Raw genomic sequence first — 72,089 nt, forward strand, 5'->3', positions numbered from 1 at the left:
TCATTTACTTTCTTATTTTTTTAGGTATTATGTTTTTATATATTTAATTTCTTCAATTTTTATTATATAATTCTCAAAATTCTGATACTTTATTTGACTTCATATATAACAACATTGTATTTATCTTATTCTAAATTTTTAACTTTTATTTATTGTATCTATTTATGTTTATTATTTATTGTATTACTTATATATTTATTTCTTGATATTTTATTTTTATTATGTAATTATCAAAATTCTAAAATTTTATTGTATTTTACATAACAACACAGTTGGTAGATGATTCCATCAGTTGAGCGTAAAAGCTGAATGTCTTAAAGGCGGTACAGCTGCTCATCTGATGGTAAATAAATAAATAAATAAATTCGCTATCTGGAGCCTTTAAACAAGATCAATATATCATCTGAATGAACACCTAATCACAAAGAAAATAATACCTCAGCTTGTTTAACCTGTGTTTGCAGGTAAAGTATTCAGTACATCTACCAATGGTAATCGGAAGCCATCTTCACATATGTCACTTCAGGAAAACTAGAGGAAATTAACTGGAACATTTCAAGGTGCATTTGTTTACATTATAATATGCTGCACAAATGCGGTGTATGCTATGCAAACATAGAACGGTGCAACAAGGTTACAAATAAATAGGGAATATTTGAGGAAAAGTCTTTATAAATTATAGAAATAGAAATGAAATCACTATTTATTGGCATATATGCCAATAAATAGTGATAATTTTAAAATTTAAATTTAATAAATTTATTTTAATTTAATAAATAGTAATAATTTTACATAACTGCTGTATACAGCAGTTATGTAAAATTATAAATCATAATTACACGTTTTCACAGAATATTTGAAGGGCGAATTCGTTACAGAGACCATCAGCGTGCAGATTCTGAATAGTATGAATTTTAACTTCAGAAATGTTGTTAACGCAAGTGGCTACGTGTTTCATTACTACACTCATCTTCAAGGGCAGACGATTGATTTCCGCTGCCCAGTCTATTAGAGCAGCTCCGTCACGTGTACCAGATATAGCAAGATATTCTTGAATTATAGGGAGGAGTAAATCTGGTACACGAAGTCGCACTTTCATGTCACAAATACAAACCTCCACGGAAGTGATTCATCTTTAGAAGGAGTATGTGGTGGGGAGGTCTGCATCTCGAGATATATTGGTTCAGAATGTATCTTTAAATTACACTTTCTGAGTCGACATATGGAGAAATTAGATGTGACCTTAAAGTGCTTTCTCCCATTACTTTCGTTATACTATTTGAGTTCACTAATACAGTGATACATTTCGTGGTGTATTTGGTTTTTGTACTTATAATGCATTTTAATCTAGTTATGTTTCTTTAAGTAGTTCATCTTTTCCATTATTTCTGAAGTTAAGAAGATGAGAGTTGGACACCACGTTAATATATTATGGAAGGTGAAGAAAGGAAAGATATTGTTATTACAGCATAATGTTCTGTCTGAATACCTGATGTTATGCAACTAATTGACTACGTGATGTAATTAAGACACAATAACACGCCGAATAAATACTAATACAGAAGTCAAACAACAAAAATCAGCGTTATATTCACAAAATTTTCACAGGACTAGTTTCGATGGTTTTACCGAACCATCATCTTCAGCTGCAAAACCGCAAATGAACAAGATAGGAAATAATGATTAGATAAGATAAGAAAGCCTGGACAAGAATAAGCAAGTGGCGCCATCTGTTGGCGAAACCAGAACTAAAACATAATTTCTCTAAAGGCCGAAGGCAAATTTGGATTGGAATTAGGATCGTTAACTAGAACAGAAAGATTTTTATGAATGTCAAATGCCTCTAGAAAATCCAGTTCTCCAATGGAAGATGTTTTTTGAATAATTTTGGCAGCAGAAAAATTGAAAGTGTGATTTTCGGACCAACAATGTTGAGCAACAGAAGACTTCTGTGTTTCCTTTTTTCTAACATATGCCTCATGTTCTTTGACGCGAAATTTTAAGGCTCTCTTAGTTTGGCCAATGTAAATTAAACCACACTGGCAAGGAATCCTATAAATACCCCAGGAATTCATATCCGGAATGGGGTCCTTGAGTACAGAAGTTGGAATTTTATTGATGGGAGAATAAACAACCCGAAAGTTAAATTTCTGCAAAATATGTGCAACTTTATAGCTAATTGATGGAAAGAAGGGAATGACAACAGAATTTTTATAATCTCCTAAAATAAGAGTGTGGCTTTTATTGTGTTCAGATGAGAATTTTTTAACTGCTTGATTATTAATGTTGGGTGAAAAGCCCCTGTCAATAGCTATTGCTTTTAAATAATTTAGTTCTTCATCAAGGGCTAATTTGGAGGAGCAAACTTGAAGAGCACGGAAAACATAGGAATAAAATGAAGCTAACTTTTGTTTAGTCGGATGACATGATTTAAAGTGTGGTGGAAGGCAAACCGATGAAGGTTTACGGTAAACTGTAGTACTGAAGTTGGATGTGTTACGTGTGACCAGAATGTCGAGAAACGGAAGAGAATTGCAAGTCTCAAGTTCAAAAGTGAACTGAATAGCAGGATCAATAGAATTCATAGTTGGAAGAACTTTATTTAAATCATCTTTATTACCTTCAAACAGGGTAAAAGTATCGTCTACGTAGCGGAACCATGTCGGGAAGTTTAAAGTTTCAAACAATTTTGATTCATAATAATGCATGTAGATATCAGCCAGGATGGGACTGAGGGGGCTTCCCATGGCTAATCCCTCAGTTTGCTTGTAATATTTATTTTGGAAAACAAAATGTGTTTGTTTCAAACAGAGTTGAGTGAGAGAAATTAGCTCATCAATTTCGATGCAAGAGAAATGAAATTCGCGGAGTCTGGTTTCTAGACATCTTAATGCACCCTCCACTGGGACATTGGTGAATAATGATTTTACATCAAAAGAAACCATGAGTAAATTACTAGGAGAAATGTTTTTAACCTTTTTTGCAAACTCTATTGAATTTTTATGGTGTAAATGTTATTGTCTAATAGAGTGGAAAATCTAGAAACTAAATATTTAGCTAATGGATAAGAGGCAGTACCTAAATTTGATACAATAGGGCGGAAAGGAATACCACTTTTATGAATTTTGGGAAGAGCATATAATCTGGCACAATTCGCAACAGATGGGATAAGCGAATGTTTTAAGTTGCTTGAAATGATTTGCGAAGATTTGATCGCAGTTTTTATTTTGGATAAGTCCGAAGGTGAAGGATCTTTAGGGATCGGATTATATGGTCCTTCGTTTAAGAGTTTAGTGACACCATCGATGTAAGTGTTCTTATCCATGACGACTATCTGGCCACCTTTGTCGGCCTTTGAAATGATAATATCCGGGTTAGAATGAATTTCGCGCATTGTAGCTCTTTCTCTCGCAGTTAGATTTGGTTTCAAAGGTTTATTATTGAATTTCACATTATGAGCGATAAGATGCCTAATCATTTCTTTCTGTGAATCTGAAACTTTACTGAACTTGAAAGCTTTTTCTATAGGAGCCAAAATCTTTGGAATCGAGGCTTTACAGGTTTGTGAGAAGTTAAAATTGTATTTTAGAATTCTCTCTTGTTCTTCTGAAAGACTAACATTAGAAATATTAACTATTGGCTTGATGTTTACAATGGGAAGATTTTTTGAGCTACTTGAACTGGAAAACTGTAAAAGAAGTTTTTCGAATTTAACTGCAAGGGTGTTTTTATGACGGATAACTGCATTCTCCGTTCTAGACCAAGACTTTTGTTCAAGGGCAGTGAATTTTGGATATGATTTAGCGAGTTCCAGATGAAGCTTATAGAGTTCATGTTCAATTTTGGACAATTGTTGACGTGTCTTCCTTATCACGGACCGAAGTAAGGCAAGCTTGCAATTTAACAGAATTCTTGAAACGCGACTCGAAGGTTTTTGATTAGATTTTATTTCAATGAAATTAGGGATCAATTTTTTACATTTACATTTAAGTAAAAAGTCAAGATGATTCAGGAATTTTTGCCGTTTCAGGCGTAATTTAGTGAAACGATTAACGGATGAAGGCATGATAAACAATGCAGAAAATCAAACTAAATAACTGAGCAATAATAAAGTACACACAATACAGCAGAAAAATCCCTCACTGAAATGAATAGAAAACAAAACGTTTGTAAGCAAAATGCATGAAATCAGACAAGCAAAGCACAATATCCAAATGTACAAAACATAAACATAACTTGAAAGTTGCAAAAATGTACTCACCGAAACTCCTACAATCACAAAATGGCGGCCACACCACGTGCAAAAAAGAAAGCAAAATGTAAGCCTGTTTGGGGATTCTATAATTAAGACACAATAACACGCCGAATAAGTACTAATACAGAAGTCAAACAACAAAAATCAGCGTTATATTCACAAAATTTTCACAGGACTAGTTTCGATGGTTTTACCGAACCATCATCTTCAGCTGCAAAACCGCAAATGAACAAGATAGGAAATAATGATTAGATAAGATAAGAAAGCCTGGACAAGAATAAGCAAGTGGCGCCATCTGTTGGCGAAACCAGAACTAAAACATAATTTCTCTAAAAGCCGAAGGCAAATTTGGATTGGAATTAGGATCGTTAACTAGAACAGAAAGATTTTTATGAATGTGAAATGCCTCTTGAAAATCCAGTTCTCCAATGGAAGATGTTTTTTGAATAATTTTGGCAGCAGAAAAATTGAAAGTGTGATTTTCGGACCAACAATGTTGAGCAACAGAAGACTTCTGTGTTTCCTTTTTTCTAACATATGCCTCATGTTCTTTGACGCGAAATTTTAAGGCTCTCTTAGTTTGGCCAATGTAAATTAAACCACACTGGCAAGGAATCCTATAAATACCCCAGGAATTCATATCCGGAATGGGGTCCTTGAGTATAGAAGTTGGAATTTTATTGATGGGAGAATAAACAACCCGAAAGTTAAATTTCTGCAAAATATGTGCAACTTTATAGCTAATTGCTGGAAAGAAGGGAATGACAACAGAATTTTTATAATCTCCTAAAATAAGAGTGTGGCTTTTAGTGTGTTCAGATGAGAATTTTTTAACTGCTTGATTAATAATGTTGGGTGAAAAGCCCCTGTCAATAGCTATTGCTTTTAAATAATTTAGTTCTTCATCAAGGGCTAATTTGGAGGAGCAAACTTGAAGAGCACGGAAAACATAGGAATAAAATGAAGCTAACTTTTGTTTAGTCGGATGACATGATTTAAAGTGTGGTGGAAGGCAAACCGATGAAGGTTTACGGTAAACTGTAGTACTGAAGTTGGATGTGTTACGTGTGACCAGAATGTCGAGAAACGGAAGAGAATTGCAAGTCTCAAGTTCAAAAGTGAACTGAATAGCAGGATCAATAGAATTCATAGTTGGAAGAACTTTATTTAAATCATCTTTATTACCTTCAAACAGGGTAAAAGTATCGTCTACGTAGCGGAACCATGTCGGGAAGTTTAAAGTTTCAAACAATTTTGATTCATAATAATGCATGTAGATATCAGCCAGGATGGGACTGAGGGGGCTTCCCATGGCTAATCCCTCAGTTTGCTTGTAATATTTATTTTGGAAAACAAAATGTGTTTGTTTCAAACAGAGTTGAGTGAGAGAAATTAGCTCATCAATTTCGATGCAAGAGAAATGAAATTCGCGAAGTCTGGTTTCTAGACATCTTAATGCACCCTCCACTGGGACATTGGTGAATAATGATTTTACATCAAAAGAAACCATGAGTAAATTACTAGGAGAAATGTTTTTAACCTTTTTTGCAAACTCTATTGAATTTTTATGGTGTAAATGTTATTGTCTAATAGAGTGGAAAATCTAGAAACTAAATATTTAGCTAATGGATAAGAGGCAGTACCTAAATTTGATACAATAGGGCGGAAAGGAATACCACTTTTATGAATTTTGGGAAGAGCATATAATCTGGCACAATTCGCAACAGATGGGATAAGCGAATGTTTTAAGTTGCTTGAAATGATTTGCGAAGATTTGATCGCAGTTTTTATTTTGGATAAGTCCGAAGGTGAAGGATCTTTAGGGATCGGATTATATGGTCCTTCGTTTAAGAGTTTAGTGACACCATCGATGTAAGTGTTCTTATCCATGACGACTATCTGGCCACCTTTGTCGGCCTTTGAAATGATAATATCCGGGTTAGAATGAATTTCACGCATTGTAGCTCTTTCTCTCGCAGTTAGATTTGGTTTCAAAGGTTTATTATTGAATTTCACATTATGAGCGATAAGATGCCTAATCATTTCTTTCTGTGAATCTGAAACTTTACTGAACTTGAAAGCTTTTTCTATAGGAGCCAAAATCTTTGGAATCGAGGCTTTACAGGTTTGTGAGAAGTTAAAATTATATTTTAGAATTCTCTCTTGTTCTTCTGAAAGACTAACATTAGAAATATTAACTATTGGCTTGATGTTTACAATGGGAAGATTTTTTGAGCTACTTGAACTGGAAAACTGTAAAAGAAGTTTTTCGAATTTAACTGCAAGGGTGTTTTTATGACGGATAACTGCATTCTCCGTTCTAGACCAAGACTTTTGTTCAAGGGCAGTGAATTTTGGATATGATTTAGCGAGTTCCAGATGAAGCTTATAGAGTTCATGTTCAATTTTGGACAATTGTTGACGTGTCTTCCTTATCACGGACCGAAGTAAGGCAAGCTTGCAATTTAACAGAATTCTTGAAACGCGACTCGAAGGTTTTTGATTAGACTTTATTTGAATAAAATTAGGGATCAATTTTTTACATTTACATTTAAGTAAAAAGTCAAGATGATTCAGGAATTTTTGCCGTTTCAGGCGTAATTTAGTGAAACGATTAACGGATGAAGGCATGATAAACAATGCAGAAAATCAAACTAAATAACTGAGGCAATAATAAAGTACACACAATACAGCAGAAAAATCCCTCACTGAAATGAATAGAAAACAAAACGTTTGTAAGCAAAATGCATGAAATCAGACAAGCAAAGCACAATATCCAAATGTACAAAACATAAACATAACTTGAAAGTTGCAAAAATGTACTCACCGAAACTCCTACAATCACAAAATGGCGGCCACACCACGTGCAAAAAAGAAAGCAAAATGTAAGCCTGTTTCGGGATTCTATAATTAAGACACAATAACACGCCGAATAAATACTAATACAGAAGTCAAACAACAAAAATCAGCGTTATATTCACAAAATTTTCACAGGACTAGTTTCGATGGTTTTACCGAACCATCATCTTCAGCTGCAAAACCGCAAATGAACAAGATAGGAAATAATGATTAGATAAGATAAGAAAGCCTGGACAAGAATAAGCAAGTGGCGCCATCTGTTGGCGAAACCAGAACTAAAACATAATTTCTCTAAAAGCCGAAGGCAAATTTGGATTGGAATTAGGATCGTTAACTAGAACAGAAAGATTTTTATGAATGTGAAATGCCTCTTGAAAATCCAGTTCTCCAATGGAAGATGTTTTTTGAATAATTTTGGCAGCAGAAAAATTGAAAGTGTGATTTTCGGACCAACAATGTTGAGCAACAGAAGACTTCTGTGTTTCCTTTTTTCTAACATATGCCTCATGTTCTTTGACGCGAAATTTTAAGGCTCTCTTAGTTTGGCCAATGTAAATTAAACCACACTGGCAAGGAATCCTATAAATACCCCAGGAATTCATATCCGGAATGGGGTCCTTGAGTATAGAAGTTGGAATTTTATTGATGGGAGAAAAAACAACCCGAAAGTTAAATTTCTGCAAAATATGTGCAACTTTATAGCTAATTGCTGGAAAGAAGGAATGACAACAGAATTTTTATAATCTCCTAAAATAAGAGTGTGGCTTTTAGTGTGTTCAGATGAGAATTTTTTAACTGCTTGATTAATAATGTTGGGTGAAAAGCCCCTGTCAATAGCTATTGCTTTTAAATAATTTAGTTCTTCATCAAGGGCTAATTTGGAGGAGCAAACTTGAAGAGCACGGAAAACATAGGAATAAAATGAAGCTAACTTTTGTTTAGTCGGATGACATGATTTAAAGTGTGGTGGAAGGCAAACCGATGAAGGTTTACGGTAAACTGTAGTACTGAAGTTGGATGTGTTACGTGTGACCAGAATGTCGAGAAACGGAAGAGAATTGCAAGTCTCAAGTTCAAAAGTGAACTGAATAGCAGGATCAATAGAATTCATAGTTGGAAGAACTTTATTTAAATCATCTTTATTACCTTCAAACAGGGTAAAAGTATCGTCTACGTAGCGGAACCATGTCGGGAAGTTTAAAGTTTCAAACAATTTTGATTCATAATAATGCATGTAGATATCAGCCAGGATGGGACTGAGGGGGCTTCCCATGGCTAATCCCTCAGTTTGCTTGTAATATTTATTTTGGAAAACAAAATGTGTTTGTTTCAAACAGAGTTGAGTGAGAGAAATTAGCTCATCAATTTCGATGCAAGAGAAATGAAATTCGCGAAGTCTGGTTTCTAGACATCTTAATGCACCCTCCACTGGGACATTGGTGAATAATGATTTTACATCAAAAGAAACCATGAGTAAATTACTAGGAGAAATGTTTTTAACCTTTTTTGCAAACTCTATTGAATTTTTATGGTGTAAATGTTATTGTCTAATAGAGTGGAAAATCTAGAAACTAAATATTTAGCTAATGGATAAGAGGCAGTACCTAAATTTGATACAATAGGGCGGAAAGGAATACCACTTTTATGAATTTTGGGAAGAGCATATAATCTGGCACAATTCGCAACAGATGGGATAAGCGAATGTTTTAAGTTGCTTGAAATGATTTGCGAAGATTTGATCGCAGTTTTTATTTTGGATAAGTCCGAAGGTGAAGGATCTTTAGGGATCGAATTATATGGTCCTTCGTTTAAGAGTTTAGTGACACCATCGATGTAAGTGTTCTTATCCATGACGACTATCTGGCCACCTTTGTCGGCCTTTGAAATGATAATATCCGGGTTAGAATGAATTTCACGCATTGTAGCTCTTTCTCTCGCAGTTAGATTTGGTTTCAAAGGTTTATTATTGAATTTCACATTATGAGCGATAAGATGCCTAATCATTTCTTTCTGTGAATCTGAAACTTTACTGAACTTGAAAGCTTTTTCTATAGGAGCCAAAATCTTTGGAATCGAGGCTTTACAGGTTTGTGAGAAGTTAAAATTATATTTTAGAATTCTCTCTTGTTCTTCTGAAAGACTAACATTAGAAATATTAACTATTGGCTTGATGTTTACAATGGGAAGATTTTTTGAGCTACTTGAACTGGAAAACTGTAAAAGAAGTTTTTCGAATTTAACTGCAAGGGTGTTTTTATGACGGATAACTGCATTCTCCGTTCTAGACCAAGACTTTTGTTCAAGGGCAGTGAATTTTGGATATGATTTAGCGAGTTCCAGATGAAGCTTATAGAGTTCATGTTCAATTTTGGACAATTGTTGACGTGTCTTCCTTATCACGGACCGAAGTAAGGCAAGCTTGCAATTTAACAGAATTCTTGAAACGCGACTCGAAGGTTTTTGATTAGACTTTATTTGAATAAAATTAGGGATCAATTTTTTACATTTACATTTAAGTAAAAAGTCAAGATGATTCAGGAATTTTTGCCGTTTCAGGCGTAATTTAGTGAAACGATTAACGGATGAAGGCATGATAAACAATGCAGAAAATCAAACTAAATAACTGAGCAATAATAAAGTACACACAATACAGCAGAAAAATCCCTCACTGAAATGAATAGAAAACAAAACGTTTGTAAGCAAAATGCATGAAATCAGACAAGCAAAGCACAATATCCAAATGTACAAAACATAAACATAACTTGAAAGTTGCAAAAATGTACTCACCGAAACTCCTACAATCACAAAATGGCGGCCACACCACGTGCAAAAAAGAAAGCAAAATGTAAGCCTGTTTCGGGATTCTATAATTAAGACACAATAACACGCCGAATAAATACTAATACAGAAGTCAAACAACAAAAATCAGCGTTATATTCACAAAATTTTCACAGGACTAGTTTCGATGGTTTTACCGAACCATCATCTTCAGCTGCAAAACCGCAAATGAACAAGATAGGAAATAATGATTAGATAAGATAAGAAAGCCTGGACAAGAATAAGCAAGTGGCGCCATCTGTTGGCGAAACCAGAACTAAAACATAATTTCTCTAAAAGCCGAAGGCAAATTTGGATTGGAATTAGGATCGTTAACTAGAACAGAAAGATTTTTATGAATGTGAAATGCCTCTTGAAAATCCAGTTCTCCAATGGAAGATGTTTTTTGAATAATTTTGGCAGCAGAAAAATTGAAAGTGTGATTTTCGGACCAACAATGTTGAGCAACAGAAGACTTCTGTGTTTCCTTTTTTCTAACATATGCCTCATGTTCTTTGACGCGAAATTTTAAGGCTCTCTTAGTTTGGCCAATGTAAATTAAACCACACTGGCAAGGAATCCTATAAATACCCCAGGAATTCATATCCGGAATGGGGTCCTTGAGTATAGAAGTTGGAATTTTATTGATGGGAGAAAAAACAACCCGAAAGTTAAATTTCTGCAAAATATGTGCAACTTTATAGCTAATTGCTGGAAAGAAGGGAATGACAACAGAATTTTTATAATCTCCTAAAATAAGAGTGTGGCTTTTAGTGTGTTCAGATGAGAATTTTTTAACTGCTTGATTAATAATGTTGGGTGAAAAGCCCCTGTCAATAGCTATTGCTTTTAAATAATTTAGTTCTTCATCAAGGGCTAATTTGGAGGAGCAAACTTGAAGAGCACGGAAAACATAGGAATAAAATGAAGCTAACTTTTGTTTAGTCGGATGACATGATTTAAAGTGTGGTGGAAGGCAAACCGATGAAGGTTTACGGTAAACTGTAGTACTGAAGTTGGATGTGTTACGTGTGACCAGAATGTCGAGAAACGGAAGAGAATTGCAAGTCTCAAGTTCAAAAGTGAACTGAATAGCAGGATCAATAGAATTCATAGTTGGAAGAACTTTATTTAAATCATCTTTATTACCTTCAAACAGGGTAAAAGTATCGTCTACGTAGCGGAACCATGTCGGGAAGTTTAAAGTTTCAAACAATTTTGATTCATAATAATGCATGTAGATATCAGCCAGGATGGGACTGAGGGGGCTTCCCATGGCTAATCCCTCAGTTTGCTTGTAATATTTATTTTGGAAAACAAAATGTGTTTGTTTCAAACAGAGTTGAGTGAGAGAAATTAGCTCATCAATTTCGATGCAAGAGAAATGAAATTCGCGAAGTCTGGTTTCTAGACATCTTAATGCACCCTCCACTGGGACATTGGTGAATAATGATTTTACATCAAAAGAAACCATGAGTAAATTACTAGGAGAAATGTTTTTAACCTTTTTTGCAAACTCTATTGAATTTTTATGGTGTAAATGTTATTGTCTAATAGAGTGGAAAATCTAGAAACTAAATATTTAGCTAATGGATAAGAGGCAGTACCTAAATTTGATACAATAGGGCGGAAAGGAATACCACTTTTATGAATTTTGGGAAGAGCATATAATCTGGCACAATTCGCAACAGATGGGATAAGCGAATGTTTTAAGTTGCTTGAAATGATTTGCGAAGATTTGATCGCAGTTTTTATTTTGGATAAGTCCGAAGGTGAAGGATCTTTAGGGATCGGATTATATGGTCCTTCGTTTAAGAGTTTAGTGACACCATCGATGTAAGTGTTCTTATCCATGACGACTATCTGGCCACCTTTGTCGGCCTTTGAAATGATAATATCCGGGTTAGAATGAATTTCACGCATTGTAGCTCTTTCTCTCGCAGTTAGATTTGGTTTCAAAGGTTTATTATTGAATTTCACATTATGAGCGATAAGATGCCTAATCATTTCTTTCTGTGAATCTGAAACTTTACTGAACTTGAAAGCTTTTTCTATAGGAGCCAAAATCTTTGGAATCGAGGCTTTACAGGTTTGTGAGAAGTTAAAATTATATTTTAGAATTCTCTCTTGTTCTTCTGAAAGACTAACATTAGAAATATTAACTATTGGCTTGATGTTTACAATGGGAAGATTTTTTGAGCTACTTGAACTGGAAAACTGTAAAAGAAGTTTTTCGAATTTAACTGCAAGGGTGTTTTTATGACGGATAACTGCATTCTCCGTTCTAGACCAAGACTTTTGTTCAAGGGCAGTGAATTTTGGATATGATTTAGCGAGTTCCAGATGAAGCTTATAGAGTTCATGTTCAATTTTGGACAATTGTTGACGTGTCTTCCTTATCACGGACCGAAGTAAGGCAAGCTTGCAATTTAACAGAATTCTTGAAACGCGACTCGAAGGTTTTTGATTAGACTTTATTTGAATAAAATTAGGGATCAATTTTTTACATTTACATTTAAGTAAAAAGTCAAGATGATTCAGGAATTTTTGCCGTTTCAGGCGTAATTTAGTGAAACGATTAACGGATGAAGGCATGATAAACAATGCAGAAAATCAAACTAAATAACTGAGCAATAATAAAGTACACACAATACAGCAGAAAAATCCCTCACTGAAATGAATAGAAAACAAAACGTTTGTAAGCAAAATGCATGAAATCTGACAAGCAAAGCACAATATCCAAATGTACAAAACATAAACATAACTTGAAAGTTGCAAAAATGTACTCACCGAAACTCCTACAATCACAAAATGGCGGCCACACCACGTGCAAAAAAGAAAGCAAAATGTAAGCCTGTTTCGGGATTCTATAATTAAGACACAATAACACGCCGAATAAATACTAATACAGAAGTCAAACAACAAAAATCAGCGTTATATTCACAAAATTTTCACAGGACTAGTTTCGATGGTTTTACCGAACCATCATCTTCAGCTGCAAAACCGCAAATGAACAAGATAGGAAATAATGATTAGATAAGATAAGAAAGCCTGGACAAGAATAAGCAAGTGGCGCCATCTGTTGGCGAAACCAGAACTAAAACATAATTTCTCTAAAAGCCGAAGGCAAATTTGGATTGGAATTAGGATCGTTAACTAGAACAGAAAGATTTTTATGAATGTGAAATGCCTCTTGAAAATCCAGTTCTCCAATGGAAGATGTTTTTTGAATAATTTTGGCAGCAGAAAAATTGAAAGTGTGATTTTCGGACCAACAATGTTGAGCAACAGAAGACTTCTGTGTTTCCTTTTTTCTAACATATGCCTCATGTTCTTTGACGCGAAATTTTAAGGCTCTCTTAGTTTGGCCAATGTAAATTAAACCACACTGGCAAGGAATCCTATAAATACCCCAGGAATTCATATCCGGAATGGGGTCCTTGAGTATAGAAGTTGGAATTTTATTGATGGGAGAATAAACAACCCGAAAGTTAAATTTCTGCAAAATATGTGCAACTTTATAGCTAATTGATGGAAAGAAGGGAATGACAACAGAATTTTTATAATCTCCTAAAATAAGAGTGTGGCTTTTAGTGTGTTCAGATGAGAATTTTTTAACTGCTTGATTAATAATGTTGGGTGAAAAGCCCCTGTCAATAGCTATTGCTTTTAAATAATTTAGTTCTTCATCAAGGGCTAATTTGGAGGAGCAAACTTGAAGAGCACGGAAAACATAGGAATAAAATGAAGCTAACTTTTGTTTAGTCGGATGACATGATTTAAAGTGTGGTGGAAGGCAAACCGATGAAGGTTTACGGTAAACTGTAGTACTGAAGTTGGATGTGTTACGTGTGACCAGAATGTCGAGAAACGGAAGAGAATTGCAAGTCTCAAGTTCAAAAGTGAACTGAATAGCAGGATCAATAGAATTCATAGTTGGAAGAACTTTATTTAAATCATCTTTATTACCTTCAAACAGGGTAAAAGTATCGTCTACGTAGCGGAACCATGTCGGGAAGTTTAAAGTTTCAAACAATTTTGATTCATAATAATGCATGTAGATATCAGCCAGGATGGGACTGAGGGGGCTTCCCATGGCTAATCCCTCAGTTTGCTTGTAATATTTATTTTGGAAAACAAAATGTGTTTGTTTCAAACAGAGTTGAGTGAGAGAAATTAGCTCATCAATTTCGATGCAAGAGAAATGAAATTCGCGAAGTCTGGTTTCTAGACATCTTAATGCACCCTCCACTGGGACATTGGTGAATAATGATTTTACATCAAAAGAAACCATGAGTAAATTACTAGGAGAAATGTTTTTAACCTTTTTTGCAAACTCTATTGAATTTTTATGGTGTAAATGTTATTGTCTAATAGAGTGGAAAATCTAGAAACTAAATATTTAGCTAATGGATAAGAGGCAGTACCTAAATTTGATACAATAGGGCGGAAAGGAATACCACTTTTATGAATTTTGGGAAGAGCATATAATCTGGCACAATTCGCAACAGATGGGATAAGCGAATGTTTTAAGTTGCTTGAAATGATTTGCGAAGATTTGATCGCAGTTTTTATTTTGGATAAGTCCGAAGGTGAAGGATCTTTAGGGATCGGATTACATGGTCCTTCGTTTAAGAGTTTAGTGACACCATCGATGTAAGTGTTCTTATCCATGACGACTATCTGGCCACCTTTGTCGGCCTTTGAAATGATAATATGCGGGTTAGAATGAATTTCACGCATTGTAGCTCTTTCTCTCGCAGTTAGATTTGGTTTCAAAGGTTTATTATTGAATTTCACATTATGAGCGATAAGATGCCTAATCATTTCTTTCTGTGAATCTGAAACTTTACTGAACTTGAAAGCTTTTTCTATAGGAGCCAAAATCTTTGGAATCGAGGCTTTACAGGTTTGTGAGAAGTTAAAATTATATTTTAGAATTCTCTCTTGTTCTTCTGAAAGACTAACATTAGAAATATTAACTATTGGCTTGATGTTTACAATGGGAAGATTTTTTGAGCTACTTGAACTGGAAAACTGTAAAGAAGTTTTTCGAATTTAACTGCAAGGGTGTTTTTATGACGGATAACTGCATTCTCCGTTCTAGACCAAGACTTTTGTTCAAGGGCAGTGAATTTTGGATATGATTTAGCGAGTTCCAGATGAAGCTTATAGAGTTCATGTTCAATTTTGGACAATTGTTGACGTGTCTTCCTTATCACGGACCGAAGTAAGGCAAGCTTGCAATTTAACAGAATTCTTGAAACGCGACTCGAAGGTTTTTGATTAGACTTTATTTGAATAAAATTAGGGATCAATTTTTTACATTTACATTTAAGTAAAAAGTCAAGATGATTCAGGAATTTTTGCCGTTTCAGGCGTAATTTAGTGAAACGATTAACGGATGAAGGCATGATAAACAATGCAGAAAATCAAACTAAATAACTGAGCAATAATAAAGTACACACAATACAGCAGAAAAATCCCTCACTGAAATGAATAGAAAACAAAACGTTTGTAAGCAAAATGCATGAAATCAGACAAGCAAAGCACAATATCCAAATGTACAAAACATAAACATAACTTGAAAGTTGCAAAAATGTACTCACCGAAACTCCTACAATCACAAAATGGCGGCCACACCACGTGCAAAAAAGAAAGCAAAATGTAAGCCTGTTTCGGGATTCTATAATTAAGACACAATAACACGCCGAATAAATACTAATACAGAAGTCAAACAACAAAAATCAGCGTTATATTCACAAAATTTTCACAGGACTAGTTTCGATGGTTTTACCGAACCATCATCTTCAGCTGCAAAACCGCAAATGAACAAGATAGGAAATAATGATTAGATAAGATAAGAAAGCCTGGACAAGAATAAGCAAGTGGCGCCATCTGTTGGCGAAACCAGAACTAAAACATAATTTCTCTAAAAGCCGAAGGCAAATTTGGATTGGAATTAGGATCGTTAACTAGAACAGAAAGATTTTTATGAATGTGAAATGCCTCTTGAAAATCCAGTTCTCCAATGGAAGATGTTTTTTGAATAATTTTGGCAGCAGAAAAATTGAAAGTGTGATTTTCGGACCAACAATGTTGAGCAACAGAAGACTTCTGTGTTTCCTTTTTTCTAACATATGCTTCATGTTCTTTGACGCGAAATTTTAAGGCTCTCTTAGTTTGGCCAATGTAAATTAAACCACACTGGCAAGGAATCCTATAAATACCCCAGGAATTCATATCCGGAATGGGGTCCTTGAGTATAGAAGTTGGAATTTTATTGATGGGAGAATAAACAACCCGAAAGTTAAATTTCTGCAAAATATGTGCAACTTTATAGCTAATTGATGGAAAGAAGGGAATGACAACAGAATTTTTATAATCTCCTAAAATAAGAGTGTGGCTTTTAGTGTGTTCAGATGAGAATTTTTTAACTGCTTGATTAATAATGTTGGGTGAAAAGCCCCTGTCAATAGCTATTGCTTTTAAATAATTTAGTTCTTCATCAAGGGCTAATTTGGAGGAGCAAACTTGAAGAGCACGGAAAACATAGGAATAAAATGAAGCTAACTTTTGTTTAGTCGGATGACATGATTTAAAGTGTGGTGGAAGGCAAACCGATGAAGGTTTACGGTAAACTGTAGTACTGAAGTTGGATGTGTTACGTGTGACCAGAATGTCGAGAAACGGAAGAGAATTGCAAGTCTCAAGTTCAAAAGTGAACTGAATAGCAGGATCAATAGAATTCATAGTTGGAAGAACTTTATTTAAATCATCTTTATTACCTTCAAACAGGGTAAAAGTATCGTCTACGTAGCGGAACCATGTCGGGAAGTTTAAAGTTTCAAACAATTTTGATTCATAATAATGCATGTAGATATCAGCCAGGATGGGACTGAGGGGGCTTCCCATGGCTAATCCCTCAGTTTGCTTGTAATATTTATTTTGGAAAACAAAATGTGTTTGTTTCAAACAGAGTTGAGTGAGAGAAATTAGCTCATCAATTTCGATGCAAGAGAAATGAAATTCGCGAAGTCTGGTTTCTAGACATCTTAATGCACCCTCCACTGGGACATTGGTGAATAATGATTTTACATCAAAAGAAACCATGAGTAAATTACTAGGAGAAATGTTTTTAACCTTTTTTGCAAACTCTATTGAATTTTTATGGTGTAAATGTTATTGTCTAATAGAGTGGAAAATCTAGAAACTAAATATTTAGCTAATGGATAAGAGGCAGTACCTAAATTTGATACAATAGGGCGGAAAGGAATACCACTTTTATGAATTTTGGGAAGAGCATATAATCTGGCACAATTCGCAACAGATGGGATAAGCGAATGTTTTAAGTTGCTTGAAATGATTTGCGAAGATTTGATCGCAGTTTTTATTTTGGATAAGTCCGAAGGTGAAGGATCTTTAGGGATCGGATTACATGGTCCTTCGTTTAAGAGTTTAGTGACACCATCGATGTAAGTGTTCTTATCCATGACGACTATCTGGCCACCTTTGTCGGCCTTTGAAATGATAATATCCGGGTTAGAATGAATTTCACGCATTGTAGCTCTTTCTCTCGCAGTTAGATTTGGTTTCAAAGGTTTATTATTGAATTTCACATTATGAGCGATAAGATGCCTAATCATTTCTTTCTGTGAATCTGAAACTTTACTGAACTTGAAAGCTTTTTCTATAGGAGCCAAAATCTTTGGAATCGAGGCTTTACAGGTTTGTGAGAAGTTAAAATTATATTTTAGAATTCTCTCTTGTTCTTCTGAAAGACTAACATTAGAAATATTAACTATTGGCTTGATGTTTACAATGGGAAGATTTTTTGAGCTACTTGAACTGGAAAACTGTAAAAGAAGTTTTTCGAATTTAACTGCAAGGGTGTTTTTATGACGGATAACTGCATTCTCCGTTCTAGACCAAGACTTTTGTTCAAGGGCAGTGAATTTTGGATATGATTTAGCGAGTTCCAGATGAAGCTTATAGAGTTCATGTTCAATTTTGGACAATTGTTGACGTGTCTTCCTTATCACGGACCGAAGTAAGGCAAGCTTGCAATTTAACAGAATTCTTGAAACGCGACTCGAAGGTTTTTGATTAGACTTTATTTGAATAAAATTAGGGATCAATTTTTTACATTTACATTTAAGTAAAAAGTCAAGATGATTCAGGAATTTTTGCCGTTTCAGGCGTAATTTAGTGAAACGATTAACGGATGAAGGCATGATAAACAATGCAGAAAATCAAACTAAATAACTGAGCAATAATAAAGTACACACAATACAGCAGAAAAATCCCTCACTGAAATGAATAGAAAACAAAACGTTTGTAAGCAAAATGCATGAAATCAGACAAGCAAAGCACAATATCCAAATGTACAAAACATAAACATAACTTGAAAGTTGCAAAAATGTACTCACCGAAACTCCTACAATCACAAAATGGCGGCCACACCACGTGCAAAAAAGAAAGCAAAATGTAAGCCTGTTTCGGGATTCTATAATTAAGACACAATAACACGCCGAATAAATACTAATACAGAAGTCAAACAACAAAAATCAGCGTTATATTCACAAAATTTTCACAGGACTAGTTTCGATGGTTTTACCGAACCATCATCTTCAGCTGCAAAACCGCAAATGAACAAGATAGGAAATAATGATTAGATAAGATAAGAAAGCCTGGACAAGAATAAGCAAGTGGCGCCATCTGTTGGCGAAACCAGAACTAAAACATAATTTCTCTAAAAGCCGAAGGCAAATTTGGATTGGAATTAGGATCGTTAACTAGAACAGAAAGATTTTTATGAATGTGAAATGCCTCTAGAAAATCCAGTTCTCCAATGGAAGATGTTTTCTGAATAATTTTACTCTATAAGCTTCATCTGGAACTCGCTAAATCATATCCAAAATTCACTGCCCTTGAACAAAAGTCTTGTTCTAGAATGGAGAATACAGTTATCCGTCATAAAAACACCCTTGCAGTTAAATTCGAAAAACTTCTTTTACAGTTTTCCAGTTCAAGTAGCTCAAAATATCTTCCCATTGTAAACATCAAGCCAATAGTTAATATTTCTAATGTTAGTCTTTCAGAAGAACAAGAGAGAATTCTAAAATATAATTTTAACTTCTCACAAACCTGTAAAGCCTCGATTCCAAAGATTTTGGCTCCTATAGAAAAAGCTTTCAAGTTCAGTAAAGTTTCAGATTCACAGAAAGAAATGATTAGGCATCTTATCGCTCATAATGTGAAATTCAATAATAAACCTTTGAAACCAAATCTAACTGCGAGAGAAAGAGCTACAATGCGCGAAATTCATTCTAACCCGGATATTATCATTTCAAAGGCCGACAAAGGTGGCCAGATAGTCGTCATGGATAAGAACACTTACATCGATGGTGTCACTAAACTCTTAAACGAAGGACCATATAATCCGATCCCTAAAGATCCTTCACCTTCGGACTTATCCAAAATAAAAACTGCGATCAAATCTTCGGAAATCATTTCAAGCAACTTAAAACATTCGCTTATCCCATTGTTGCGAATTGTGCCAGATTATATGCTCTTCCCGAAATTCATAAATGTGGTATTCCTTTCCGCCCTAATGTATCAAATTTAGGTACTGCCTGGTATCCATTAGCTAAATATTTAGTTTCTAGATTTTCCACTCTATTAGACAATAACATTTAAACCATAAAAAATTCAATAGAGTTTGCAAAAAAGGTTAAAAACATTTCTCCTAGTAATTTACTCATGGTTTCTTTTGATATAAAATCATTATTCACCAATGTCCCAGTGGAGGGTGCATTAAGATGTCTAGAAACCAGACTTCGCGAATTTCATTTCTCTTGCATCGAAATTGATGAGCTAATTTCTCTCACTCAACTCTGTTTGAAACAAACACATTTTGTTTTCCAAAATAAATATTACAAGCAAACTGAGGGATTAGCCATGGGAAGCCCCCTCAGTCCCATCCTGGCTGATATCTACATGCATTATTATGAATTAAAATTGTTTGAAACTTTAAACTTCCCGACATGGTTCCGCTACGTAGACGATACTTTTACCCTGTTTGAAGGTAATAAAGATGATTTAAATAAAGTTCTTCCAACTATGAATTCTATTGATCCTGCTATTCAGTTCACTTTTGAACTTGAGACTTGCAATTCTCTTCCGTTTCTCGACATTCTGGTCACACGTAACACATCCAACTTCAGTACTACAGTTTACCGTAAACCTTCATCGGTTTGCCTTCCACCACACTTTAAATCATGTCATCCGACTAAACAAAAGTTAGCTTCATTTTATTCCTATGTTTTCTGTGCTCTTCAAGTTTGCTCCTCCAAATTAGCCCTTGATGAAGAACTAAATTATTTAAAAGCAATAGCTATTGACAGGGGCTTTTCACCCAACATTATTAATCAAGCAGTTAAAAAATTCTCATCTGAACACACTAAAAGCCACACTCTTATTTTAGGAGATTATAAAAATTCTGTTGTCATTCCCTTCTTTCCATCAATTAGCTATAAAGTTGCACATATTTTGCAGAAATTTAACTTTCGGGTTGTTTATTCTCCCATCAATAAAATTCCAACTTCTATACTCAAGGACCCCATTCCGGATATGAATTCCTGGGGTATTTATAGGATTCCTTGCCAGTGTGGTTTAATTTACATTGGCCAAACTAAGAGAGCCTTAAAATTTCGCGTCAAAGAACATGAGGCATATGTTAGAAAAAAGGAAACACAGAAGTCTTCTGTTGCTCAACATTGTTGGTCCGAAAATCACACTTTCAATTTTTCTGCTGCCAAAATTATTCAAAAAAAATCTTCCATTGGAGAACTGGATTTTCTAGAGGCATTTCACATTCATAAAAATCTTTCTGTTCTAGTTAACGATCCTAATTCCAATCCAAATTTGCCTTCGGCTTTTAGAGAAATTATGTTTTAGTTCTGGTTTCGCCAACAGATGGCGCCACTTGCTTATTCTTGTCCAGGCTTTCTTATCTTATCTAATCATTATTTCCTATCTTGTTCATTTGCGGTTTTGCAGCTGAAGATGATGGTTCGGTAAAACCATCGAAACTAGTCCTGTGAAAATTTTGTGAATATAACGCTGATTTTTGTTGTTTGACTTCTGTATTAGTACTTATTCGGCGTGTTATTGTGTCTTAATTATAGAATCCCCAAACAGGCTTACATTTTGCTTTCTTTTTTGCACGTGGTGTGGCCGCCATTTTGTGATTGTAGGAGTTTCGGTGAGTACATTTTTGCAACTTTCAAGTTATGTTTATGTTTTGTACATTTGGATATTGTGCTTTGCTTGTCTGATTTCATGCATTTTGCTTACAAACGTTTTGTTTTCTATTCATTTCAGTGAGGGATTTTTCTGCTGCATTGTGTGTACTTTATTATTGCTCAGTTATTTAGTTTGATTTTCTGCATTGTTTATCATGCCTTCATCCGTTAATCGTTTCACTAAATTACGCCTGAAACGGCAAAAATTCCTGAATCATCTTGACTTTTTACTTAAATGTAAATGTAAAAAATTGATCCCTAATTTTATTCAAATAAAATCTAATCAAAAACCTTCGAGTCGCGTTTCAAAAATTCTGTTAAATTGCAAGCTCTCCTTACTTCGGTCCGTGATAAGGAAGACACGTCAACAATTGTCCAAAATTGAACATGAACTCTATAAGCTTCATCTGGAACTCGCTAAATCATATCCAAAATTCACTGCCCTTGAACAAAAGTCTTGGTCTAGAACGGAGAATGCAGTTATCCGTCATAAAAACACCCTTGCAGTTAAATTCGAAAAACTTCTTTTACAGTTTTCCAGTTCAAGTAGCTCAAAAAATCTTCCCATTGTAAACATCAAGCCAATAGTTAATATTTCTAATGTTAGTCTTTCAGAAGAACAAGAGAGAATTCTAAAATATAATTTTAACTTCTCACAAACCTGTAAACCCTCGATTCCAAAGATTTTGGCTCCTATAGAAAAAGCTTTCAAGTTCAGTAAAGTTTCAGATTCACAGAAAGAAATGATTAGGCATCTTATCGCTCATAATGTGAAATTCAATAATAAACCTTTGAAACCAAATCTAACTGCGAGAGAAAGAGCTACAATGCGCGAAATTCATTCTAACCCGGATATTATCATTTCAAAGGCCGACAAAGGTGGCCAGATAGTCGTCATGGATAAGAACACTTACATCGATGGTGTCACTAAACTCTTAAACGAAGGACCATATAATCCGATCCCTAAAGATCCTTCACCTTCGGACTTATCCAAAATAAAAACTGCGATCAAATCTTCGCAAATCATTTCAAGCAACTTAAAACATTCGCTTATCCCAGGGGTCTTCAAACTACGGCCCGAGGGCCACATCCGGCCCGCGGACAGATTTTGTCCGGCCGGCGGAGAGCTAGCATACTTGAAAACTCCTTTTAGAAATCATATTTTTTATAGCAAATTAAATTTAGTTTACTGAAGTATTCTAATTTTATGATGAATAATTATTAATATGACATCTACATTGATATGGTCATGGGCTAACTACTCATAACATTGTTGTAGGCTTATTGTTATTGTTTTTGTGATAAGTTGGATAAAGAAACACAGAATTGTAATGAGTAAAGACATGTATAATATGCAGAAAATTTAACTTAATTAATTAACTTAATAAATTTAAATTAATACTGCAAATTTCTTAATAATTATATAAAATCTAACAAATTATTGAAATGAATCCAACTAACATTTTATACATTTTAAATAAAAACATAACTTATAACAAGCATAATGACATATGAAATACTAATTAGATTTATGTAATTGAGATTTTCCACTGACAATAGTTTGTAGTTGTGGACTAATTTTACTTGTACCAATTATTAAAAGAGATTTAAGATGCTCATCAGTTAATTTAGATCTGTAAACATTTTTTGCGTACTTCATTTTGGAGAAGATCTTCTCACACAAATAAGTAGTACGAAAAACAGAAAACAGCCCACGAGCAAATTTATGCAAATTATCAAATTGTGTCTATTAGTGGAAGACTCTTATAAAATTCCAACAAAGATGAGTTTTGATATTTGTTCTTAATTATATCACTGCACTGTAGATCAATCATTTCCATTTGAAGTTCCGGGGCTAGAGTTTCAATGTCAGTATCAAAAGGATTCTGAAAAATCTTAACTTGATTCGCAATGGCATCAAAGTCCGAGAAACGAGTATCAAAATTTATTTTCAAAGCACTCAAAGTTTCGATTGCAAAATCGATAGGAAACTCAGTCTCAGTGGTGTGGCTGAATATTTCACATGTTTTAAAATGTGAAAAACATTTACTTCGTAGTTGTGATTGAAACAGTATCAATTTCTTCCGGAATGATTTGATATTAGTGTATAAATCAGGAAGATGCTGGTTTTCTCCTTGCAATCTCAAATTCAGTTCGTTCACATGTTTTGTCAAATCAACATAAAATGCTAACTTCTACAGCCATGCGTTGTTTTGTAATTCAGTAAGAGGGCGATGCTTTTCATTCAAAAAAATTTCAATCACTGCTCGAAGTTCAAAAAAGCGCTGAAGGACTTTCCCACAACTAAGCCAACGTACGGCAGTATGATAAGGTAAGTCATTTTCTCCAATCTCTTCAATAAATTGTCGGAATTTTCGGTGATTCAGCTCAAAAGATCTGATAAAATTAACAGTTGATATGACTGGTTTCAGAACTTCAGACATATCCAAACATTTTTCGCACAAAGACTGTTGATGAATGATACAATGTAAGACTAATGGTTTTGAACCACCGTCATTTTCTACAGCCTTTGACACAAGAGCGACCACTCCTTTATCTTTCCCACTCATGTTTTTGCCTCCATCAGTTGTAATACTTTTCAAGTTTTTCCATCGAAAATTCTTTTGATTAATGGCCATTTCAACTCCTTTAAAAATATCTGCACCAGTAGTTGTGCCATGAATACTATACATATCAAGAAGTTCTTCATGCACTTCATAGCTTTTATCTACTCCTCGAATATAAATCAACACCTGAGCAGTATCTGACACATCCGTTGACTCATCCAAGGCCAAAGAAAACCACTCAACATGTCCATTTTTGTCGAACAGTTGAGAGGATATATTTTCAGCGATGTTTTCTACCCTTCGAGCCACAGTGTTTGCTGACATACTGACAGTTTTTAATAAATTTACCTTTTCAGGGCATATTTCTTCGGCTACTGCAATTATGCATTCTTTGATCATTTCTCCATCGGTGAATGGTTTTCCACGTTTCGCAATTTCAAGAGCCACACTAAAGCTGGCACGAGTTGCAGCCTCTTGTTCAGTTTTGAGTTTTGTAAATGAAGATTGCTGCGATTTCAATCCGCGCTTCATAGCTTCGAATTTTTCTGTCCGCAAACTTCCTGTATATTTTGAGTAATTTTGAAAATGTTTTGTTTCATAATGACGTTTAATGTTATATTCTTTGAGAACGGCTATGCTTTCATTGCAAATCAAACATAGCGCCTTGTTACTGGACTCAATTACGAAATACTGAATGTTTCACTGATCTTTGAATTTTCTGCATTCACTATCAATTTTTCGCTTCTTTTCCATACTACTAAATCACACACAAAAGCAACAATTCAAATCAAAATACTGTTACAAAGATGTCTTAAACTTAAACACGCACAAACACGTTTTAAGGAGGTACGCACTATTTTATTTCACAACAGTGTCATAGGAAGTGACTTCTGTACGTGCTATTAGCGCCATCTGTTAGCGATAGAAGGTACTACCTATTTCCGCTTGTGTCCACCAGATGTCGTGCCACGTTACTCCTCATGGCTCGTACTCTACGACTAATCTAGAAATTACAGATAATGACAGGAAAATTAATAATATGCAGTGTTGCCGTTTTGCGGACTTTAGTCCGATTTGCAGCCTTTTTTAAACGTTGCTTACTTTTTCGGACTTTTTTTTTCATCAGTGGACTATTTCACTTTTTACCACCGGCAACAATGATAATATGGTTTTGGCCCTCGGAACTTACTGGAGTAATCAGTATGGCCCTAAGGCTGGAAAGTTTGGAGACCTCTGGCTTATCCCATCTCTTGCGAATTGTGCCAGATTATATGCTCTTCCCAAAATTCATAAAAGTGGTATTCCTTTCCGCCCTATTGTATCAAATTTAGGTACTGCCTCTTATCCATTAGCTAAATATTTAGTTTCTAGATTTTCCACTCTATTAGACAATAACATTTACACCATAAAAATTCAATAGAGTTTGCAAAAAAGGTTAAAAACATTTCTCCTAGTAATTTACTCATGGTTTCTTTTGATGTAAAATCATTATTCACCATTGTCCCAGTGGAGGGTGCATTAAGATGTCTAGAAACCAGACTTCGCGAATTTCATTTCTCTTGCATCGAAATTGATGAGCTAATTTCTCTCACTCAACTCTGTTTGAAACAAACACATTTTGTTTTCCAAAATAAATATTACAAGCAAACTGAGGGATTAGCCATGGGAAGCCCCCTCAGTCCCATCCTGGCTGATATCTACATGCATTATTATGAATCAAAATTGTTTGAAACTTTAAACTTCCCGACATGGTTCCGCTACGTAGACGATACTTTTACCCTGTTTGAAGGTAATAAAGATGATTTAAATAAAGTTCTTCCAACTATGAATTCTATTGATCCTGCTATTCAGTTCACTTTTGAACTTGAGACTTGCAATTCTCTTCCGTTTCTCGACATTCTGGTCACACGTAACACATCCAACTTCAGTACTACAGTTTACCGTAAACCTTCATCGGTTTGCCTTCCACCACACTTTAAATCATGTCATCCGACTAAACAAAAGTTAGCTTCATTTTATTCCTATGTTTTCCGTGCTCTTCAAGTTTGCTCCTCCAAATTAGCCCTTGATGAAGAACTAAATTATTTAAAAGCAATAGCTATTGACAGGGGCTTTTCACCCAACATTATTAATCAAGGAGTTAAAAATTCTCATCTGAACACACTAAAAGCCACACACTTTTTTTAGGAGATTATAAAAATTCTGTTGTCATTCCCTTCTTTCCATCAATTAGCTATAAAGTTGCACATATTTTGCAGAAATTTAACTTTCGGGTTGTTTATTCTCCCATCAATAAAATTCCAACTTCTATACTCAAGGACACCATTCCGGATATGAATTCCTGGGGTATTTATAGGATTCCTTGCCAGCGTGGTTTAATTTACATTGGCCAAACTAAGAGAGCCTTAAAATTTCGCGTCAAAGAACATGAGGCATATGTTAGAAAAAAGGAAACACAGAAGTCTTCTGTTGCTCAACATTGTTGGTCCGAAAATCACACTTTCAATTTTTCTGCTGCCAAAATTATTCAAAAAAAATCTTCCATTGGAGAACTGGATTTTCTAGAGGCATTTCACATTCATAAAAATCTTTCTGTTCTAGTTAACGATCCTAATTCCAATCCAAATTTGCCTTCGGCTTTTAGAGAAATTATGTTTTAGTTCTGGTTTCGCCAACAGATGGCGCCACTTGCTTATTCTTGTCCAGGCTTTCTTATCTTATCTAATCATTATTTCCTATCTTGTTCATTTGCGGTTTTGCAGCTGAAGATGATGGTTCGGTAAAACCATCGAAACTAGTCCTGTGAAAATTTTGTGAATATAACGCTGATTTTTGTTGTTTGACTTCTGTATTAGTACTTATTCGGCGTGTTATTGTGTCTTAATTATAGAATCCCCAAACAGGCTTACATTTTGCTTTCTTTTTTGCACGTGGTGTGGCCGCCATTTTGTGATTGTAGGAGTTTCGGTGAGTACATTTTTGCAACTTTCAAGTTATGTTTATGTTTTGTACATTTGGATATTGTGCTTTGCTTGTCTGATTTCATGCATTTTGCTTACAAACGTTTTGTTTTCTATTCATTTCAGTGAGGGATTTTTCTGCTGCATTGTGTGTACTTTATTATTGCTCAGTTATTTAGTTTGATTTTCTGCATTGTTTATCATGCCTTCATCCGTTAATCGTTTCACTAAATTACGCCTGAAACGGCAAAAATTCCTGAATCATCTTGACTTTTTACTTAAATGTAAATGTAAAAAATTGATCCCTAATTTTATTCAAATAAAATCTAATCAAAAACCTTCGAGTCGCGTTTCAAAAATTCTGTTAAATTGCAAGCTCTCCTTACTTCGGTCCGTGATAAGGAAGACACGTCAACAATTGTCCAAAATTGAACATGAACTCTATAAGCTTCATCTGGAACTCGCTAAATCATATCCAAAATTCACTGCCCTTGAACAAAAGTCTTGGTCTAGAACGGAGAATGCAGTTATCCGTCATAAAAACACCCTTGCAGTTAAATTCGAAAAACTTCTTTTACAGTTTTCCAGTTCAAGTAGCTCAAAAAATCTTCCCATTGTAAACATCAAGCCAATAGTTAATATTTCTAATGTTAGTCTTTCAGAAGAACAAGAGAGAATTCTAAAATATAATTTTAACTTCTCACAAACCTGTAAACCCTCGATTCCAAAGATTTTGGCTCCTATAGAAAAAGCTTTCAAGTTCAGTAAAGTTTCAGATTCACAGAAAGAAATGATTAGGCATCTTATCGCTCATAATGTGAAATTCAATAATAAACCTTTGAAACCAAATCTAACTGCGAGAGAAAGAGCTACAATGCGCGAAATTCATTCTAACCCGGATATTATCATTTCAAAGGCCGACAAAGGTGGCCAGATAGTCGTCATGGATAAGAACACTTACATCGATGGTGTCACTAAACTCTTAAACGAAGGACCATATAATCCGATCCCTAAAGATCCTTCACCTTCGGACTTATCCAAAATAAAAACTGCGATCAAATCTTCGCAAATCATTTCAAGCAACTTAAAACATTCGCTTATCCCAGGGGTCTTCAAACTACGGCCCGAGGGCCACATCCGGCCCGCGGACAGATTTTGTCCGGCCGGCGGAGAGCTAGCATACTTGAAAACTCCTTTTAGAAATCATATTTTTTATAGCAAATTAAATTTAGTTTACTGAAGTATTCTAATTTTATGATGAATAATTATTAATATGACATCTACATTGATATGGTCATGGGCTAACTACTCATAACATTGTTGTAGGCTTATTGTTATTGTTTTTGTGATAAGTTGGATAAAGAAACACAGAATTGTAATGAGTAAAGACATGTATAATATGCAGAAAATTTAACTTAATTAATTAACTTAATAAATTTAAATTAATACTGCAAATTTCTTAATAATTATATAAAATCTAACAAATTATTGAAATGAATCCAACTAACATTTTATACATTTTAAATAAAAACATAACTTATAACAAGCATAATGACATATGAAATACTAATTAGATTTATGTAATTGAGATTTTCCACTGACAATAGTTTGTAGTTGTGGACTAATTTTACTTGTACCAATTATTAAAAGAGATTTAAGATGCTCATCAGTTAATTTAGATCTGTAAACATTTTTTGCGTACTTCATTTTGGAGAAGATCTTCTCACACAAATAAGTAGTACGAAAAACAGAAAACAGCCCACGAGCAAATTTATGCAAATTATCAAATTGTGTCTATTAGTGGAAGACTCTTATAAAATTCCAACAAAGATGAGTTTTGATATTTGTTCTTAATTATATCACTGCACTGTAGATCAATCATTTCCATTTGAAGTTCCGGGGCTAGAGTTTCAATGTCAGTATCAAAAGGATTCTGAAAAATCTTAACTTGATTCGCAATGGCATCAAAGTCCGAGAAACGAGTATCAAAATTTATTTTCAAAGCACTCAAAGTTTCGATTGCAAAATCGATAGGAAACTCAGTCTCAGTGGTGTGGCTGAATATTTCACATGTTTTAAAATGTGAAAAACATTTACTTCGTAGTTGTGATTGAAACAGTATCAATTTCTTCCGGAATGATTTGATATTAGTGTATAAATCAGGAAGATGCTGGTTTTCTCCTTGCAATCTCAAATTCAGTTCGTTCACATGTTTTGTCAAATCAACATAAAATGCTAACTTCTACAGCCATGCGTTGTTTTGTAATTCAGTAAGAGGGCGATGCTTTTCATTCAAAAAAATTTCAATCACTGCTCGAAGTTCAAAAAAGCGCTGAAGGACTTTCCCACAACTAAGCCAACGTACGGCAGTATGATAAGGTAAGTCATTTTCTCCAATCTCTTCAATAAATTGTCGGAATTTTCGGTGATTCAGCCCAAAAGATCTGATAAAATTAACAGTTGATATGACTGGTTTCAGAACTTCAGACATATCCAAACATTTTTCGCACAAAGACTGTTGATGAATGATACAATGTAAGACTAATGGTTTTGAACCACCGTCATTTTCTACAGCCTTTGACACAAGAGCGACCACTCCTTTATCTTTCCCACTCATGTTTTTGCCTCCATCAGTTGTAATACTTTTCAAGTTTTTCCATCGAAAATTCTTTTGATTAATGGCCATTTCAACTCCTTTAAAAATATCTGCACCAGTAGTTGTGCCATGAATACTATACATATCAAGAAGTTCTTCATGCACTTCATAGCTTTTATCTACTCCTCGAATATAAATCAACACCTGAGCAGTATCTGACACATCCGTTGACTCATCCAAGGCCAAAGAAAACCACTCAACATGTCCATTTTTGTCGAACAGTTGAGAGGATATATTTTCAGCGATGTTTTCTACCCTTCGAGCCACAGTGTTTGCTGACATACTGACAGTTTTTAATAAATTTACCTTTTCAGGGCATATTTCTTCGGCTACTGCAATTATGCATTCTTTGATCATTTCTCCATCGGTGAATGGTTTTCCACGTTTCGCAATTTCAAGAGCCACACTAAAGCTGGCACGAGTTGCAGCCTCTTGTTCAGTTTTGAGTTTTGTAAATGAAGATTGCTGCGATTTCAATCCGCGCTTCATAGCTTCGAATTTTTCTGTCCGCAAACTTCCTGTATATTTTGAGTAATTTTGAAAATGTTTTGTTTCATAATGACGTTTAATGTTATATTCTTTGAGAACGGCTATGCTTTCATTGCAAATCAAACATAGCGCCTTGTTACTGGACTCAATTACGAAATACTGAATGTTTCACTGATCTTTGAATTTTCTGCATTCACTATCAATTTTTCGCTTCTTTTCCATACTACTAAATCACACACAAAAGCAACAATTCAAATCAAAATACTGTTACAAAGATGTCTTAAACTTAAACACGCACAAACACGTTTTAAGGAGGTACGCACTATTTTATTTCACAACAGTGTCATAGGAAGTGACTTCTGTACGTGCTATTAGCGCCATCTGTTAGCGATAGAAGGTACTACCTATTTCCGCTTGTGTCCACCAGATGTCGTGCCACGTTACTCCTCATGGCTCGTACTCTACGACTAATCTAGAAATTACAGATAATGACAGGAAAATTAATAATATGCAGTGTTGCCGTTTTGCGGACTTTAGTCCGATTTGCAGCCTTTTTTAAACGTTGCTTACTTTTTCGGACTTTTTTTTTCATCAGTGGACTATTTCACTTTTTACCACCGGCAACAATGATAATATGGTTTTGGCCCTCGGAACTTACTGGAGTAATCAGTATGGCCCTAAGGCTGGAAAGTTTGGAGACCTCTGGCTTATCCCATCTCTTGCGAATTGTGCCAGATTATATGCTCTTCCCAAAATTCATAAAAGTGGTATTCCTTTCCGCCCTATTGTATCAAATTTAGGTACTGCCTCTTATCCATTAGCTAAATATTTAGTTTCTAGATTTTCCACTCTATTAGACAATAACATTTACACCATAAAAATTCAATAGAGTTTGCAAAAAAGGTTAAAAACATTTCTCCTAGTAATTTACTCATGGTTTCTTTTGATGTAAAATCATTATTCACCAATGTCCCAGTGGAGGGTGCATTAAGATGTCTAGAAACCAGACTTCGCGAATTTCATTTCTCTTGCATCGAAATTGATGAGCTAATTTCTCTCACTCAACTCTGTTTGAAACAAACACATTTTGTTTTCCAAAATAAATATTACAAGCAAACTGAGGGATTAGCCATGGGAAGCCCCCTCAGTCCCATCCTGGCTGATATCTACATGCATTATTATGAATCAAAATTGTTTGAAACTTTAAACTTCCCGACATGGTTCCGCTACGTAGACGATACTTTTACCCTGTTTGAAGGTAATAAAGATGATTTAAATAAAGTTCTTCCAACTATGAATTCTATTGATCCTGCTATTCAGTTCACTTTTGAACTTGAGACTTGCAATTCTCTTCCGTTTCTCGACATTCTGGTCACACGTAACACATCCAACTTCAGTACTACAGTTTACCGTAAACCTTCATCGGTTTGCCTTCCACCACACTTTAAATCATGTCATCCGACTAAACAAAAGTTAGCTTCATTTTATTCCTATGTTTTCCGTGCTCTTCAAGTTTGCTCCTCCAAATTAGCCCTTGATGAAGAACTAAATTATTTAAAAGCAATAGCTATTGACAGGGGCTTTTCACCCAACATTATTAATCAAGGAGTTAAAAAATTCTCATCTGAACACACTAAAAGCCACACACTTTTTTTAGGAGATTATAAAAATTCTGTTGTCATTCCCTTCTTTCCATCAATTAGCTATAAAGTTGCACATATTTTGCAGAAATTTAACTTTCGGGTTGTTTATTCTCCCATCAATAAAATTCCAACTTCTATACTCAAGGACACCATTCCGGATATGAATTCCTGGGGTATTTATAGGATTCCTTGCCAGCGTGGTTTAATTTACATTGGCCAAACTAAGAGAGCCTTAAAATTTCGCGTCAAAGAACATGAGGCATATGTTAGAAAAAAGGAAACACAGAAGTCTTCTGTTGCTCAACATTGTTGGTCCGAAAATCACACTTTCAATTTTTCTGCTGCCAAAATTATTCAAAAAAAATCTTCCATTGGAGAACTGGATTTTCTAGAGGCATTTCACATTCATAAAAATCTTTCTGTTCTAGTTAACGATCCTAATTCCAATCCAAATTTGCCTTCGGCTTTTAGAGAAATTATGTTTTAGTTCTGGTTTCGCCAACAGATGGCGCCACTTGCTTATTCTTGTCCAGGCTTTCTTATCTTATCTAATCATTATTTCCTATCTTGTTCATTTGCGGTTTTGCAGCTGAAGATGATGGTTCGGTAAAACCATCGAAACTAGTCCTGTGAAAATTTTGTGAATATAACGCTGATTTTTGTTGTTTGACTTCTGTATTAGTACTTATTCGGCGTGTTATTGTGTCTTAATTATAGAATCCCCAAACAGGCTTACATTTTGCTTTCTTTTTTGCACGTGGTGTGGCCGCCATTTTGTGATTGTAGGAGTTTCGGTGAGTACATTTTTGCAACTTTCAAGTTATGTTTATGTTTTGTACATTTGGATATTGTGCTTTGCTTGTCTGATTTCATGCATTTTGCTTACAAACGTTTTGTTTTCTATTCATTTCAGTGAGGGATTTTTCTGCTGCATTGTGTGTACTTTATTATTGCTCAGTTATTTAGTTTGATTTTCTGCATTGTTTATCATGCCTTCATCCGTTAATCGTTTCACTAAATTACGCCTGAAACGGCAAAAATTCCTGAATCATCTTGACTTTTTACTTAAATGTAAATGTAAAAAATTGATCCCTAATTTTATTCAAATAAAATCTAATCAAAAACCTTCGAGTCGCGTTTCAAAAATTCTGTTAAATTGCAAGCTCTCCTTACTTCGGTCCGTGATAAGGAAGACACGTCAACAATTGTCCAAAATTGAACATGAACTCTATAAGCTTCATCTGGAACTCGCTAAATCATATCCAAAATTCACTGCCCTTGAACAAAAGTCTTGGTCTAGAACGGAGAATGCAGTTATCCGTCATAAAAACACCCTTGCAGTTAAATTCGAAAAACTTCTTTTACAGTTTTCCAGTTCAAGTAGCTCAAAAAATCTTCCCATTGTAAACATCAAGCCAATAGTTAATATTTCTAATGTTAGTCTTTCAGAAGAACAAGAGAGAATTCTAAAATATAATTTTAACTTCTCACAAACCTGTAAACCCTCGATTCCAAAGATTTTGGCTCCTATAGAAAAAGCTTTCAAGTTCAGTAAAGTTTCAGATTCACAGAAAGAAATGATTAGGCATCTTATCGCTCATAATGTGAAATTCAATAATAAACCTTTGAAACCAAATCTAACTGCGAGAGAAAGAGCTACAATGCGCGAAATTCATTCTAACCCGGATATTATCATTTCAAAGGCCGACAAAGGTGGCCAGATAGTCGTCATGGATAAGAACACTTACATCGATGGTGTCACTAAACTCTTAAACGAAGGACCATATAATCCGATCCCTAAAGATCCTTCACCTTCGGACTTATCCAAAATAAAAACTGCGATCAAATCTTCGCAAATCATTTCAAGCAACTTAAAACATTCGCTTATCCCAGGGGTCTTCAAACTACGGCCCGAGGGCCACATCCGGCCCGCGGACAGATTTTGTCCGGCCGGCGGAGAGCTAGCATACTTGAAAACTCCTTTTAGAAATCATATTTTTTATAGCAAATTAAATTTAGTTTACTGAAGTATTCTAATTTTATGATGAATAATTATTAATATGACATCTACATTGATATGGTCATGGGCTAACTACTCATAACATTGTTGTAGGCTTATTGTTATTGTTTTTGTGATAAGTTGGATAAAGAAACACAGAATTGTAATGAGTAAAGACATGTATAATATGCAGAAAATTTAACTTAATTAATTAACTTAATAAATTTAAATTAATACTGCAAATTTCTTAATAATTATATAAAATCTAACAAATTATTGAAATGAATCCAACTAACATTTTATACATTTTAAATAAAAACATAACTTATAACAAGCATAATGACATATGAAATACTAATTAGATTTATGTAATTGAGATTTTCCACTGACAATAGTTTGTAGTTGTGGACTAATTTTACTTGTACCAATTATTAAAAGAGATTTAAGATGCTCATCAGTTAATTTAGATCTGTAAACATTTTTTGCGTACTTCATTTTGGAGAAGATCTTCTCACACAAATAAGTAGTACGAAAAACAGAAAACAGCCCACGAGCAAATTTATGCAAATTATCAAATTGTGTCTATTAGTGGAAGACTCTTATAAAATTCCAACAAAGATGAGTTTTGATATTTGTTCTTAATTATATCACTGCACTGTAGATCAATCATTTCCATTTGAAGTTCCGGGGCTAGAGTTTCAATGTCAGTATCAAAAGGATTCTGAAAAATCTTAACTTGATTCGCAATGGCATCAAAGTCCGAGAAACGAGTATCAAAATTTATTTTCAAAGCACTCAAAGTTTCGATTGCAAAATCGATAGGAAACTCAGTCTCAGTGGTGTGGCTGAATATTTCACATGTTTTAAAATGTGAAAAACATTTACTTCGTAGTTGTGATTGAAACAGTATCAATTTCTTCCGGAATGATTTGATATTAGTGTATAAATCAGGAAGATGCTGGTTTTCTCCTTGCAATCTCAAATTCAGTTCGTTCACATGTTTTGTCAAATCAACATAAAATGCTAACTTCTACAGCCATGCGTTGTTTTGTAATTCAGTAAGAGGGCGATGCTTTTCATTCAAAAAAATTTCAATCACTGCTCGAAGTTCAAAAAAGCGCTGAAGGACTTTCCCACAACTAAGCCAACGTACGGCAGTATGATAAGGTAAGTCATTTTCTCCAATCTCTTCAATAAATTGTCGGAATTTTCGGTGATTCAGCCCAAAAGATCTGATAAAATTAACAGTTGATATGACTGGTTTCAGAACTTCAGACATATCCAAACATTTTTCGCACAAAGACTGTTGATGAATGATACAATGTAAGACTAATGGTTTTGAACCACCGTCATTTTCTACAGCCTTTGACACAAGAGCGACCACTCCTTTATCTTTCCCACTCATGTTTTTGCCTCCATCAGTTGTAATACTTTTCAAGTTTTTCCATCGAAAATTCTTTTGATTAATGGCCATTTCAACTCCTTTAAAAATATCTGCACCAGTAGTTGTGCCATGAATACTATACATATCAAGAAGTTCTTCATGCACTTCATAGCTTTTATCTACTCCTCGAATATAAATCAACACCTGAGCAGTATCTGACACATCCGTTGACTCATCCAAGGCCAAAGAAAACCACTCAACATGTCCATTTTTGTCGAACAGTTGAGAGGATATATTTTCAGCGATGTTTTCTACCCTTCGAGCCACAGTGTTTGCTGACATACTGACAGTTTTTAATAAATTTACCTTTTCAGGGCATATTTCTTCGGCTACTGCAATTATGCATTCTTTGATCATTTCTCCATCGGTGAATGGTTTTCCACGTTTCGCAATTTCAAGAGCCACACTAAAGCTGGCACGAGTTGCAGCCTCTTGTTCAGTTTTGAGTTTTGTAAATGAAGATTGCTGCGATTTCAATCCGCGCTTCATAGCTTCGAATTTTTCTGTCCGCAAACTTCCTGTATATTTTGAGTAATTTTGAAAATGTTTTGTTTCATAATGACGTTTAATGTTATATTCTTTGAGAACGGCTATGCTTTCATTGCAAATCAAACATAGCGCCTTGTTACTGGACTCAATTACGAAATACTGAATGTTTCACTGATCTTTGAATTTTCTGCATTCACTATCAATTTTTCGCTTCTTTTCCATACTACTAAATCACACACAAAAGCAACAATTCAAATCAAAATACTGTTACAAAGATGTCTTAAACTTAAACACGCACAAACACGTTTTAAGGAGGTACGCACTATTTTATTTCACAACAGTGTCATAGGAAGTGACTTCTGTACGTGCTATTAGCGCCATCTGTTAGCGATAGAAGGTACTACCTATTTCCGCTTGTGTCCACCAGATGTCGTGCCACGTTACTCCTCATGGCTCGTACTCTACGACTAATCTAGAAATTACAGATAATGACAGGAAAATTAATAATATGCAGTGTTGCCGTTTTGCGGACTTTAGTCCGATTTGCAGCCTTTTTTAAACGTTGCTTACTTTTTCGGACTTTTTTTTTCATCAGTGGACTATTTCACTTTTTACCACCGGCAACAATGATAATATGGTTTTGGCCCTCGGAACTTACTGGAGTAATCAGTATGGCCCTAAGGCTGGAAAGTTTGGAGACCTCTGGCTTATCCCATCTGTTGCGAATTGTGCCAGATTATATGCTCTTCCCAAAATTCATAAAAGTGGTATTCCTTTCCGCCCTATTGTATCAAATTTAGGTACTGCCTCTTATCCATTAGCTAAATATTTAGTTTCTAGATTTTCCACTCTATTAGACAATAACATTTACACCATAAAAATTCAATAGAGTTTGCAAAAAAGGTTAAAAACATTTCTCCTAGTAATTTACTCATGGTTTCTTTTGATGTAAAATCATTATTCACCAATGTCCCAGTGGAGGGTGCATTAAGATGTCTAGAAACCAGACTTCGCGAATTTCATTTCTCTTGCATCGAAATTGATGAGCTAATTTCTCTCACTCAACTCTGTTTGAAACAAACACATTTTGTTTTCCAAAATAAATATTACAAGCAAACTGAGGGATTAGCCATGGGAAGCCCCCTCAGTCCCATCCTGGCTGATATCTACATGCATTATTATGAATCAAAATTGTTTGAAACTTTAAACTTCCCGACATGGTTCCGCTACGTAGACGATACTTTTACCCTGTTTGAAGGTAATAAAGATGATTTAAATAAAGTTCTTCCAACTATGAATTCTATTGATCCTGCTATTCAGTTCACTTTTGAACTTGAGACTTGCAATTCTCTTCCGTTTCTCGACATTCTGGTCACACGTAACACATCCAACTTCAGTACTACAGTTTACCGTAAACCTTCATCGGTTTGCCTTCCACCACACTTTAAATCATGTCATCCGACTAAACAAAAGTTAGCTTCATTTTATTCCTATGTTTTCCGTGCTCTTCAAGTTTGCTCCTCCAAATTAGCCCTTGATGAAGAACTAAATTATTTAAAAGCAATAGCTATTGACAGGGGCTTTTCACCCAACATTATTAATCAAGGAGTTAAAAAATTCTCATCTGAACACACTAAAAGCCACACACTTTTTTTAGGAGATTATAAAAATTCTGTTGTCATTCCCTTCTTTCCATCAATTAGCTATAAAGTTGCACATATTTTGCAGAAATTTAACTTTCGGGTTGTTTATTCTCCCATCAATAAAATTCCAACTTCTATACTCAAGGACCCCATTCCGGATATGAATTCCTGGGGTATTTATAGGATTCCTTGCCAGCGTGGTTTAATTTACATTGGCCAAACTAAGAGAGCCTTAAAATTTCGCGTCAAAGAACATGAGGCATATGTTAGAAAAAAGGAAACACAGAAGTCTTCTGTTGCTCAACATTGTTGGTCCGAAAATCACACTTTCAATTTTTCTGCTGCCAAAATTATTCAAAAAAAATCTTCCATTGGAGAACTGGATTTTCTAGAGGCATTTCACATTCATAAAAATCTTTCTGTTCTAGTTAACGATCCTAATTCCAATCCAAATTTGCCTTCGGCTTTTAGAGAAATTATGTTTTAGTTCTGGTTTCGCCAACAGATGGCGCCACTTGCTTATTCTTGTCCAGGCTTTCTTATCTTATCTAATCATTATTTCCTATCTTGTTCATTTGCGGTTTTGTAGCTGAAGATGATGGTTCGGTAAAACCATCGAAACTAGTCCTGTGAAAATTTTGTGAATATAATGCTGATTTTTGTTGTTTGACTTCTGTATTAGTATGTGATGTAATTCAAATTTGTTTCCACCGGCAACCAACGTATCGACCCACAGAGTTGGTGCACGTAGCTAGGATAGTTTTGTTTCAGATACAAAGTATGAGTGCAATAGGTAAACTCGCTGGGAAAAATTAATGGATCAGTTAAATGAATGGAAATTGTCTGAATAATTGCTAATGTGATTGGATGATAAGAGTGCACATCCATGGAAAAGAAGGCATGGGCTATTTTAAGAATTCTAGCTGCATACATTAATTATAATTAAAACGTTATTACATATATTTATTATTATGCTTGGTGTTTTAAGTGAACGACTAAAAATGACGAAAAATGTGATTTTTTAAGCATCTATATATGACCTTTGCAGATTAAAATGTTTAGCAATTAAGACGTCTAGAAAAATGTCTAGTTCATCATTATGCTTTCAGAACACGTTTCGCATAATAAGCCATTGATTACAGTTGCATATCTGTTACTTAAACCAGCGGTCGCCAACCGGTGGTCCGTGAAAATGTTTTGATGGTCTGCAGAGAAATTAGGATATTATTTATATTTTTAAGAAGATTCAATTTAAAAATGAAGAGTAACAAAATCTATTATGGAATATGGATTATACTTTTTTTAAATTTTAGCAACTACCTTTAGTGAAATTCCTTCGGAAATTAGCGACTTTTTAGCTGCTTTTGCAGATGTATCTAGCGACATTTAAAATTGAGAGTTGGCATCCATGGATACGCTGTTGTTATCAATAATAGCGCGATCTGGAATTTCCCTTCCTTTTGAATTACAAACATATGTTATTGTGGTCGTTAATAATACAAATTTTTCTGTTCCAATAGTCATCTTGATGGATTTTTATGAGAGCCATCTGCATTTTTGTTTATAATTGCATCACTGGGAGTTTCTGCTTTTGTTTTGTCTATTGATCGATGGCGCCATTGCTGAGTAAGCGATGATTATTACGTTTACAATAATTAAAAATTGGCGGCATAATATTGTCAAATTCCTTTTCAGTGAAATGGAAATGTGAAGCTTTCTGTACGAGAAAGTAAGATTTTTGTACTTTTCTTGTAATTTTCAATGTGAACGAAATATGCGTAGTTTGTTGATTATTACTGTATAAATGTATTTTCCTTTTTTTTAATTCATATTAGTGGTCCACCAAATATAAAATTATATATGTAGTGGTCCGTAAAGTTCTAAGGGTTGATGACCGCTGACTTAAAGAAATAGCCATTGCTTGGCTTCTACAAAAAGATGGCGTCTGAAAAGCTACCAGATCCCAGGAATTCTTTACATGGTGATACTGCTCTCTTTTTTTGAAGGTTGGTACATATATTTTTTCTTACGTTACTGCAGTGATTATCAGTTACGCCGTCATGCTGATACCAATGTGGTTTCCAGCCTAGATGATAAATACTGGAAGGGTTTTACCGACAAAAATATTGATGACAGAACACAAAGTGATATTACAAAGTGATATATATGAGTAGACTGTGATATTTATATTGATACACATGCATTAAACTAAACTACGTGGCGCAACAGCCCTAGTGGGCCACTGCCTGTACTGTCCCGAATTCTGCTTTCTTGACCTTGAGCCCCTTAGTGCATCAGCATATGTCCTGGGCAATTGGTCAGCTTGTCGCAGGACCCCGGTGTTTAGTCCCCAAGCAAATTTGGTACTCATTTTGTCGACCCATTCAAGAGATGAAATCAATTCAAAGAGTCAATCTTGCCCAGCCCGGGGATCGAACCCCAGACCTGTGATGCAGCTGAACGACGCGCTTGCCATTACACATGCATTAAGTAGACAATTTAATGGGTGTACAGAGACTGGGCACAAGGCTAACAAGACTATATCATTTCCACTACCGAATTGTCCTACAACCAAATGACTGTGACATCAAGTTTTAAGCTTGGATGTTGCAGAGACATGAAATTAACAATGCTGTAATTGCAAGTCTTCTGGATAATTAAAGCGTGTTTAACTCGTAACTGGATTTTCGACAGTTAAAATAGACATGTGTGGTCACAGTCCAATTCTCATGCAATAATCCCGCGCAAAAGTTGGCTAATCTATAAAGTTGAATAGACCGGATCATAGTAGTCAATATCCTATTACTGTACTACTCAAGGTTCACCAAACATTCATATTTAGTTCTTCGCCATGATGTAATTATTTTCTTTTTCTCAACTAATTTTCTTATTGGCATTACATGAAATACATTTCGCTGTCATATAGGTGATTAATTGCATACAGAATATCCAGTTAGTTCGACTAGACTATCAGCCACGATCTATGACAGCCACGATTCCCAGACCTGGAATCTTAGAATTTCTTTCTGTGGAAAATGCATCTGAAGGAAAGGGTCTACTTAAGGAAGACAATTCGTAGCTCGTTTTCATCCGACATTTACTTTTGCAGACATCATGTTGTTGGATCGCATTCAGTCAGTCATTTCAAGAATTACGTAAGTGTGTTTGGATAAGCATGAAGGTCATTTTTAAGATCATATCTTGTAAATGTAGTGACGCATGCATACATCAATATCATGTTCCTAATAAAACTTTTCTTCGTGCATCATATATGAAGTTACAGTTTTGTCTTTCAAAATTTTCTACTATGCTATGATTTTTGGCTTTTTTTTTTATATACACCGAGTAAAGAATCTCCTTCTATAGATTTTAATGCAATCTTGAATAAAGTCTGGAAGCGAGTATATGCCTAAAATAAACATATATGCTATGCATATATACAATTTCAATTTTCTATACAACTATGTTTGTATAGCGAAATGAATATAATGATGATGGAAATAAGTGTTTCTATCTATAGTGAAATATACTCACAGTTGTATCTAGAAGAAATAAGCTTATACAATAATTATCAGGTGTTCACACTGGAGTAGTTATAATTTACCATAATTCTATCTGAACAAACAGCAGTTGAAGAGAAAGGAAGTGAAAATAATTAATCCAAATAAATCATTAAAAACATAAAATAAAAAATTTTCTTTTACAAGATAGATAAGTGCCTGCCTTCTTTAGCAACATTCTAACAAAAGAAAGAAACTCGAGTTTTTAAGTATGCATTCAAAAAGCAAGAAAATTCTTAATCATTATTCAAAGCAATCCCCAAAATATTTTTTCTCAAAATGCATCACAATATAGATTTTCAGCGAAACTTTTACAAAGTGATAAAATATTATTTACGTAGAGAATGATGCAATATTGTTCTATTATCTCAATAAATCCCAGATTTTCCAATTACACTTCGAGATTCTCTCTATTGGACAATAGCTGGAACTGACACAGAAAAGTATAAAAAATTTTAAACCATACAAAATCGACTAAAATTTTATTTATTTCCTTTGATGGATGCATAATCTGTCAAAAGGCATTCCCCCAAACAGAAATATACCACTAATGACCAAAATGCAACACCCTGAAGGAAGCATCCAACAGGCTTGAAAGTTTTCACAGTGCATAAACCTCAATAGGATATAAAATAATTAGCACTGCAATGCATATACAAATTTTATGTGCCATAGCCCCTGCTTGACACGCTAAAGGAAGAACTTTAGGCTTGTGTTTTCTAGTTGTTCCTTTGCATGGGAAGCTTCAATGTAATTCATAAAAAAATAGCAGTCGCTCAAAAAGCTTCTACGTTTGACAGAAATAGTATTGTGGTTTATAAAGAAAAAGGATTATCCTTCTAAGAAATTGATGCTCATGTTGGATGAAATCAAGCTTTAAAATAATGCGAATAGGTAATCGACTGGTGCAAGAACAACAGAATGAATAGAAAACATGATTGGCCCATCTTTGTCAGTCCACCAAATAAAAGGGCAAGCATATTGCGAGTATGGGAATGACCACATTTGGAAGCATATATTCGGAAGCAAGTTTCATGCTAGTAAATGTAAAAAATAATATTGCTCAAAAATTCAATTTTAATTTTTGTTTAAAATGTAAATCTGAAAGTACTTAAAAGAAGACACATTATATCTACTTTAAAAAATTCAATGAATGTTTTTATTGCAATAACATATAATGCATATATAGTTTTAGTGTTATAATAAATTCAATCCACTAGATGTCCGAAAAATAGTTAGTCCATATTTTGCATTGATAAAAATTCCAAATATTCTTCTTATATTTTTTTTAATATTTAGAATAAGTTAAACATTTGAAAGCATAGCCGCGATTTTTCTTCAAAAAATTCAGTTTTTTTTTGGGGGGGAAGGGGAACTTAAAAATAATTAGTCTAATATAAAAATCTAACAAAAATTTCTGCAGGAATTATATTTTACTAGTGCTTATTTATTACGCTATGATAAAATACCACTACTAAAGTTCTTTGACGGAAAAGACATATAAAAATATCCAAGCTAATCATTGAATAATAATTTCGAATATTTCCTGGCTCTTAAAAATTTGTGCATAATATTTATGATTAAAATTATACGTTTGGAATTTTGAATTTATGAAAACCCTATCTTTGATTCTTCCATAAAATTGTTAATTTTCATTAAACTTTTCATATTTATTAGGCTAAGTATTTTACACTTGAAATTTTCAGATTTTTAGAAATATTCAAAACGTATTTTCTGTATAAAGTACGGACCATTTTGCATAACCGATTTTGAAAATAACTTACTCTGATGTAGAGATAGTGTAACTTCAGATATTTTATTTTAACTTTTTTTACTACGCAAACATAAATTATAATTTTATTTAACTAAAAACTTACTAAAATATGTCTAACCAATACCATCATTATTACTATTACTATAGTATTATCATGGAAAAAAAAGAAATACTCATTTAGTAATCTTAACTATTTCTCAGTTTCAACTATTATCTATTTACATGCTACGTAGATTTTATTAATATCCTTTGTGTGCATTTATTACAGTAATTTGTGAAACATTATGTCTGGCAAATGGACATTTTTGGATATGGAGAATTAACTGCACTGAGTAGTTACGGTAAACGTGTACAGACAGCCTTGTGACCTTGATTATCAGTAAGCATGGAGTGCTGGCTCGGGCAACATCGTGGATTTGTGCACAAAGGTTTATTGAAAAGAAGTCAGTCGTAACAATGCAACATGCCTTTAGGAAGGAATTTTGCAATGAGCAAAGACAAAATTTTAGTCGAAATTTCAAAAGAAATAAATACCGAGGTGTATCGTGAGAACATTGAGAGAAGGAATAAGGTATTAGCAACCAGAGTGGTACACTGGTAGTTCGTCCGGGGTTCGAGTCTCGGCGAACGGGCTGGCTGCATGGGCGTTTTCGTGGTTTTCCCTATTTGTAACGTGGATACGAGTCAGTTTCCCTTAAAACGACCTCCACGGGGCATTCTTCCCTTTCCGTGTAGTGCCTAAGGGCGGAGCACGTAATAAGCAAAAAAAAAAAAAAAAAAAAGGAAAGAAAACAGAGTGATAAGTACGGAAGAGCTGAAGGAACAATCGGAGAGGTGACTGCAAACTTAACTCCTAATGCGTTTGATCGGGTCATGCGAAATGCCTGTAATCGTCTTGTATATTACATTGCTAAGAAAAGTGAAATGGCCATTTGCCAAACATATAAATGTCACAAATAACTGTACCAAATGCACACAAAATTTAGCAATTTAAAAACGCAAAATTTAGAGTCTGCGTGGCATGCATATAAATGGACAAGTGTAACAAAAAACGGTAAATTAAAATGTTTGGAACTGTGTTTCTCTCGAAAGCGGAATATATTATTTTTAAAATAACTAATCCAAAATTCATAGCCTGTATTTATAGAAAACTACTCTGTGTATATACGAAAGGCTAAGAAATATAAACCACTTTGTTCAAAGCACAATTTTTTCCCTTCAAAAATATAAATATTTTTCAAGAGAAATGAAAAATAAAGATTTTAAATCAGCACCTGTATTCACTTTCATTAATAAGTAAATTACATGCATTTATCTGTAAAAGCAATAAGAATTTTTCAACTTAATAATTCTAATTACGTAACTTGTTGTTAGGATCGTCCTGTTTCATTCAAATAAAAAAACCGAATAAAGAAACTGTACACTTGTAAAAAACTTTCTTATCCTGAATGATTAATGAGCTCTGCTTTCAAATGACTTTACACTTGGCCCCAGACACGTCCTGCCCCTTAATTAGAAAGAAAGAAACGCACACTTCTATCATCAAGGATAAATAAAAATGAAAATAATGAAGTGTCTCCCAGAGGTAGAATTGTTAAGACTTTTCTGAAAATGGTAACGAGGATTTGAGTTTCACCTGGGGATAGTCATGTAGTGAACATGCTTAGAAGAATGGTTAGTATTTACTGAAACAAACAATGTGGGAAACTTCTTCATTTAAGATTCGAAACCGGGCCATCTAGCTGGCTGCTTAGTTGATCTTCATAGTTTTCTTCATGCGTAATGTGAATACGAGCCAGTTTCGGTCAGAACGACCTCCGAGAAAGCGTCCTTCCTCTTAGGCAGGCATTTCTCAAAGCTGTGCCAAAATAACAAATAACCTAACCATCTTGCTGCAGTATGCAGTGAATTATAAGTTCAACTTTCGGTTAGAGGCAAAAAACATCGCGGACGAAAACGTTACAAATATAAACACTTAAGAGTAAAACGTCATTGTATAAAACAATCGCGGGAGAAAGAAAAGCAAAAAGGAGACACTGCAGTTATAAAACATTAATGGCAGTGGTCTAAAATTTGACTCCCTCGGGTCGCATGCAGCCTCCGAAGCATTCTTATGTTGTCAGCGAATACGTATCCCATAAATAAGTACAATTACTATGACAAGAATTTGTAGAAATATTTTAAGGTTTTAGTTGTTTGGAGTCAAGTTTCATTATTTTCAATACCAAACGCGAACGTGAGTAACTCTCCGGAAAATCTAGAAATTGACCTAATTAATTTACGCTATGATATAAATCTTTTGCAAAGATTTGAAGATACAAATTTGAGTAACTATTATTTAAATAAATTTGTCAAAGGATATATAAATTGCTGCCCTGACTGTCCTGGAACACAGGTTTCTCCAGTATACATCTTTGAATGTCCTGTCATTTGGAATATTCATATCATGTGTGTTCGGCTTAAATCTCTCTGGACACGCTTGTTCACAAATTAAACATTGTTGGTAGCTTGCTTATACTTGGGAATTTTCTTATTTTGATAGCCTAAAATATACTTGCAAACTGACAATAATATAAAACGAATATACAAGTAAATAAACACATAAGTAAATAAATAAATTTCTACATTACACTGCATCGTGAAAAACACTGTAAATATACTGCATTCCATGCAGTATATTTACAAACTGAATAGAAACACAGAACAGATAATAATACTAATTTATAATGCATGCATAATAGTCTAACTTTGATCTACGCTTAAAATGATGTTAATTTAACTTGAGTTTTCTATCTAAATAAATCCTAAATTCTAATTACAAATTGAATCACGTGAGTTACAAATAGAATTAACACATTCAGTAATTTGAAAGGACGAATGCAGTTCTTTTGGAATAGTAGTTAATTTATCAGTAGCAAGTAAGTAATTAAAGCCAAAACACTATTAAATGTTTCGAATGTACTTATTAACTTTCTAACGAAGTTTCTAACGAGCGAAGTAAATCTTGAAACTTAATAAAGCAGCCAGTCTGATGTACTTTCCACTTGCTTAAATCTGCATTTACCAGCTATGGAGATGAGATAGTTAGCTAAGTTTAAACTCAAAGCAAAATTATTTTAGCATAATATAGATAAACAAGATGACTTACGCCGAAACTGGTTTACACCCTAAATATAGGACAAAGCTTACCGTTAATACTTTCATGGTGCTTTGCTCTTATAATATGCGAAACAAAGAAAAGACTGTTTTCCTTGAAGTTTTGAAAAATATATTTGAAAAAATCATTTCTTAATTAGAGATTTATCATGATACATTTTGCAGTAACGATTTTAAACAATCATCTGTCGTTTAAATCAACGATTTCTGGGACAGAGTTAAAAAATAAATATTTTTCTCCTAATAAATTAACACAAATGGAATTGAAAATATTTTCTTGCTTTTTGGCACCAGTCGAATAATTTAAAACAGATCGAAACTTTATGTTCTTAAACTCACCTTTATTTCCTAAGATGTTCAGAACATGATTCGATTCAGGTTCAATAAGTTTCAACAATGCCTATACTTCGCAAGGAAGTTCTTCTTTGATCGATTGCATAGCTACCATTGCAGTGTCTCTTTATTTCATTACTTGTACTGAAATATTTATCATTCGCAAAATACCAAAAGATTTACTCAGAAATCTATTGAAACCATATACAAGCTTTCACTGTAAGGCTTTTTATCTTTTCATGTACGTCTACCGGCTTTTTACTTTCAAAAACCTCAAAATCGGAGAATGTCTCTCTTGTCTCGGCTGTATCAAGTTTATTATGCTACAAGGTTTGTTATTTTGTGACGTCACTGACTCCTAATCTGCTTAAACACAATTACTCCGTCTGTGCCTTCATTTCTACCACTTGTGAAAGTAAGTGACGTCAGTGTTGGGAAGAACCTAAACCTGCTTTGTCTAACCTTAGGTGCACATTACTATATCGGTGATTATCTTCGATTTTATCGCCTGACGTCATATTTCCCATCAGACCGATGGGCGTGTCCGCAGATATACGGTCTATTATGTGATTTTGAATTTTATTCCCTTCTTTACATAACAATCCCACAAAAATAATGCATAAAATGTGCTTCAGAAGTGACAATCATTTTGAATTTAAAAATAACACAAAATTTAAACACGTGCCGCTTATTTTGATTAAGTTAATTAAATCAATATCATTCTGTTGTTTTGATAATATCTTTCTATAGGAAATAATTTCATTTCTAAAATCCTGATTGTTATCACTATGCTTATAACACATAAAGAACATAAATTAAATTGGAGAGACCATTTCAACCAGTCCATAATTTGGAGAGATAGGGGAACTTGAAAATTCGACTACTCCATCGCTTGGACTCGAAACATGGATTTTCCAAATACTGACTGAACGTATTAACATTATGCAAGCATGCACAAGAGAATTCAATAATTCCTTACATTTCGTCTCCCTTTAGAGGTTAACGGGATAAAGTACGAGATGTAGTCGAACACATCCTGGTGATGACAAGTTACCATTCACTACATTTTAGTTCAGAAGCGACTGCAGGTATATTGTTTTTAAAATAGCTTTAAAAGCTATGAAAAGTGTGAAAGATTTACTCCTTTGAAAGGTCGAGTCACATATCCCCCACTTTCTAGCTAAATGTTCCATCGCTTATACTCCGAAAACACACACGAGGGAATGCAATTACTTCTTATAAGTTTAACATCCTGAAAACAACGGTTATCTCACGAGATCCACTTACCTCTTAGAATTCTAATTACATGTATGATCGAAGGATATACATTTCGCAAGTTCCATCAGAGACTTCTGAATACTCCTAGTTCTTATTGGATTAATCCAGGTGAATCCAGGTGAACTTTCTAGCTGCATGGTTGGTTTTCCTGGATTTTCCTTTTAGTAATAGGAACACGAGCTAGTTTTCCTCAGAAGTCCTCTACGAAGTTTCCCTCTCCTTAGGCAGATAGTCCTAATGTGCTTTGAAATTCAAAATATTCGAAAGTGTCCTTCGGACATCTCAGCATAGGTGAATGTTCATCCAGTTTCGGTTATTCATGTCATCTAACATTCTTAGAATCCTTTCCTAGAGGACTCTACACACGGCAGTTTTTAGTTGATCGTTAGTAAAGACATTTTATGCAGATTTTTCGACCATGACCTACAGTATATTTCGATTTTTCAAGATCGTGTTTTCCTGGGGGCTAGGGAAGCGAATTTCGAGATTTGGTGATCAACGGTTAAGGAAGATTGTGAGATCAGAAATTCTCCAGATCATTTAATGGTTGAGATGTCATCTAAACAGCAATGAAAAGAAGATTTTATGTTAATTAATGCTTTTCACAATAATCTGCACGGAAATGCTCGTCACTTAATCTCTTAGCATAAAACACCCCTTTCTAAACTGGCACTTCATTTTTAATTATATACACATGCAAACATTTCGCTATTCAATTTGTGTAGTGTTCCTCAATATAATTCCCGAATTTAATGTCAAATATTTTGCTTATTTTTGTCTTAATAAAGTCAAACTTTTTTGTAATTAATGTTTTATAACGAGTATAAAATTTCTTTAAGTATGGACCAGAGGAATGTATAAAAAAATTAGATTTCTTAATTTTTGCAAAATTGATTTCTTTAAATTTAAATATTCCAAAACCGAATATTTACGTCCTTCATAACATTTTTGTAGCTGGATGTATAAGTGTATTGCCAACGATTACGAAATTAAAAGCCGGGTAAGGACTTTCGATGACATGGTAATGATAACATCAATTAGACCTTATACTTCATATCAGCACCACATTATTTTGACGGCATCATAAATAATCTACAGGAAAATGCACAGAATGATCTTGGTCATTCTAGATGAGCATAGAAAGGTTTGTTTGATATGCAGTTTCCGTTCCCCCTCTATATTGCATTAAGAAAAACACAATGTCAAAGTTCAAAATATGCAAAATGCATTAATCACTGCTCTAAGATTTCCTGTTGCTCAATTTATCAGGAGTTCTATGTATCACATTTGAGTGGAGAATGCTTGTGACTTTCTCGTTATGCTATATTCTATGAGCAAAACTTGTAATATAATCTGCATTGCAGACTGATTGAAAGAAAGAAAGAATTTTCTGAAACCTTCTGAAAACCCCTACATACATTTTTAAAGTTATGTGCATATGAGCTGGAGGAAATTGCATTTAATACATATTGATTCATTAACAGTATAATTTAGTTTCTCTCTTCTAGCGGAACTTCTGAGAATTACCATTTTACTCACCATTTCTACAATTTCGGCTCCCTTAACTGTGACTTTCCTGTGACTACAGCAACAATAAAACTATTTCCTGTTACAGAAATATATGCGAATCTACAACCCGAAACATTTATTACGTGACATTACTGCATTAACAAACCCAAACTCATCTGATGAGTTTCTCCATTAATGTAGCAGAAATGACAATTACTTAATAACATCCTCCTCAAGTGCACACATTCAACCGAGAGGCTTTAACAAATGCCGCCATAAAAATTCCGGAAATCTCTTCCAATTAACAGGCAGATTCTCACTCAGAAGTTCCTCCATAAAACAAAATAAAAGTCGTTGGAAAGGAAAAGAAAAAGATGTTCACCGTAATCGTATTGATTACTTTCCAAACCATTAAGATCGTCGTCACTCTCTAAGTTCCGGAACCTGGAAGGTCAGATGGGGTATTTTTAATTCCGTTCGCGGCCCGCGCTTTTGCTCTGGGGAAATTGCAATCTCGACGTGTAGTAATTTTTATCAGGATCTACCGAATCGTGAAAAGGATTTCCAATCGTTGGTGGTTAATATATGGGGATAATATAAAAATCCGGATAGCCGGAATAACAGCTTGGAAATGAATGCTGTGGGTGCCTATTTCTTACATCGAAGAAACTTTCTTCATCTTTTTGATGTCTGAGTTCCCTTGCTACTTTTTTTCACATCTTTGATTAAGAACTTCTGGCAAAATAAGAATCCGGATTGGTGGAATAACATTCCGGAAATAAACGCCCCGAGCATCGATTACTCTGCTGTACATCTTCCAATGAAAATTTGCGAGAAGCACACGAGACTGAAATTCCATTCTCTGAAGAATGATATCGAAGTAAAAATCATATTTAATTTTCTACAAGAAAATATATCTTAGACGAATTTTCAGCATGAAGTATAAAAAAGCGTTTAATTATTGTAAAATAAAATAATAAAATTATTGTAAAATATTGCATGATAATAATAGAACTTACTTCATAATGACCCCACCAGTGAATGAATGGTTAAACTAGTATTCAACCTGGTTTGTGTTGAACCAGGTATTCAACAAGGCATACTGGCTAGCTTTATGTTTGGCTTCGGTGGTTTTTTACTTCCTTGCATGAAGTAAAAAGGAAGTATCGTAATCGCAAAAAGCTTCAGGCAGCATATTTCAACGAAAATAACCACTTTCCACGACCGCTTTCGAATGCAATTTAACGATGTTTTTGCGTCATATCTGTACGTAAGAACAGAATAAAAGACTCTTTTCCTCCAAAAGAAACTAAAAAACTGCTTTAAAATTAATTCTGAAGAGAATTTTTCGTGGCGCCTGTACGAACGTATGTATGTACGAATCTCGCATAACTCAAAAACGAGTAGCCTTAGAACGTTGAAATTTTGTATATAAGACTACTATAGCATGTAGATGTGCACCTCGCATTTTGGTTTCAATCGGCCGCGCCAAACGTATATAAATATATTTATATATATATCCACTCTGTTACCTGGCTCAGTGATCTCAGTTTCTTTACTCTTATATGTTTGTAAATTGTGCATTTTTTTCTTTAAAAATGATTGAATTATGTTGCTTTTATCTTCCGTTTAAGGTTTTTATGCCTTTAGTAAATCTGTGTGCAATATTTTTAGAATTATCAGCAATTTTAAAGTTGTTTAATTGCCGCTAAGCCTGTTTTTAATGGCGGACATTGATGTTTACATTTGAAACGGGACACTAGTGGATTTGTTGCCAATCTAGAGAAACTTAGCTTCGCAACAACAAAGATAACTCATTCATTTATTATTGCCAATTAAATCATGCTTAATTCTTTCTGGAATTGTTTCGAGGAAATAAGCGTTTGAGATTTACTTCGTAATTTTTAATATAGATATTTTGAGTTTTTATGTATTTTTGCCTTGTCGCGAAGTGAAAACTGAATGAATTGAATGAGAAATACTCAATCGTCTGTGAAAAACTGTTTCTTTTTTGTTTTGTTTGCTTAATTTCTTTTATACGTAGTTCTAGCTTTATTATAGTATTTGAATAGAACATGTCGCAACGATTAGATAATTCTTTAAATGATATAAATTTTGTGCATTCTGAGTTGTAATATGAACGAAATATAATACTGTTAAGTAAACCTAGCGCCAGAGCGTCGCTATGGTAAACAAAGTGAATTTTAAAGAATGAATTTATTCTATTGTGGTTTATGCGCTGTCGGCGAAGTGGGTTTAATTCAATCTAATAAGTTTAAATGAAATGCAAGAAAAAAATGCGTATAATTTAATATTCCGTACAAGGAAGTCATGTGGTGTACACATCAGATTTTTTCTTATATGTAACGGGAATATGATTCAGATTTCCTCAGAAACCCTTCCACGAATGCATCCTTTCTCTTAAGCAGGCAGCCTTAGTGGATTTGCCATATAGCCTAAATCTAAACCTGCTTTGCAGGATTATACCTAATTGAGCTAGCTACCTTCGTGCTCTTCGAAAGACTTATGGTTTTCCCACTTCTTTGTAATAAGTAAGTCTAAGAATACAAACAAGATCTAAAACTTAAAGTTTATGTTATTGATGTTACAATAAAAATTTAAACTTATCCCTTGGTCTCTTCGGAATCTCAGCTATGCAAATGTATAAGTACATATAGTAGAGAAAACAATTTCATGACGTAGCAGTTCAGCTCCAAATATTCGCGACTTCTGTGCGCAAACAAATTCAAACATCCTCTCACCAGATCAGATGGGCGACTTACAAACAGATTTACAGATGGGTGACTTACAAACAGTGGCGTGGCTTGAGAGGGATAAGAAGAGATATCTGTCCCGGCTACAGTATCCAGACAGAAACGACAAACTGATGTTAGGAAGTTTTAGAATAAATTGTTTTCCATTCTTGACAAACAGAAGGAGGCGCGATAACTTCAGTTGCCTAAAAAACCTAACTCAGTGTGAAACCCTAGTTCAGTCTGAAAATCCTAGACACAGCTCTTCTCACGGACTAAATTGCTTTATTGTTTTCTTGATAGGTTACCGAAACTCACTTCTCGTGTTACACATTTTTTCACTATTTAAATTTCCCTAATTCGCATTCTGATGAGGCCGATGGCAGAAATAAAAGTTACTGGAAAGGATTTAACAATAAACTAATACGTTATCTAAGACAACTTAACTACTATTCCAAATATTTGAAATCTCATATGCCTGTACATCATGCACTGTATAAAAAACATTTAAACCATTTTAAAGACAGATTTTCAGTTTTTTGAATTCTGGATATTTGTTTTAGCTGACAAATCAACGGTTTAAGGAAACTTAAACCGTCGATGTTTAATGAAAACTAACAAATATTTAATTGGTAACTCTTCTTACCTAAGGATGAGAGCATATTTCCTGCATGGTTTCTTTTGTTTTTCCTTAAATATTTAAATTTTTATAAGCTTTATTTCATTTCAGGCCTCGAAAATATTTTTATTTTTAATTGACAAAAAGTGACTTAGATAAAAACTTTTGGCATACCACACTTGACGCCGCCAATCTGATCTAAAATATAACCTGCATTCATGAAAAAAATTTAAAAACTGGAATTTTACATTTTAGGGAGTTGAAGTCATAGGAATGAAAGAAAAATGGCTTCATGAAATTAAATTCTTTAGCGAGCAATTCCTACAAAATTATTTTAAATTCAGCCTGATGATACTGTAGCAAATGTTTTTTAAGAGGAAATCACATCCGATTAGGCAGCATTTTTCATCTTTATATTACGATGTAACTGAGCTATTCTAACACCTCTGGGAAAAAGCGCAATATGTCCTCGAATTACATGGTGTTTAATTTTATATTTATTTCATCGGTGGTTATTCGGTAGGAAAAATACTAAAGCTATCTCCAGTTATAGAAATGATGTATTAAAAATATACGAAATCTATTTAGATACATAAATTCAAAAGGGGAACATCTCGTAATTAAAAAGATTGTAAGGAATGTTACGAATTTTAAGGTTTTATGACGTATTCGCATACCTATTCTGTCTGTCTCTCTTTCTGTATTCTGGATCAACTCTTTATTTTATTCTTCGAAGAGAATAAAGAAGTGAAATGATAGCTGTGGCGACATGTAATTTTATTCACTGTAAATATCATTGAGACAAGTAATTTTATTCACTGCAAATATCATCCACAAGGAATTATATATAAGAAACCAAATTTCAGAATAGAAGTAGTACAAATATTGCTGCATGAATAAACGGACATGAAGCTGATTGTAAAAATTTATTTCAGTTGCCATTAGTTTGTGTCTGTCTTTTCAACACTGTAAGTCTTAATTACTTTTTTAGTCTTGTAGAGTCATTAGGTTATTTTGAATTAGGTGATGTGAAAAATGTGTAATGCCTTCGCCGGGACTTTAACCTGTACCTCTCAAATACGCGCCGAGTGTGCTACCGTTAGACCACGAAGGCATGTTAATGCATAAAGATATTCTACTGCTTCTGTTCTGTTCGTATTTTAAAACACATGGAATATGGTACTATCTTATGCCGTCCCTAGCATCAATGGCATAGCCAGAGAGGGCGATCCGCTCTGAGAGGCATATTTTGGGGGACATGTTATGTATTCATTGTTTCATAAAATTAAATTTATCAGTCTTCCTGCTTCTTAATTCAGTTTTGTCAGTAACTGAAGTTTATTAATTTGACTTTATAGTTTTGGTTAAAGTAATGGTTGAAAGTAAGTTTTTTGGTAAGCTGTAAATTAGTTAATTTAAATTTAAGTTTGGTAGTTTTAAAATTTTTGTCTTTAAAGTGAAGTTTGGTTAACTTTTTATTTTTGTTTAAGAACTAAATTTTTCTTTTGGTTTTCTTTTTACTGATAATTTTGACTCTTTAAGTTATTTAACTTTTAAAATTTTAAAGTTTTGTTGCTACACTACTTGGTGTGTAATTTAATAAGTTTTGTTTAACGTTTTACCCTCTTTCTGGTAAAGTTTCATGAATACATATTTTCTGACTCTGGTGGTAATTAATGCCAATACAAGTGTTGAAGGAACATAATTTTAGAAATGATTACTCATCCTTATTTCAACTGTAAAAACATTTTTATTGTGTGTCTATTTGATTGAATTGAATTTGTCAAATATTAGTGCTTAAAAAACGGTATCTATAAATTGTTTAATTATGATGAAAATTATATCGTATTTTTATTTTTCCGACAAAACTGGTGGAAACGGAATTATCTCTTCTCAGAATTTCCTTATCTCGGGCAGCGTCCAAGTGTGTCCAAGGCGGTGCTGTTGTTTGCGGTGCTGGGCAGTGCTGTCCAAGGCGAAAATTGGAAGGAGAGCCTGGACTCGTTCTTTAAGTCATCTTTTTGCTCGACTTATTTGTACCCCTTTCTTTTATTTCTATAGATATGCGGAAAAGTCCGCTTGACCCACGAGGGAGAGCAGCTGGTTTTGTCCTGCTGGAAAATTATGTGATCCATTTGTTTGATACCGAGAAGAATTTTATGTTTTAATGTTCAAGAAATTTGTGGGGCCCCGCACATTGATGAAATTTAATAATTTTAGAGGTATGTTATTTTTATAGTTTTCTTCAGTTCATTGAATTGACACGCCGCCACCTGTTTTTTTTTCCTCAAAATATAACTATGTACACTTTATTTGTTAACCAAAATAAAAGTTAGATGTTTCTTTATATACTTGTTTTGTTTAAATTTTAAATATTTTAGAACATTGGACCATTTTTAACTACTAGAATGGGTTATTGCCTTTCAATTTCACAACACATATATATTATGAATGAATGCTTAAATGAATGTTAAATTGAGTTATTTTGTTTTTACCAGTAGGTTTTTGCTAGTAGTGGTAGCAGTTAAATTTAATTAACTTGATTATATCTAATTTTTGGTTTTGGTAATTGCATGTTGGTACCTATATTTAAAAAAAGGTTAATAATAATATATCTCAACCCACTGACAGCCCGATGAGCCCGGTTCGAATCCCGGAAAGGTGTGCATGTTTGCAAATGTATAGTGTCTGAGCAGAATAGTGGTACTCAAAATATATGTCGAGCTGAAGGTTATCTTATGTGGTTTGATAGTACGTAATATGTAGTGGGGTACATTCTTACCCGTTTCCCGGGGTGCTCTCTTTCACAATTAGACAAGAATTAGGCAAAGTCGTAATGTCACTTATATGATGCTCAAGGCTCATGCGAATGACAGACGCAGTCTTGCACTCCTTGCCGCGATAAAATTCGTAGGTTTGTTCTCATTAGGTCAGACTGTAGAGACATTAGGTCATTTTGAAGCAGGAGACATGAAAAATGAGCAAAGCCTTCGCCGAGACTCAAGCCACGGACCTCTAGAATACACGCAGAGCGTGCTTACCATTACACCACGAAGGCATGCTAAGAAGGCAGGACATTTTTAAGAAGGCAGAAGGCAGTTAACCACAACAAGAACAACAGAATTTCTTTCTTGCAGTATCTTCGTGCTTGTCAGTAACTGACAAAAGTGAAATGAATTAAACTAGAATTATTGGAAACAATGATAATGCAATTATTTTAGTATTTGTAATAAAAGTTCAAACTGCTGTTTTTCACTGAACGCAATAACATTTCGAATGGAAAAGACTGATCTTTAACTAATGAAATATACGTTTTACTATTAAGCAGTTATTTGAGCACAGGACAGTTACATACATGCAAGCTACAATCTACTTTTTATAAAAATAGAAGAATTGTACTGAAAGAATTCATTTTAGATGTTATTATAAAAATATAGCAAACTCGGAAATTTCACCACTTATTTAACTTCTTATATAATAGCAAAAAAAGCCATTGTTCTGTTTTATATACAGAACATTGTAAGGTCTCTTTTGTTATTCTAAAGTATTTTTTGATTAATTCATCCAGAATTCCATAGAAGATATTCATTAGAAAATCAATATGACGATTTCGATAAAATCAAAACAAAAAAGGTCCAAATCATTTTAAACTTTCTTAATAACAATAAAACTATTTCAAATTCTTGACACATTTTAATTAGGAAAGCTAGTAACTAAATAAAAATTCAGGTACGTGCCAAAGGCATTCAAAAAATGCCAGTGAACTCCTTGACACGTTATACTTTATGGCTTTAATTAAAGTTTCATTCAAGACGAGAATTTCAGACAGTCTCTGAATGGTTCATTATCTGTTAAATTCATTATGAAGTCTGCAGCTTTAAGTAAAGTCGTTTAAATTGTGAGTTGAGGATCGATAGTAATGAAGAAATATATGTAAACTTGCTGGAGAATTCTCAGGAACATAAAAACGAGTTTTTTTGTTCTCTTAGGAACTCATTTAAGAAATTTTCCTTTAAAGAAACTCTTTCAATCTCGAATACAGAGCGTTAAATAGAATTTACTGCTGAAGGTATTGTTTTAATTACGAACATAATGCAACATCACTGCATGCAAAATAACTGTAGTAAAATGAAATGTAAACATACAGAATCTGCACTCCAGGTCAATTACATAAATGCAAGAGAATGTTAACAAAATCGTAACGTTATGTGAGCCTCAAATTGAAGAATCCCTACTGAGTGTTTGTAGTATTTGCATATTTTCTTCTCCGAGTAATAGAAGATATAAAAATTAATTCACTATCTTCTTTTGATGTAAGGTAATTTTGTAGCATCTTTGGTTGTTAATGAAATGACATTCAATTTATAAAGCACAGGATAAAGCAGAAAAATAGCTACATTCTTGATTATATCACATGATGACTGTATTATGGCTAGAACAAATGAAATAGTATCATTGGGAAGTCAAGTCATCAGACTGAAGACAAATGCACAACAATACAAGAAAAACTAACTAATAACTAATTACTAATTTAACGGTAGACTAAATTATAATTTAACAGATAGTATAAATGAAAGAATGCTGGCCTTTTTCAGTATATATGTGTAAGCTTTTAATTAATCTAAATAATTTCACTTGATTTAGTCTATTATATAAATTCTGCAATTATACAATTCTGCCTTTGTAAGTATTCTTATTTGCTTCTACTATCGTTCATCTATGTTACTGATTGCTCCTAAAGCCTGCTCGCTTAATTGGCTGTGAATAACGTGACTCACTGTTTTCTGCCATACCTCTTCATTAACATGCGCAAAGCCTTCAGGATCATTTACGAATTTTCTGGACTTTGTTATATGCATAATTGTCTGAGTAAGATGTATTCACAATGGTAAGTAATATATTTTCTTGCAGAAAGTGGTCACCGAGCTTCCTAGAAGCGCTCAGAAAAACCAATTTACCCATCCAACTTATTCCGTCTAATCAAAAATTATTTCAATAAAGAACTAATTTCACCCGATACAATAATACCTCCATAAAAGTACAGCAACAAAAGGGATGCCCTCAAGGGGCTCATGCATGAGAGCAGACTTTTTGAATTTAGTTTTTTATTTCATTGTATCTCACGTATAGCCACCTCATACAACAGCGATTGCGTTTGCTGATGACATAGCATCTGTTGACAGTGGTCGCATTCAGAATATTTTGCAGAACAGTAGCTCAAAAATCATAAATATTTTCAGCAAACTTTGCACATATTTCAAACTAATAATTTCGAAGAAAGTTATCAAGCAGTTATCTTCCCCATACCGCAATAAATGATAACCCGTAACCTAATATTTACAATAAACGGGGAAAACATCAAGATTCGTAATGAAATTAAACACTTAGGAAACACATTTCTTTGGAGGTTTCTCATCTTAATGAGCTGAAACGAAAAACCTATCTAATTGCCATAAAGTTCCGTAGACTACAGGGCTCTAACTGGGATTTAAAACTAACGATTCAAAACATTATACAATGTGAGTTTAAACTGTGTTAACAAAATAAGAATGGTGATAGTACTCATCCAGACGAGCAATAATTATCATGAAACATAGGGTCGCATTCCATTCTGAGAGGCAGAAATGAATAAAATTAGAATTCCAACATGAACTTACTATAGTGTTGGGAAAGTGAATGAGCAACGCCAAAAGTTGCACTGTCTAATTTATTGATCAGAGAAAAACTCACAACAAGTGCTCAAAGTGGCGGCCATGAGTGTTGTTCAGAGGAGCGAAAGAATGACTGGCGTGCCGTCTCGAAAATTCCTAGTGTTGTGTTAATTTTGTCTACGGCAACAACAATTCTCGATACCACATTTTCAGCTACGTCCTCCGAGGAGGCGAAGCCACAGGTCCGCCATTTCCGATCCATAGTGCATAAACCACATGTCTCTCTTGATGGGGACCGGAACAGCCTGCAGTAAACTGGAAAGCCCTTATTAAGATACAGTGGTGCCCCGATCAAATGGTCTGATAAGATGTAAGACCTCATCACGTAATCATCAAGGAAACTTTCTGCTGATGTTTATGTAACATTGTAATATGAAAATTCGTCACGTATGTATCATCGGCTTTTGCTCCTACGTAGAGACATTAGGTACTTTTTTAAAGTAGGAGAGATGAAAAATGAGCAGTGCCCTCCCCGGGACTCAAACCTCGGACCTCTCGAATACGCGTCCAGTGTGCTGACCACTACACTACGAAAGCATACTAAGAAGGCGCGAGAAATATCTTATATACTTCCCCTTTTAAAGGATGACTAGGATTAGGGAACCCAATTGCCTAATCCTGGTGGTGGAAAATTACCATCCACCATCTTTTTTAGTTCGGGCGCGACTTAGAGTCATTAAGAATTTTTTATGCTGAAAGACAAGAAACTGAGCAACGCCTTCGCCGGGACTCGAACGACAGACCTCTCGAATATGCGCTGAGCGTGCTGACCACTACACAACGAAGGCATGCTAAGAAGGCGGGAGAAATACCTTATACCTATGACGGAAAAGCAAAGGCTGCTTATTAATAGTATTCAGTGTTCTCTAATTTTCAGTATATCATAAGCATGTAGAACTACTTCTATACCTGCATTACAAATTTTAACATAAATAATAGCTTTGCATATCGAAGTTACTGGAGCCTACAAATAAATGTCCTAACAAATGCCTTTGGTAATAGCTTCCCATGAATTTTTATCTCGATTACCACCAGATCACAAAAACCTTCCACATCAGGTCACCAGCAAGGCATTAGACTTTAGCATCTCTACCATCTAACCATTTAGGATTCACAGATCCTGCAATAAACTGGGAAGCAAGAAGGCACGGTATACTGCCTGGTGAAACGCTCTGGCAAGATGGCTTATTACGTATCATTAAGGATATCTGCCCTACCGTTTCTGGAAAATTTCTGCTGGTTTGTATATAACACTATAATGTGAAAATAGGTCACGAATGCAGCATCAACTTGGGTTTCTATGACGAAACATAAAAGGATAACTTGGTTAATAGTATTCAGTGTTCTTACCTTTTCAGTATATCAAGAACGTATACAACTACGTTTTTTTATATTGCAAATTTTAAAAGGAATAATAGTTTTCCATATCAAAGGAGAAGTCGAAGCTGTTACAGCCTACAAATTAATGTCCTAAAGAATGCTTTGGTAATGGCTTCAGTCCAACTAAATATGAGCCCATGAATTTTTATCTCGATAACCACCCAGCTCAAAAGGACCTCCCACATCACGTCATCACCAAGGCATTAGACTTTAGCATATCTACCATATTATCATTTAAGTGTTACACTCAACAGACACAACAAAATTATTAAAACATAGAAAGGACACACAGATTTGTTCTCAAAAATCTGTTCAAGTATTGACGTTGGAAACAGTATGTTCTAATCAGTTAACTGCAATGCAAAAGATACTAAAATATGCAAGAATAACTAACATTAACAAATTGCATATCCAATCAAACTGTCAATCAGCATTATATGCTATTTGAAACATACATCAAGTTGCTCTATAATGAATAAAATTAAACAAATTTGAAAAAGATGAAAACGATATATTATTAGCTCATAGATCGAACGTCACGAATTAAATAATGGAAACGAATAAGCAGATAAACTTTCGAAAGAAACTGGACAAGACACATCTATGAGAAACAGCGATATACCATGGCTAAGAAATCATATAGCATACTAATCCGCAATATAGTATATTAATAATAGTAAAGCAAAAGGAATGAGATATCATACAGAAATGAAGGATGACTTTCAATATATTTACAAAGTGTCATAACAACAGACTTATAGCTACTCCAATTAAACTGAGTCTGTCAGGCTCACCAGAGTCCTGCTTTTACTCCAGAAACATTTCACCTATGCAAACTTGCATCTACTTGCGGCGAACTAGGAGACGGTCCGCATTATCTATTCAGATGCCCATCAATTAAAGATTTCCGCATCCGTCTTTCATCACAAATAACATCAAAATATTTAGCCTTCTTTGTGAAAGAGAAAGAATACAGAAGACACATCATCAAAATTATGAATACAGTAGTAAATATAGCATAGATTTATGTCATTCTAATAATAATGATGTGCAAATGTGATGATAGAAGTGTGTGGTCTAAAAGAAAATATGGAATTAAAGTAACTTACCCCCAAAGGATGATACTTCAAATAATGTGAATTACGAGAAATTAAGAAATGCGTAATATTCCATGTTTCATCAGACATGACTGTGCAGGTAAGCCTCCACATTTATTCAACATCAAGTTTGTTCACTGCGACCGCTCTGTCATTGAGCGGTCGCAGTGAACAGACTTTATGTTGAATAAATGTGGAGGCTTGCCTGCACAGTCATGTCTGATGAAACATTTTTCAGCTAAAAAAAAAGTACTCTCCATTACTTCAAAAGGGTTTTATGGCTTTAGATTATCTGCGCGCATAGAACATTCAATTCGTCATTAGTCATTTCACCAGATATCTTTATAAACCAAATCCTATGATAAAAACTCATCATTACAAGCATTGCATCGTTATAAGTAAAACAGCCTCACGCATACTACGAATTTATTCTCATAGATCTGCTCGAGCATTAGTGTTGGAAAAGTACTGAACCTTGAAAACTTTTCACTTTTACAGAAAGGTGCTAGAGAAGTGCAAAACCTTTTGACTCCTCAGCAAAACATTGATGCCCTCGCCTTCTAATCAACTCTCAATTACTCTGGGATATGGCTTCGACCCAAGAAGCCTTTTTCTGTGGCCTACTTTTATCTAAGTAAAAGAAGAAAAGTATTCAATGTTTTGAATGTTAGTAGTTTAAAATTATTAATTGAGTCTGCTTGCTATCAAGTGAAAAATTATGATAAGAAACAAAAAAGAAAAAAAGGCTCAAAAACTGCTACAACAATGCCTTTGTAACGAAATGAATGAATCATGAATAAAAAGATGAATGTTTCGAATTAAATAAATTAAAGCTTTTTCCTTATTGAGGGAATATAAAAAATAACTTGTCGAGCGTTTGTTTCTCTGTTATGTATCAGCCACAGTTGAATAGCTCTTAATCTACATTTTTAATGATTAATTAATGATATAGAAGCTCTAAATGATATCCGAGCTTTTCACCTTGCGTGACAAATTGTTAAGACATTACAACACTACCGCCATCATATTTCTTTCACCCATCGCAATCATGTGAATTGTCTGGTTGAAGTTGATTCATTGCACTTGAATTTGCTATTTAATAATCTGGCCGAGGAATTTCAGACCACTAATTAATTGCCAGGTATAAAAAGTGGTTTTAATATAGTGACTTAAAAATCAAAACCATATAGTGTGCTGCAAATATAAAATGCCCTTCCTTTATCTTGCGTGTATAAACTACACGCTGGCTCTTATGCCACCGAGAAATATTACGTATTCAAAGAGTAGTTAACTTCGGATGCCTCTTACCTGCACAAAATACTGGAGTAAATATTTTACTATTTGGGTACTGAAAGCAAAAGCAAATTTTCGCCGAAGGATGACTAAAATTGGGATCGTCTATTAAATACTTCACTAGCCTTATGACGGATCCCTTTAAGTAGTCATTTGTTGTTAAGAGATGTATGTTGTTGTTAAGAAGACAGTGAACTAATATAGTCATACGTAAGGCTTATGCAGTCAATCAGACAAGAAATCATTTTTGCGGAATACAAAAGTAGTAAAGATTATATGTAATCAAACTATTAATCCTATAAGAGCCCATTCTATCGTAAAAAGTGCATTATGGTTTAACTTTTCTTCGCATTTAAATAATTATTCCAATAATAATTATAAAAACCAATATTTGATTTAAACAGAAAAACACCAACATGGAAAGTTGAATCATACTTTTTTGTATTTCATTTGAACATGTGCTGTTGTTGACGTGGCTTATCTCACTTATCTTACAATCAAATCAAGTCCATGAGATCGCGATAGAGCAGACATTCTAGAACCAAATCTTAATAAGAGTAAATTTGGTCTTTAAGGACATTAATGCACGAGAGAACATGCGGAGGAGTGGCTTGTGAAGAGCTGTACTTGGGGCATGGAGGATAACCTTCTGTTCAGAAGCATATTTCTAATAGCCAAGATGACCGCCGCGAAATCTAGCTAGTAAGGTTTGGGTCTCTTTGCGGATGTCCTCAAATAGGGCGGCACCAAGCAATTCGCAACCAAACCAATCTGATCAAGACTAGTTCTGCAGAATGAACTGAGTTCGAGCTAGAAGCAAGTTCAGCAAAACAAAGAGAAATATAATCGAGTGTATCCTTAAGCCTACATGCCTTAGCCAACCTATCAGTAATTTCATTTGCATAGTAATCTACATGCGAAGGAACCAACTGAAAACACCCTATGATGTTCACTGATGGATTTCAATTTTTACACAAAGCTCTCAGCAGTATAATAACCATGCCTCCACCATTTAAAAAGAAGCTGCGACTGTCATTCAAAATTCAGATATCTTTGACAAGATTAGAAGTAATGCAATAATTCAGAACTTAATCGATAACAGTTAACTCTGATAAAACTGAGTAGTAACTGAGAACTGAAAATGTAAATTTCAAATTTTCTAAGGACCCTATAACATTATAATATATCCTAATCCGTTATAGGATTGAAAAAAATCACATTACTACATTGCGTTGTTATCGACAAACAGTGTATACAAAATTTGAACTCGAGAGTTTATCAGGAAGTAGTTTAAAAAACCGAAGACAAACTTTTGAGCTTAACAACAAACACAATGAATGAACCAAATAAAAGCTTCTTAAAATAGTATGCTATTTGGATTTAAACATATAAAACAAATTAGTATGCATTTTATTATTAGCATGTGTTGCAGCTCGATTATAGAAATTTCTCATAGCAAGCCATCTTTGTGCATAATTACCCTAATAATACGAAATCGCATTTTTCCTCTTTACATAAATACTAAAGAGACTCTGTAAGCAATACGTTCCCTTAGGCAACATAATTAAAAAAATTATAACGACGTTTAAAATCAAAAACTATAATAAACTCTTTGCAGATGATATAATAAAGAGAAAATTAAAAACCTTAAAGACAAAATAAATATGACTTTAATTTAAGGGAACACAGGAGAAAGAATTTAAATCCCAAACGTATGTTATCTTTTAATTAACAAGCTTATCTAACAGAAGTTATTACAAATTTAAAACAAACTTCGTTACTTAATTACTAAACTAAAATAAGCAGTTTTTTCAAAAGAATGCATTTGATCTTGCAATTCTTGGTTAATTTCAGCTTGTTAGCTATATCATATATTATGTAGATAACTAGTTATGCAACTAACTATATACATTTATTCCATTTTTTTATATTGATAACTTGATTCTATGTACTACCGGCTGTTACGCATTAAGTTTTCATGAGGAATAGTCTTAATGTACGCATTAGCCATAGTTATCTGAAAATGTCTTGAGAAAGAACATTATTTTCAATTTACTTTATATTTTGTATGCTTCACACGAAGCTCCGATGTAATTTCTGTGGAAATTAGCTATTATGTTGCAGAGATAAAAGATAAAAATCTATGTATGGGGTTTATGTGAGCGTTGAAAAATAAAGGGAGCATGATTGAAGTGTCTGGTTGCCAACAGCAAAGGTGAAAAGTTTAAATAATTTAATTTAATGACAAGTAGCTGTTAATTTAAACTTTTGACATCTAAATTCAAACAACTGACAAAAACTGTATAATAATTTGATTATATAATTAAAACTAAGTCTTCAATTTTCAATAAAGCTAAACATTTTTGTATTGCGGTACTCAGTGTAGGACGTTATAGACATCTCCTATTAAAAATGAATTACACTTCGAAGACCGATGAACCAATGCTGGAGCTGCTGAAGTAAAACACGTATCAGCGTTAATTTGCACACATTTTCAGGGCTAGTTTCGAAGGTTTGAAGTGAACCTTAGAACAGAAACTTCGAAGAGGTTCCAGTTAAAGAAAGAAACAATAAACTGCCTGTAGATTTGTTTCTTTCTTTTATTAGAACCTTCTCAAAATATATTCGTCTGTTGTTACCGCTTGAGAACGGACTTTTCATTCGTCATTTTCACTCCTTCAATTGATAAAAGTGGCTCTATTCAGACCTTCAAAATTAGTCTTGCAAATTTATGCAATTTATGTTGATTCTTCTTGTTTCGTTTATCTTCAGTATATTTTATTAATTATAAAAATAATGCAGATGCTCATTAATTAACAGCTGGATATATTATAAATATAATATATTACTACAACTGGATATATATAAATAAAAAATACAAATATTTGGAAGTACGCTTGTTGCTTTTAAATTGCCCAATCAGCCAAGCAACTAAAATTGTAATTTAAAGAGAAATCATATAAAAAGTCGAAATATCACAACGTGACAACTGATTGTTGATCCGCAGCGTAAAAATGAATTAAAGATTTTGTATCTTGACAAAAGCTTCGATAAGCCTGTAACATGCATTGTTTTCTTACAGGTGTCCAATCCTTTGCAAGTAAAGTAATTTTAAATGATTTTCACAAATAAAGTGAAGTGAACTAAAGAAGTCTCACATAAAAAATATTTTCTATAAAAACGTCGTACAATTATTTCATGCCTTACTTAAATAATTAATCAGTAAAGCAAACGAACCTCAGACTTGGATTGCGCTTCCCAGTTAAGATTCTCAGAACCCTTGTGAAGGTTGCTTTTTTTTAGGTTGAAAACTATTCTTTATAAGGGTGCAAAGGTGGTTGTGCCAGGACACCCTTTAAAAGAAGGCTCCTGTCTTTTCGAACAATGACCGATTTGCAGCACATAACTTAAGCTGAAGATCACTTATGAAGAGGCTCCCATTTACCAAATTACGTAGATGACAAATATTTGATTATTGTGACATGGCATGACATTATACAGCGAAAGATTCCGAATTTTAGAATCCAGCTTCTCTGAAAAACAAAATAGCAAGAATTCATGAAGATAAAGAAAGATAGTACCATGAAATTTCAAGCACCAGTTAATGAATATTTTTTTCGTACGGCCATAGTTTCTGTCTAGAAAGCACTTCACGTTGATAAAAATCCGAAGCGTGATATATCACTAGACTTTCTTACTTTAGAATAGGCAACTCAAGGCCATTTTCTCTCCAAAATCATACTTTTGTGAACATCACAAAACGGTTGCTGCGGAACCAAAGTTTAATCCTATATTTTTCTAAAATCTCTTAATTCCCTTAAAGTAATGTTTCAAGATATCCCCTGAGAGGAGCATCGTAGGTTGTTGATGCTTGGCGTCCCTCTTCGTCACCTTTAAACACGAGAGTGGTCGCCGTAAGAACAAGCGTTGGAGGGAGATTCGAAGCGGAGGTCCTCGTTAGAACTACATAGGTTTTGAGCCCGCTGAAAAGGTCGATGGAAAATCACGACAACCGTGACTACTCCTCTTGATGATCCGAGGACCGACCAGGCTAGACCATCTCTTCTGATGAATTATCTAAAGTAATAATTTTCCTTCTTTTTACTTTTAGATTTCTTTTTTTTTTCTTTTAGATAAACATTTGTTATTTTACCTGATACGGAAGAAATTTGTTTAATGAGATTTCGTAACGCCCTCGCCGGGAATCGAACCACGGACCTCTGGATTACGCCCCCAGCGTGTTTACCACTACACTACTAAGGTATGCTAAAAAGACGGGAGAAATACTTTATGTACTCCCCCTTTTAAACGGCGACTGGGGTTTAGGGGGTGGCCAAATCCTGGGTGTGTAGGATCATCATCCACCACCCTTTTAGTTCGGAAGCCACTGTAGAGACATTAGGATTTTATTTAAGCAGGAGATGGGAAAAATAAGCAATGCCTTCGCCGGGAATCGAACCGCGGACCTTTGGAATGCGTGCTGACCGCTACACTACGAAGGCATGCTAAGAAGGCGGGAGAAATACCTTATAACTTTATTTAATAAATGTTTTACATTTTCCTCTTTTATTACCACATAACATTCCATGCAGATACCACCTAAACAATGGACTCTGCATGGAACTTCTGCGCGTTACACCTTGTAATTTAAATATGCTGACAGATAAATGTTAAACTTTCAGAGAGACCTTTGTTTAAATGTGTTAATTAACAATTAAATAGTTTATTTTAAATTAAAGTAAAAAGAAAATAGGATATAAAACCGTTTTAAGTTTGCAGAAAAAACTCGAGAAGAAACAATGACAAGCTTGTCTCTTTCTCTTATTTTTAAAGTATCCTATATTAATTAAACATGTATTATAATTTCAATCTAACTATAATTTCTGCTTTCCGTATTTCTCACGAGATTGCAAATTAATTGTGAGTATTTAAGCGGAACCTTTTGGATTTGAGACAGAGAGTGTTTCTGGCTTTGCGTGCGGGCTGTGTTGTGAGTTCTTGCCAGCTGTAGCAGTTGCTATTGTTCGGCTTTACGGTCTCTCTCTCTGCGACAGCTTTAAATCTAACACGCCGGTAAAGTCATTGAGCCATCTTCTAGTTGAGTATTTAATTGTGTAGGCTTTGACTAGTGTTAATCTTTTATTTTTAACTTAATTGTTCTATTTATTTGCATCATTACGAGTTCTGGTTATTGCAGCGCAAGAGCGTACACTTATTTTTTAAGTTCTAATTAAATAAAAAGGTTTATAACCTTCCTAAGACTCTTTCGTTGTTCTCGGACATAGTGATAAGTTGCCTTCATATCTGTTACAGGTTATTGGGTTTTAGGGGTTACCAGGTCAAGTATAACCTTATATCAAGACGCAAGAGAAACACGCCGACTTGTAAAATAAAACAGACAAATTGACAACCTCGTATTCGGCATCAAGGTTGTCGATTTCTCTGTTTTATAACCCGATATATTCATCAAATTTTCTTCGACATATAAATAAAAATACATTTGTTTGTATGTAAATAGTTATAAACTTCTTAATTTCTTATTACAGTCTGACACTTGTTGACCTTTCGAATCTGATAAAATTTATAGCCTTCAAAAAATTACTAGATATTATGTTCATCACGGATTGTGGATGCTTATCGGTCAGGCGAGTTTTTATTCATTTTTAATTGTGGAAAAAGAACTTTTCATATATAAATGTATTCCTTAACAAAGCCATTATTCTGAGTGCAAAAAGTTTTCGATAAGCTTGTCTGTCTTTCGACAAGTACGAATAAAAGTTAATTGAATATGTACCTTCAAATCTTTGGATCAGATTTATATTATACTGTTAATTAGTTCTATTTATAATAGTAACTAGTTCTATTTATAGATTGTACACTGCAAATTAATTAGCTCCATTTGTAGATTTTCGGGGTCTTTACTCAGGTCCGTTTTGTATTGCAATGAAAATAATGTAAAATTGGACTTTTAAATAATTAAAATCTTTGCAACACCATATTTGGAATAAATGCATAACTGAACTATATTCGAGATCCTCATAAAATTTGCGGGCCATGGACCGCCATTTTGAGACCATTGGTTTATTCATTTCCAAAGTGGTATACGTAACTCCAATATGTTCTTCCAAATCCTCCATACTGGTTACATAGATTACATTTTCTTTTATCGGTGTTAAACTAATAAAAGTCAATTAATACTCAGTAATGAGCTAGTAAACAAGTAACTGTCTGGGGTTTTATTTAAACAAGCAGTAGCAAAACTCAACTGTCAAATATTTCAAATGTTTTAAACATCAACTGCACACTCACTCAGAATAAGATTTAGTTATAGAAGTCATTTTAAAAGCTTTCATCAAAACATCGGAATTTAACTTAGTGAGTGTTTTAAGTACATAAACATTTTGCTTTCCAGAGATCCAAAATATATTAAAACCACTTTCATAATGTATTCAATAGCATATCCCATTGAAAATATTAATTTTAAAGTTATCGGTGCAAGTATAAACAAAGTTGGGATTCGCATAACATATCATAAAATGATGCTGGCACATTAAAAATACAGTATGTTTCCACGGAAACCGTCAAACAAAATGCCTCTTAACTCGAGTATTAATATTGACTTTCGGAACTCGAATTTTCGGGAGTAGATGGAGCTAAAAGCGTGATTATTAAGAGAGTAAGAGCATTGGTTTTACTCTCTAAGAATTCAAAATATTTTGTATATTTTCGTAAAACTTCATCTGAGTTTTCAATTTAGAAAATTGAACTAGGATGTAAAGTGGAGTATATTAATCTGATTTATAAAAATATTATAAGGAGAATTTTCTGAAATGCTATTGTTCAACTTGATTTTATTGATCTTGAAAGCTGAATACGAGGCGTGCATTAGCTGTTTAATAGACTTGGAAATATTGTTTCAGATTTTTAAAGAAATTAAATAAAAGGTGAAACTCTGTAAGCAGTATTTTCGTAAGCAGCTGAAAGATCAACAATATCAAATGTTGTTCTGAAGTATTGAATCAGAGTCATTCATCTTAGACGATTATTCAAAGCAAGCGATCTAGTTTCATGTGAACACAAATCCATAGCCGTTAACAGCATATTTGTTTTATACAGTTCGAATGAAAAAGGAGTTCTTTCAGTTTAAAAAAGTGTCATACTTTTAAGGTAGAACGCCATACTTTTTGAAGTAAATGATCTTTCAAACTCATTAGATAGATTAGTAGTAGTGATCATGATAAATTTGTTTACTAATTTTCTCCCTCTTTTACAACGTGCCTTCATGGTGTAAACTTAAGCCCTTTCAGCTAGCCGTTGAGAGGTTCGGATTTCGGATTCCAAAGAGGGCATCATTCATCCTTCAGACTTCCAAAAATAAAATTTTCTAAATGACTCTACAAGTGGCGCCCGAGGCGACTGGGTCCTTCCACCTCAGTCGCTCCTTAAGTGTAAGCTCTTTAAGGTAATAAAAAAAGTATTTCTTCCTCTTTACGAGGGCCTTCGAGGCTTAATTTGATGTATGGCCGGCAGGCAACTAGAAGTTCCGGAGTTCGAATACCGGCAAGGACATAGCTGACTTTTCCCCTTTCCTGCTCTGAAATAAGCTTAACAACTCTACAAATTAACCATAGAATTAGTCGTAATAAATGTAAAAATTTATCATCAGATATGACGCCAAGTTACTTTCCTTTTGGGGTAGAAACTTTCTTACTGGAAACTCTCCAAAACGTTTGGATCACTACGATCCAAAATTTTTGTACCATCGCTTGTCCAGGCTCGTCCTTTTGTACCAGCCTTGCTTATCCGCGCTTGTCCTTATATATTTTCCTTGCTTGTCATTTTGTACCTTTCTTATTTGTCCACTCATAATTTATTATGGAGTGAGTCATGAATTTTCATAATTAACTGTCACTTTTTATCTGTAGTTAGTTTTTTTCTAAAAAAATGAGCCGTTAGCTTGTAGTAACACTATAAGGAATTATCGCGTTCTTCTGTGAATTCTGTCGTGTGGTATCTGAAGAAATCATCTCTCTTCCTGTATGGGTGCTCTCATAATGTAAATGCTAATACGTGCAGATAGTAATTAGAAGATTGATATATCAAATCCTGTGTGTGATTAATAGAGCACGTACATAAATTTTCATATTTTTTGCTCAGGATAAACCTTAATGGTATCTACAATATATTACGTACTCTGTTATAGGATAGCCATTTGATAACCTCCTCCAAGCAATGAATTTGTTTAAATACTCTCAAAATGTTAACTAACGTATTCCATTAAATGGCTGAAAAGCTCCACTCTCCTAAATTAAACATTATCCAATAATAATTTCACAAAAGCATTTTTGAAAAGTAAAATCTCCTCCAAAGATAAAATGTTTTGTTTCGCACGCAGTACGTACAGACACACGAAAGGACATTGAGTGCATCTATTTTGAAACTGTCCTGAAGAAAATGTGAAGCGGAAGAGATTTTAATGGTTGGCTTACAGGGCAATTGCAACTCAATAAAGTCACGCAATAAGGTCTTTAAGACAGTAAGAAAGTCTCGTCATCATAGACTTGTAAGTTTCTTGTAAAGTTCTAACAATAAAGGAAATATCTTTCCTCTTCTTAAATGATATTTCTGTAGTTGTTGTCTATCTATAACACATTACAGATATTCACGCACCTCTTCCTACCGGGTGAAGAGGAGTTTTCGCCATCTAATCAAGTGTAAGTGAAATCTTACGTGTTGCTAACCATTATGACGTAATTACTTGATTACATTTGATGACACATCAAAAAAGATTAAATTTCATATTGGAATTCCCTGCCATGAATCTTCATAACCTAAGGATACCTACATTTAAGTGCTACAGAGCAGATATTAGTGCTTTAAAATGTGAAATTATTGTATCAGCTATATGTTAAACTTATGTTATGTAGTAAAATGTCTGAATTTATCGACAAGAGAATTAATTAGCGTAATTGTAGTTATTAAGAAACTAGAATTATTGTAGTGTAATTTTGTTTTATTCTTCGATTTAATAGGGAGTTTTTATTTCACTAAATTATTTATCTGAAAACTGATGTTTCAGTGTTATTTTTGTTTATTAAATTTTAATTGGAAAATTGTAAAAGTAAGGAAATAATTCTTGCGTGTAAAATCAGGAGAGCTGGCAAAATTTATGCTGGGCCATTTTCAAATTACGAAAAAGCAGTAGAATGTTCTCGAACTTTGCTTTATTGTTTCTTATCTTGCATGGAGTCTTCAGTACGCGAGTCTCCTTCATTGAAGCTCAAGGTTTAACGTTAGGTTACGGGAAAAGGTCAACGGGTTTGGCGATGACTGTGTCCACGTTTGGCTTCTGGGCTTACTGGCCGCGCTTGCTCAAAGGATTGGTTTTGACTGATATGGCGGGAAAGTAGTATTTTGTCGTTATGGGGGTGCGAAACTTAAAACTTTTAGTATCCTGGTATTTTTTCGTTGTCGTGCGAAAGATTTGGTGATCTCGTCACTTTTCGACTGTTCTTCGTCTGGATAAGACCATGTCGATAGCTGTGCTCTTCGCAGCGATCCATGAGCAACTAAGCTAAAACGGCGTGAAATTATGCAGTGCGTTTTAAGATTTTCCTCTGAAGTTACTATCGACGGAAATGCTTTTGTGAGTTCTAGCTTGGAGGAATTTAAGAAGCTCCAAAATTCTTCGGCCGAGCTGGGTTTTTTTTTTCCTTCGAGAAAAGAAACTTTTCTTCCAGTGAGCTCTGCGGCTGTATCTAGCATTTAGTGCTTAGGGCTGTAAACTATGCCTACCTCTCATTTATCAACGAGTGCGGTCAAGAACCATAAGCGTGTTCGTCTAATCCCAGGTGTGCTGTTCCTGAGATCCAGTCTTCACGAATATCTGAGTTGAGGGCTTTATCTTTATTTTCCTGTTTACATTTTCATCGGCTTAACGTATGGAATATTAATGGAGAGTAATTAACTTTGCAGGTTCTCTTGATTTTGAATTAATATCATCACAATAACTTGAGGGCTAAACTGATAGCATTACTGTATTAAGAAAATACCTCTTTTCCCTATCTGGCTGATGAAAGAATTTTATTCTTGAACGAATGGTTAATAGTGGTTTCCCCCCCCTTTTTTTCTGTAACTGACTTAATGCTTAATGGAGTGGTGTACTCCAGTAGTTCTATAGTTAACCTGGTATACAATTATTAAAAGAAAAGAAAGAATGTTATATTGGCACTATATTGGGTACCGAAACTATTCTCATGAAATGATTACTTAATCAATGTTTCCATTGTAAAAAAATACTAAATTCAAAATTCAAGTTCTAAACGTTTAAATAAAAAGCTTATCAATACACCACATGACTTCCTTGTACGGAATATTAAATTATAAGCATTTTTATGCACTTCATTTAAATTTTTTTCTTGGAATTTCATTAGGGATATATTTCTCATTCAATTAATTCAGATCTCAGTTCGCAGCAGGGCAAAAATACATGAAAACTC

At 34.2% G+C, this 72,089-nt stretch overlaps 3 protein-coding genes across 3 annotated transcripts; all 3 read right to left on the reverse strand.

Annotated features, from left to right (window-relative positions):
- Positions 1 to 23,432: 23,432 nt before the first annotated feature.
- LOC118182720 (general transcription factor II-I repeat domain-containing protein 2-like) lies at positions 23,433 to 24,335 on the reverse strand. Its single transcript, XM_035352107.2, has one exon. It carries the CDS (start codon positions 24,333 to 24,335, stop codon positions 23,433 to 23,435), a length of 903 nt encoding a protein of 300 aa, XP_035207998.2.
- A 4,671-nt stretch (positions 24,336 to 29,006) lies between these two features.
- Positions 29,007 to 29,909, reverse strand: LOC146996347 (general transcription factor II-I repeat domain-containing protein 2-like). Its single transcript, XM_085821432.1, has one exon. The coding sequence runs from the start codon at positions 29,907 to 29,909 to the stop codon at positions 29,007 to 29,009; it is 903 nt and encodes a 300-aa protein (XP_085677558.1).
- Positions 29,910 to 34,581: 4,672 nt separating this feature from the next.
- LOC146996348 (general transcription factor II-I repeat domain-containing protein 2-like) lies at positions 34,582 to 35,484 on the reverse strand. Its single transcript, XM_085821433.1, has one exon. It carries the CDS (start codon positions 35,482 to 35,484, stop codon positions 34,582 to 34,584), a length of 903 nt encoding a protein of 300 aa, XP_085677559.1.
- Positions 35,485 to 72,089: the final 36,605 nt, after the last annotated feature.

Source organism: Stegodyphus dumicola, chromosome 7 (genome assembly GCF_044657685.1).
Source record: "Stegodyphus dumicola isolate Sdum_Otavi_A_Nest chromosome 7, ASM4465768v1".
Lineage (NCBI taxonomy): Eukaryota > Metazoa > Arthropoda > Arachnida > Araneae > Eresidae > Stegodyphus > Stegodyphus dumicola.

Bases quoted from the DNA above. Each gene is read 5' to 3' on its own strand.
- LOC118182720 (XM_035352107.2), bottom strand. From the start codon at position 24,335: ATGAAGCGCGGATTGAAATCGCAGCAATCTTCATTTACAAAACTCAAA.
- LOC146996348 (XM_085821433.1), bottom strand. From the start codon at position 35,484: ATGAAGCGCGGATTGAAATCGCAGCAATCTTCATTTACAAAACTCAAA.
- LOC146996347 (XM_085821432.1), bottom strand. From the start codon at position 29,909: ATGAAGCGCGGATTGAAATCGCAGCAATCTTCATTTACAAAACTCAAA.